General features: G+C 41.5%; 1 protein-coding gene across 1 annotated transcript; it reads right to left on the bottom strand.

Moving 5' to 3' along the window:
* Window positions 1-13,725: 13,725 nt before the first annotated feature.
* On the bottom strand, window positions 13,726-65,991 carry CUNH8orf48 (chromosome unknown C8orf48 homolog). The gene is made up of 6 exons (XM_070952049.1): window positions 65,902-65,991; window positions 46,067-46,308; window positions 37,187-37,303; window positions 18,841-19,073; window positions 16,692-16,844; window positions 13,726-13,830 (listed from the first exon to the last, which is right to left on the bottom strand). The coding sequence occupies exons 2-6, from the start codon at window positions 46,278-46,280 to the stop codon at window positions 13,726-13,728; spliced, it is 822 nt and encodes a 273-aa protein (XP_070808150.1). The 5' UTR covers window positions 46,281-46,308; window positions 65,902-65,991.
* Window positions 65,992-72,089: the final 6,098 nt, after the last annotated feature.

The following is a 72,089-nucleotide window of genomic DNA, read 5'->3' as shown; positions in this document are numbered from 1 at the left end:
GAGGATACTGTACTCATATTTCCATCAAGATTTGGAATTATTTATAGCTCTTTTCAATATGGAATATTTGGACTTATTGAAAAATGTTAGCTTAAACTAAAATTGTTAGGTTAACAGTGAATAACAAATACATTGCAACTTGGAATAGTGCAAAAAGATACAGAAGGAAAGGAGTTTTAATCGTGTCACCATTATCTTATCATTAGTCTTATCTTTTTAGGCCTCTGTGGAGTTGCTGAAAAAGAAATCTGTGTTTGTTTAAGATTGAATCAGACACATACGAAGGAACAACATCCTAGAACAGTATCTCTCATTCTTAGTAACTTTAAGAAGTGTCAATTTCAACTCCCAGAATTCCCCAGCCAGCTAGGAAATTCTGGGAGTTGAAGTCCAAGGTTTTAATGTTGAGAAGGTTGAGAAACACTATATAATCAACTTCTCAAATTTGGCAACCCACAGATTAGTTGGCACTACAAATTCATTAGCCAAGCTGACTGAAAAATTGTTGACAGCTGTAATCACAATGTCTCTGAAGGACCCAGCTTGGGGAATACTGCTCTATAGGCTGAGTTTAAGAAAAACGCTGGTATTCACTTTGTTCCTTTTTTACAAAATCCATTGAGTGTTTTCTAGGACATTTCACTAAAGTGGATTAAAAGAAAAAAGGCTTCATTATTAGTGCATCGCAGAAAACCAAGTATTCACATTCTACCTAAAATTCAAAGCTCTGAGAAATGATTAAATGAAAAATAATCATATAGGTAATTAATGATAATTAAGCCAAAAATTGAATCAAGTATGGTTATCCTTGGCATAAACTATTTAGGCTTGCCTTTGTCCATAATCTCTACTAATCAAAAATGATCAAATTCAAACTATTTGAATTTGGAAACTATTCTTCAAATTTTACCTAAAAGTCAAACCAATGGGAATTAAGTGAAAAATAATCATATAGGTAATTTATGATAATTAAACCTAAAATCAAATCAAATATGTTCATCCTTGGTATAAACTAGGGGTGAAATACTCCCGGTTCGGACCGGCTTGGGCGAGTAGGTAGCGATGGCAGCGGGCAGTTCGGAGAACCAGTAGCAAAAATCCCTACCCCCGCCCCCCATGCCCAGCTGAGCCGCGCAATCATCAGAGCCTTTTTTTCCTTTTAAATGGCTCTGACGAGCCAAGCTCTGACGATCCCAGCTGAGTTGCCTGCTAATCAGGCAACTCAGCTTGGATCGCCAGAGCCATGTAAAAGAAAAAAAACTTTTCCTTTTAAATGGCTCTGATGATCCAAGCTCTGACGACCCCAGTTGAGTTGCCTGCTAATCGGTAGCAAAAATCCCTCCCCCTCCACCCCCTCAGCTTGCTTACCTTAGCTGCTGGTCGCAACGCCTTTCTGTAATCCTTGCAATCCATTGCATCAGCAAGCAACTGAATCTCCCTGCCTGCAATCAAGCAGGCTGGGAGTTGTGGACTTCAACTCCCAGAATTCCTCAGCCAGGAAAGCAAAACTGGCTGAGGAATTCTGGGAGTTGAAGTCTACAAGTCTTAAAGTTGCCAAGGTTGGAGACCCCTGTTCTATTGGGTAATTTTTTTCCCCTTTGGGAGCTTTAAAAAAAAAAAAAATAGTTAATTGGGTTTTTTTTAGTTGTTCTTTTTTTAGACCTAGCCATTTAAAGTTTAAATTTAGCTGCTTTTATATAAAAATAAAAATAAATTAAAATAAAATATTTGTGCAGCTTTCAGAGATTTAGTGTGTTTCTGTAGTGTTTCACTCTAACTACACAAACACACAAAATCTCACAAAGCTGTATGTGGAATTTGTGTGTGTAAAGTGTGAAAGTTGGTTTTTTGTGCTTTTTGTGGCTGTGTGAGGTTCCTGCTTGTTGCAGGGGCCATTTTGGGTCTAGCACTGCTGTTTTTACATTGTGGGTGAGCCAGTTGTGTTGTGTTGTGTGTGTGTAAAGGGTGAAAGTTGGTTTTTTGGGCTTTTTGTGGCTGTGTGAGGTTCTGCTTGTTGCAGGGGCCATTTTGGGTCTAGCACAGCTGCTTTTATATTGTGGATGAGCCAGTTGTGTTGTGTTGTGTTTTGTAGGTTAAAAAAGGGCAAAGAAGTGACATTGACTTGGCCACGCCCACCTGACCAACAAGCCACGCCCTCCCAGTAACCTTACCACCAAGCCCTATCCACTAATTAAGCCACACCCACAGAACCGGTAGCAAAAATTTTTAGATTTCACCCCTGGGTATAAACCATTCGGACTTACCTTTGTACATAATCTCTACTAATGTGATCTCCTCATAAGCTTTGTGAGTTCAGTTCAGCCTCTGACACAGGGGTGAAATGCTCCCGGTTCAGACCAGATCGCCCGATCTGGTAGCGATGGTGGCAAGTGGTTCAGAGAACCGGTAGCAAAAATCCCTGCCCCCCCACCCCCCATGCCCAGCTGAGCCACACAATCATCGGAGGCTTTTTTTTTTATTTTTAAAAGCATTTTTTCTACAACTTCTTCATCTGAAAAAATGCTTTTAAAAGTAAAAAAAAAAAAGCCTCTGATGATCGCGTGGCTCAGCTGGGATCATCAGAGGCTTTTAAAAGCATTTTTTCTACAACATCTTCGGCCGAAGAGGTTGTAGAAAAAATGTTTTTAAAAGAAAAAAAAGTCTCTGATGAACAGGCAACTCAGCTGGGATTGTCAAGCATTTGTTAAAATGCTTTTAAAAGCATTTTTTTACAACCTCTTCGAAAAAAATGGTTTTAAAAGTAAAAAAAAGTTGGCCACGCCTACCCAGTCACATACCCCCCCACCAAGCCACACCCACAGAACCAATAGTAACAAATTTTACATTTTATTTATTTTCATTTACATTTATTTATTTACATTTTACCACTGCTCTGACACCGCACAAAAACCTACTAAATCACACAAAACCTAACATTGCCTTTCTTCCCCACTCCGTTGTTTCTTACTGACTATACACTGTTCATCTTCAGCTTTTCCCACCAATAAAATAATTTTAATTGGAACACCCACTTCTTTAGATGCTCAGTTAATTTAGCAAACCAGATTCTCTTCGTGGTTGTTATTATCAACGAACCTTTTATGAAAAGATGCAGCAACTGAATGCAATGGAAGCAGCAGGCAGATTCTGAAGCACCTGAAAATACAGATGGGTATTTTCAGGCACAGAACCTGCAAATGCATCTTTGAATATTTGTCATCCTTCAATTAAAAGGAAGTTAGGTAATCAGGAAAATATTTCCTAAATATCATGGAGAAGTGCCATTTTTACATCAGCCTGCACAGGAAGAGATGGAAACAAAGATGTTGTGGATTTATCTGGTATTTAGAGATGGCATTAAATATCTTCCTATTTAATGTTCACTTTCCAACAATCAGTATGAGAAAGCGAATATTTCCCTCTCTAAATCCTTCACTACAATACACATCTCACTGAACATTCATGTTGTCTTGAGACATTTTTTCTTATCTTTGTCTCTTTTTTTTTGTTCTTGCTGTGTTATTTTCCCTCCTTCTTTTCCTGATTTTGTTTATCTTTATCGACTGACTGAAGTTTATTGTTATAACCACTAGGTGCAACTAATTAAACTAATGCACTAAACATAAAGCTAAAGAAAAGCCCAAAGCACACGAATAAAGTGTACGTACAATTAATCTGATATCCAACAGCTAAGCAAAATTACAAGTGTGATTAAAAAGTGTATAATTATAACCTAGCCAAAAAATTCTTTCAGATCTCTGAAAAGACCATAAAATAAACCTTGCTACTTGATCACCAACATCAAGAAAAACATTTGCCAGTCAAATGTAAAATCTGTTTTTCTTAACCTGAGGCTATCAAAAAGAGAATTTTGATCCTCAGTCCACAATTTAGGTCTTTTAGTTATTCCAGGATTTAAACTTCTCCAGAATTGGTAAGGCACAATAGAAAGGAAGATATTGATGGGGTGGGCATCAAAAACTACTTTATGCAATGGGCACCCTATGAGAGCCTTCTTGATTCAAATGTGTATTTTCTTGTGGACTTTATGCACCGGTTGGAGGGGTTGGGAGTGGGGGGCACCGTCTTGCGGTGGTTCTCCTCCTATCTCTCTGACCGGTCGCAGTCAGTGTTGGCAGGGGGGCAGAGGTCGACCCCGAGGTGCCTCGTTTGTGGGGTGCCGCAAGGGTAGGTCCTCTCGCCCCTTCTGTTCAACATTTATGTGAAGCCGCTGGGCGAGATCATCCGCGGCTTTGGGGTGGAGTTCCATCAGTACGCTGATGATATGCAGCTGTACATCTCCACCCCAGGCCATCCCAACGATGCCCTTGAAGTGATGTCCCAGTGCCTGGAGGCCGTGCGGATCTGGATGGGGAATAACAGGCTTTGACTCAACCCTTCCAAGACCGAGTGGCTGTGGCTTCCGGCGTCCCGATATAGCCAGCTGGTGCCAACGCTGGCTATTGGGGGCGAATCATTGGCCCCCACGGAGAGGGCTCGCAACTTGGGCGTCCTCCTGGATACACGGCTGTCTTTGGAAGAGCATATGACGGCCATGGCCAGGGGGGCTTTTCATCAGGTCCACCTGATTCACCAGTTGCGGCCCTTTCTGGATCGGGACTCCTTACGCACAGTCACTCAGGCGCTCGTCACTTCCTGCCTGGACTACTGCAATGCTCTCTACATGGGGCTCCCCTTGAGGAGCACCCGGAGGCTCCAACTGGTGCAGAATGTGGCCGCGCGGGGGATTATGGGAGCAAGAGGGCGCTCCCATGTGATGCCTCTCCTGCGCGAGCTGCATTGGCTTCCAGTGATCTTCCGGGTGCGCTTTAAAGGTCACCACCTTTAAAGCGCGCCATGGCATCGGACCTGGGTATTTGTGAGACCGCCTTCTGCCACCAATTGCCTCCCACCGACCAGTACGCTCCCACAGAGAGGGACTCCTCAGGGTGCCATCGGCCAGGCAGTGTCGGCTGGCGACCCCCAGGGGGAGGGCCTTCTCTGTGGCAGCACCTGCCCTCTGGAACGATTTGCCCCCGGAGATACGAAGGATACCAGATCTACGGGCCTTTCGCCGTGCCCTAAAAACTTTTCTTTTCCATCAAGCAGGGCTGGCGTGAAACCCCCCCCCCCTTTTTAGCTCTTTTTAGCTTTTTGAGTGTAAATTGGGTTTTAACTGGATTGTTTTAAATTGTGGGCCAAAGCTGTATAATTCTTTTAATTGATTTTAAATTTTGTATTGATATGTTTTTATCCTTGGCTGTGCACCGAACTGAGTCCAATAGGAGAAGGGCGGTATATAAATTGAATAATAATAATAATAATAATAATAATAATAATAATAATAATAATAATAATAATAATAAAAACAAGGGTGTTCAACCTTGTCAACTTTAGGACTTGTTGATTTCAACTCGCAGAATTCCCCAATCAGCCATGCTGGACACTCCTGGTGTAGTTTCCGGTCAACAGGTCAATACTCCACCATTCCCAAAGTGGCTTTTAGCATTGGATCTTCAGTGCTAAACACTCCTACCAACTAGAAATGCCAATTACAAAATAGGTATCTGGGAGGCTGGCAAATTTTCTGGTAGATTAGCAACATTAAGTGGGCTCCATCAGAGGTGGAGGGCAATCTGGTCTCTATTTTTCAATGTGGACAGAAATACAGACAACTCAAAGCAATTGGGCTTGTGCGCACCTCGTGACACCATCCCATAAGATGCATTAAATTTCCTTCCTAGCTTTTCGTAACTTTTGGTGTTTAATGGTTTTTTTATGTTTAAGTGTTCTATTTTGCTGCTATTCTATATTACTGCTTTTAATGTTTTAAGCCACCCAGTTGCTCAACAGTGAGGTGAGCAGCATATAAACTTGATAAATAAATGAATAAATTGGGACATTCTACCAAAGGCTCCAAGACTGTTTAAGTAGACCAATGACTAGTAAAACTGGTGAGGACAGAGGAAAACAGAAAAAGGCCAGTCTCTTTTGAGGTCAAATTCTATGTCTTGGAGTATTTCAAGGAATGCCTCCGTCCATACCTGCAGCCTGACCTCTAGATTTCTTTTCCAAGATCTCCTCAAACAAGGAGCCTGTTCTGATTAGGTGGTTCTGTTTGAGGAACACATAAGATCTTACATAAAACATAAAAATCATAGGGCTGGAAGCAACCATGGAGGTCTTCTATCCAATGCACTGCACAGTGATCAAGATAGGAATCCTTATAACATCCCGGTCAAATGGTTGTCCAGTCTTTTTTTTTTTTTTTTTTGAAAACCTCCAGTGATGGAGCACCCACAACCCGAGGAAGTAAGCTATTCCATTGATTAATTGTTCTCACTCTCAGGAAATTTCTCCTTAATTCCAGGTTAGATCTCTGTCTCTTTGATAAGCTTCCATCCATTACTTCTTGCCTTTCCCTCAGGTGCTTTGAAGAATAGGTTGATCCCATTTTCGTGACAGCCCCTCAAGTATTGGAAGACAGCTATTATGTCTGCCCTCCATCCATCTCTTCATTAGGCTAGATCTACCTAGTTCCCTCAACCATTCATTCTTTGATTTAGCCTCCAGATTCCTAATCATCTTTGCTACTCACTTTCACACTGATCCTCCCCAGCTCTAGGTTACTCTGTGGTGCCGTGGTGGCACAATGGTAGGAGCCATGGTGGTGCAATGGTTTGAATGCAGTATTGCAGGCTAATTCAGCTCACTGCCAGGAGTTCAATCCTGACTGGCTCAAGGTTGACTCAGCCTTCCATCCTTCCAAGGTGGGTAAAATGAGGACACAGATTGTTGGGGGCAATATGTTGACTCTGTCACTGCTTAGGAAGGGCTGTAAAGCACTATATATGTCTAAGTGCTGTTGCTATTGAAATTGCTATTCCCCTTCTTCCAAGCATTTTCCAAATCTGATGTTTTATATTTTTTATATTTGCCTGTTCTATTTATTTATTTTTAAATGATGAAAAGGGGGGAGAAAATATTAAATCACATTGGGTTTTTTTTCCTTTTCCTGTTTTGATGTTCTTCCCTTCTCCCTCAACTTAATCCTAAAAATTAGCAGCTTTGTAACACATCTGGGGGTTATTGTATGGATTACAGAAACAGGCATATAGGCGAATGGGAAATTAATTCGCAAGAATAAACATGGAGATTTTGACAAATGGAAGGCAGAAAAAGGTAAGTCTTTTTTTTAAAGAAATGGAAAGAGCATTTTGATGGAAAGAAATAGCACACGCAACACAGACCTCAAAGGCACAGCTACCAGATAAACCTTGAGAATGAAGCAACACCTTTGATACTGTATCTGGTGTAATGAGTACAAAGGATTAAGTATTGCAAATCCTTCTAATTAGTTGTTTTAACAGCTTCATAAAGCTGCAAAGCAATTATGGAGCTTTGGAAGTAAAATAAAAAATCGGGCGATTTTGTGTCACCTTCACACAAGGCTTTTGCACATCAAAACAATTCTGCCAGGAGGTCCATGATTTGCAACCTTTTTCACACCAAGAGTCACAACTGGGTTAAAATTAAATCTAAAGCTACTTTCAACATAATTCTAGTTAACAGTACGTTAATTAATGTTAATATGATTACCAATGTTTCTAATAGTTTCCCTCCCTTCCCTCGCATTAAAAATTAAAATTAAGTAACACTGTTTGCAGAGGCTTGTGGTTCTACAAAGGGAGACAACGTACAGCAATTGGAGCTTCTGGTTTCCTGATTCATTGACTACACTAAAGGGATAAACAAACGTGAATTTGGTTTAAGACAAAAGAAAAGTTCCCAATTATTTTTGGCTATTATACTTGTTTGGAAGAGTCCTAAGCAGCACCTACTTTCTCCTGTAAAAGGGGCCTCACAATTTGTTGAACCAAGCCATAATGGTATACTAAGCTATATTAGGTCAGTTCAAACATCATGCTCAGTTAAAACCTAGCATAGCACTATTGTGTGATGTCTTTTATTAGTCACCCATGCCTACAAGTTTGAACTATAAGAGGATCACCTTGGAAATAGTAATCCTTGGGACAACACAACAATATCAATAAAAGGGAATATTTGTAGCTCAGAGTTGAAACAAGATACAGATACAGATACAGATACAGAGTAACATCAGTGCTAGTCAACTAGTTAACCCTAACACTGATAATGTTACCTAGTTTGGTAATATAACATCTGCAAGAAAACAAGCAAGCTCAGAGAGCACCAAGGACCCCTCAAATATAACAGCAGCAGGAAAAGAAAGTCAGTGAGTAGGTATTAAATAAACATTTAATACCTACTCACTTTTATTTCCCTCTTTTTTATTTTCTTTTTTTCCTTCCTTCCATATTTCTGAATCACCCATTTCCCCTCAAAGAAATACAGTAGATTTAATTGATGCAGAGCTTCTGCAAGCTGTTCCTTGTTTTTGACATCTAAATCTTTGTGCTTCGAAGCCAATCCCAGCCCAGCCAATTGAAAGTTTCCCCTAGCAAGTAATTTTAAGGAATGACATATTCATTTCAGGGACTGAAGTTTATATTCAGAAGAAACCTTCCAATCTCTTTCTAACTGAATGTGTAGCCCAAGTACATGCTAAGTTGGGCAGAATAAGCAAGCTGCCTTGCTCTGTATCATAGATTGACCTGTTTGCTATTCTTGTTGTTTTATGCAGATCACTTTTCCAGAGTCAGAAACTACCTAGATAATCCCAAGTCTCCACACTGAGAGACTTGGGATGAAAAAGTGGTTACCGTTTAGAAGATAAAATCAAAAGCAAGTGAATACAACACACACCGGCTAAACTAGGAATGAAAACAACATTATTGGATTTCATTGCATCAACCATTTTTGGATGGACCAGTTTCTGCCCCTCATTGCAATAGCTTCTGGAATGAGGGTTGATTACCAAACTCAGAGTGAAACAAACTCATAAGGAATCTATTATTGTCGTGATGGCTCTCTTAGTTCAGTGGGTGATCCCTTCCTATCATGACTTTTGTCAATGCCCTGATTAACTACACAAGGAAAGACAGAGAACTGAAAAATAAAGTGGTCATCAGTCTTTCGTTGATGTTCAGAGCAGAGCTTGGAAAGATATGTCTTTCACTGCTGGCTGTTAAACGTCTCTTAGGGACCATGTAACTTCATGGACACAACTAGAAGCAAGCTGTGTTCTCTTCACCTTTCCTCTGAAAACACCTCTGCTTAAAACGTTAGCCATCCTAAACATTCCAATGAGGCCCAAGTTTAGAGACACTTCGGTTCCCACTTTTCTAACAGCCAAGGTGAGTGAGACCTTATTGAATGCCACGCAAGAAGCTGAAGCCCAAAAGACAGAGGAATCCCTTTCGTCAGCCGTGGCATTGCTTGTGGTGCTGATCCTCCTCTTCTGCCTGGTGTCTTTGTCCCTGGCGACCTCCTGCTTTCATAAATGGAAGCTGAGGAGCAAAAGATTACAGAAAGCTCATGAAGAGTATCAGAAGGATTATGAAAATAGTGGGCACCGAATCACGTCAAGACTTGTTTAACAAGAGGGAACAAAACTCAAAGCAAAGACATCAACCTAACTATTATATTTCTGCATTAATATGAAAGATAGAAGATAACTTTGAACATTATTGATTAAATGATATAGCATATTGCTTTCCTAATATGGACCTGTCAATTAATTGAGATTTTTCCTACCTTTTCATTCTCTATTTAAGATCATACCATGATTGGACTGTAAAGCTACCTTTACTAGCACAATCTCCAGGAAGCAATATTCAAACATATAAAAGCATCACTCCATTGTTTGTGTAGGGCTACTCTGGAAAAGCCAGCTTGAAAGTAACCTCTTTTCTTTTATCCAGATTTTCCACTGGTATCAGAGAGCTTAAATTTGAGCTGCTGAAAAAAGGGCAGCACAACTGTGAAATCCATATAAATCCTCTGATGTAACAACTTCAAAGAAAATCCTAATTTTTCAAAACAGTAGAAGACAGCCTGATCAAAGGCAGTGGGATTTCCATCCCATCAAATACCTATCACAAATGCTTTCTCGTGCAAGTTTCAGGTCAATTGATTGGAAATTAACTTTTAAAACAATAGGAACAACTTTATTCATAGGTGCCAGTTACAGATTTCACTGCAGATGGTAAAATAAAGATGAGGTAAAATATCTCTCTTAGGGAAATACTACAGGGTGAAAAATAGTTATTATTCTATCATTTGGGGGTGGGTGGGAATGTGCCTCTACATAATAATAGAATGAAATTTGTACTGTAATATAAAAACCTTTCTTGTTTTGCTTTGTTTCCCTACATTTGTAATAATTATGGAAAAAGAGTCAGAGAACCCAACCTATGGTAGAAATCTAGTATAAAGCCCATGATTATAATAATGGCACCTGAGCTGAGCAGAAAAGGAGCCTCAAGAGGAGCATTAATAAACTTCTTTTTGACATCCTATGGCTGAATACAAAGAAAAAGGCAACAATACTCACAAATACAAAGGGATTTGCTGCCAATATATTTATAGATATGGTACACACAGAAAACCATTTTTGAAACAGAAATACAAAGGCAATTATTAAGGGGCCACCTGAATCGACCATCCAAAGGTAAGAAAAACCATCAAAAAGATATGGAGATAGAGAGACAGACAGACAGACAGACAGACAGACAGAGAGAAATCAGAGAGAGACAGAGAAACAGAGAAACATCACCTTTGGCTATTCTGGTATAGCAAAGGAATCAGTATGGCAGGTAAAGACCACATCTGATGGATGGATACCCCATTGAGCCCATTAATTAGTTAGATGATGATATGTAAAACCTTTTAAAAATGGTGCCCTCAGTTAAGTAGGGCTGATTTTTTTTTAAAAAAAAACACTATTTTTAATATGAAAACTTAAAAAGAATATGCAAGGGAGACATGACCTTGACAAGAGCAATGGCCTTGCATTCATGGCAGCGAATGGGGCCAGTGCTCTTATTTACATGCAAATATAATCAACTGAAGCCCTTATGATTAACCAATTATTTTTTTTTATATTCTTCTTTAATTGCCTAACCATGTTTACAATTCCTTTTAACTGAGCTTATTTATAATAGCATGTTTTTATTTTCATGGTTTACTGACTTCATACTAAGGACAATAATTTGATAGGTAGCTTATTAAAAGTAATCCTTTTTAACCAGAATGTGAGATATATCATGAAAATGACTATCTGTTTTTGCTATGTTTTTAAGTAGGTAGCATGCATATACAGTATAAACCTGCAACCATCCTACTAAAGTATATAGCTTGCTTGCAATTACCATTTGTCAATGTAATGCACATTTTTCAATAAGTTGTGACACTGGGGAAGACTATACACCTTTTCTTCCAGAGAGGGGAGGAAATTTCCAGTTGGGGGGGGGAGTGGGGAGAAAGTGAAAAAACTGCTGAAGAGATTAAAAGAGCTCACTGAGAGCAGAGCATGTTTCTTAAGAATGCCACAAAGGGGAAATCATGGAAGAGCCTTAAGAGCCTGTTTGATTGCTACAGAGAGGTTTTGAAAAATGTATTTATGGGTCATCCGGATGATTCTATGCAGGAACAAAACAATATAACTTTGTTATTTAATAAATCAAAGAAGCGGTGAACTTTAATGCCTTTTTTGCAAGAGATCTTTCTGAGTTGTTTAGTGAGTCTCTTTGGTGGACCTAGAGTATGACCGTCTCTCTGGAAATGCATGAGACAAAGGGTTCCCAGGCTCTTGCCCTCCAGAATATACCCACTGTTCTTTGTTTAACCTTCTCCCAAAAGACCAAGAAGGACCGTAAGTGGAAGAGTAGGCAGCTATTCTTGGAAGGAACATATTATTGAGAGCTTTCAATAAAGCATGGAATTTCCCAGGAAATTCACAGAAATTACAAGTAGTCCGGGATTTACAACAGTTCATTTAGTGACCATTCAAAGTCACAATGGCATTAAAAAAAGTGATTTATGACAATTTTTCATGTTTACAACCATGGCAGTATCCCCATGATCACATGATCAAAATTCAGACACTTGGCAACTGACTCATTTATGCAGTTGCAGTGTCCCAGTGTCATATGATCCTGTTTTGTGACCTCCTGACAAGCAATGTCAATGGGGAAGCCAGATTTGCTTATCAACCATGTAACTAACTTAACTGCAGTGATTCACTTAACAGCTATGGCAAGAAAGATCCTAAAATGGGGCAAAATGCATTTAACAACTGTCTTACGTAGCAACTTTAAACTTTGGGCTCAATTGTGGTTGTAAGTCAAGGACTACCTACAGTATATCATGCTGAAAGAAAGAAGGTTTCAACTGGGTATTACAGGGACAACCAACCTAACACTAAGTACAGTAAGCAGTGGTTGCTTATATGAACTTCTCTTTCAGAACTTCCTCATCCTGATTCAGGTAATTTCTCCATCAAGCCAAGGAAGACCCAACTGGAGCACCCAAGGCCACCCTTGGTTCCCCAAAAGTCTCACTGGCCCGTGGAGACTTTGCAAAAATGCTATCAAATTCTATTTTTCCATGGAGATGATTGTGAAGTTCTCAAGTCATATGACACTGTTTAATACATATAATAAATTTGCATTAAATTGCATTGCAGCAAAAGTCCCCAGGGCCAGGGTAACCCTTAAATTCTGCATCCTTGATCACACTTAATGTGGTTTCCTCTGGTCATCATCAGCTTCCTGGGTCTCTTGCCCGTCACCTTCCATTAGCAGTCCCTTATCCATGAAGATGGCATGGGTTGAGACTTGATCCTTCCAGAAAGCCCGTAGTCCTTTTCTCCCATGCCATGAAATGACTGGAGCCCTGATTAGAGTTTTAAGCCTTCAGAGGTTCATAATTTAAATTGGGACTCTGAAGACCAGAATTTACTAGACTGAAGACCAAATCCCAAAAGTTCCAAACAGGGCAAGAAACAGAGTCAGTGGAGACTACAGTCACCCAAAGGCTGAGCACTTTTGTGTGGCCAAAGGACACAAGCAGCATCATTTGGATGAAAGGATGAGGGCTGTAGACATGACATGAGGGTCATGTATCACATATGTGGATGGGTTTCACCATATAATTTTTAGAGGTCTGTCTGGTTTTGTTTACTCAAACTATGCCTATTTTAAAGCTTAAAGTTCAGCTTCCATCTCTTTCCTTATAATGAAACAAATCTGGGTCTTTAAGTTTTCAGCAACTTTACCCAGCAACAGACAATCATCACCATATAATCTATTTCCCCAAAGTCCATAGCCTTCAGAAGTGCTCAGGCATTTCAGTTGGGTTACATTAGGTTATTTTATTCTCTTCTCTGCTTCAATATCAACAAGTATATTTCCATTTCTAATGCAATATTGCAGCTTCTTCCTTGGAATCGTCAAGTGGTGTCTTAACTTTTTAACAGATTTGTCATGGTTTTCAGCACTATAAAAATATATTCAATTTTACAACTTCTGCAGTTTCTTTGCAAGCATATGTCCAAATCCCAAAAAGAATCCTACTCAAAAAAAATTCATATTTATGACGTTTCCACGGTAAGAAAAAGAATATTTTGTTATTTGAAAATATATTATTTAGTTCAATAATCACATACAGCTCTGCTCTCCCTGGAATAATTGGTAAAAATTGACTCTGGAATCCAAATTGTCATTATTCCCAATATTGTCACTGCTCAATCTATAGAGATTCTATGGTTGTGTTTATTTGCTCCAATATTCCCACAAGCAAAAGCTATTCTTGCCAACCTCTTTTATTCAGTTCCTGCCATATATTGCTGGGATCTTCGGAAAGCTTAGGAAGACTTTTATGTATTTCTCCAATGAGTGTGAGAGAATCCTGAAAGAAGAAGAAAATATGGTGAGAGACTTCCAATTCAGACTATTTGCCATAACTACTGTTAACAAATTATTTATTTATTTATTTATTTAAATTTGATTTATATGCCGCCCTTCTCCGGAGACTCAGGGTGGCTTACAATGCATTAAGCAATAGCCTTCATACTTTTGTATATTTTTTTTACAAAGTCAGTTTATTGCCCCCACAAACTGGGTCCTCAATTTACCTACCTTAGAAAGGATGGAAGGCTGAGTCAACCTTGAGCCTGGCAAGATTCGAACTTACTAATTGCAGACAGCTGGAGTTAAATTACAATGCATTAGTCTGCTGAGCTATCCAGCAGATTTGATTTTTGTACCATCTTTGTTACCTGTATAAGTAATTCATGGGGGAGAACATACATATACTCCTTCCTCCTCCTATTTTCCCCACAAAACCAGTCCTGTGAGGTGGGTTGGGCTGAGAGTGATTGGACCGAGTCATCCAGCCGGCTTTCATGCCTAAGGTGGGACGAGAACTTTTAGTCTTCTGATGATTGGCCCAAAATCAATCAATCAGCTTTTGTGGGATTAGAACTCAGAGTCTCCAGTGATTGGCTGAAAGTCACCTAGCTGGCTTTCATGCCTAAGGCAGGACTAGAATTCACCATTTCCTGATGCTTGGCCCAAGGTCACCAACCACTTTTCATGTCTAAAATGGGACTAGAACTCACATTCTCCTGGTTTCTGGGCCAGCACCTTAACCACTACACCAAACTGACTAATAACTATTAACTTGTTAACAAATTAGTGGGCAAAAATTTAAAAGTCAGTGATATCACCCTTCTAGTGATATCACTGACATATAGTGATGTATGTCACTGACATTTATTTATTTATTTATTTATTAATCAAATTTCTATACCGCCCTACTCCCGAAGGACTCAGGGCGGTGAACAGCCAAGATAAAATACAGACAATACAAATATTAAAAATCCCTTAAAATTATTAAATATTTCGGCCGAAACACAGATTAAAACACCCAATTTATAAAATCACGAATTCAAAAATTTAAAATTTAAGAATTTAAAAGAGGGGAGTTAGGCCAGGCCAGCTTGCTGAAATAGAAAAGTTTTGAGAGCACGGCGAAACGTGCGCAGGTCCGGGATCTTCCGTATCTCTGGGGGGAGCTCGTTCCAGATGGTAGGTGATATCACTGACATACAGTGATACAGAAGAAAAGGGAGGTGGTTTTCATTTACATAGGTATGAATTAGGACATGTCTATCTTGTATTCTGCCTACTATAAAAAAAATGGCATTGGGGAAGCCATCTGCTCCTAACTTCAACCCCCAACCACAAAAATGAAGTGTGTCTCTACAGTAATTCCCCAAATGCGTTAGATTTCAACTCTGAGCTTTGGGGGGTGGGGGGGGGGGTGTTACAAGAACGGAAACTCAACAATCTGGAGGCCTCTAGAAGTTTGGGTTTCCACAGGGAAATAACAATGCTGAGATATTTTGGATGCTTAAAGACACTACACAGAAGCCAATGCAATTTTAAATGGCTTAGTTTTATATTTATATAAAAACAGCGGTGTCACAGATTAGAAGACATCAGATTGTAGATGAAGGCAACATACAAATATATTAAATTATGCTAGAAGTTACGCCCAAGTTGGCAAAATCCATTAAACTCTCAGGCATTTATAAATGGATGCGTAAGAGTTTAGCTCCGATTGTTATTAAATGATCATGAACAATGAGATAGAACACAGAACATGGACACAGAGCCTGGCTGGCTGGGGAATTCTAGGAGCTGAAGTTGCCAAGATTGAGAAACACTGGCTTAAGCAACTGGACTCACCCATTACACAAAACTGACTACCAGTCAGAAATGCAATGCAAAATATCTCTGCATATGAATGTAGCAAAATGCTAGTCTTCATTTCATTCAAATACAGGTAGTCCTCAACTTACGACCCCAATTGAGCCCAAAATTTATGAAGCTGAGTGAGAAATTTGTTAAGTGAGTTTTGCCCCATTTCACCATAAGTTGGGAACATGATTGTTAAGTGAATCAGGCTTCCCTGTTGAATTTGTTTGTCAGAAGATTGCAAAAGGGGATCTCATGACCCGGGACACTTCAACTGTCATAATTGTGAGTCAGTTGTTAAGCATCTGAATGTAAATCACGTGACCATGAGGATGCTGCAACAGTCATCAATGTGAAAAATGGTCATAAGTCACTTTTTTCAGTGCTGTTGTAACTTCAAAGGGTCACTAAATGAACTATTATTAGTCGAGGACTACCTGTATTATGGATCTTTGGATTCCAAACTTTAATTCCCAGGGTTAAAAAAAAATCAGATACACAAATTTCATGAACTCTTTTTTTAAGAAAAACATACGCAATCTAATCCAATTCTGAATCCTTCTAAAATGTTAGTAGCAATTTGGAGATATGCAGATAGCAATAGCAATAGCACTTAGACTTATATACTGCTTCATAGTGCTTTAAAGCCCACTCTAAGCAGTTTACAGTGTCAGCCTATTGTTCCCCCAAATCTGGGGACTCATTTTACCAACCTCAGAAGGATGGAAGGCTGAGTCAACCTTGAGCCAGTGAGACTTGAACTACCCAACTGTTGGAAGCTGGCAGCCGGCAGTCAGCAGAATTAGCCTGTAATACTGCATTCTAACCACTGCACCATCATGGCTCATGTACTATGTAATAAGTATAGCATAGCGTAGCGTAGCACAGCGCAGCGCAGCGCAGCGCAGCACAGCACAGCACAGCACAGCACAGCACAGCACAGTACAGTACAGTACAATACAATACAATACATCTACTTTTGGTACATATATTCTGCTTTTTGCTTACTTTGGTGTACATATAGTCTTCCAGTTTCTCTTGAAGCAAAACATTGTCTAATATAGTTTTCTTTCGACGGAGAAATTCAACTTTTGCAAACCCTTCTCTTTTCTTCATGCAAAAGGGGCATTGTGACGGTTGGTGCATTTCGGTTTCTGCTATCTTAAAGACAAAAGGAGACAAGATTTTTTTTAAAAAAAAGAATAGTTAGGCCCCAAAAACATGTCAAGTTACTTCTGAGTAGTTTCTTTATTGGTGTTTGCCTACAGACAGAATCTTTCCAGACTAAAGCAGCAATCTGCAGAACTATAGATAGATTCTGTGTTTGCCCTTTTCCTGCCTACCAGACATTCCAAGCTCTGCTGCCTCTTTGCCCTCTGGGTGGCAGCCCTCTCTCCTGGGACTCCAGACTACATTCCATCACACCGTCTTCCTTAAAAACAAGAGCATGGCTAACATTTCTGAACAAAAGTGTATGGAAGAAAAAGGCAGCCTTTAAAACCAGATAAGCTTTCTTCCAAAATGAGCTAAATAAAGAAACTAATTATTATTATTTTCCCCAGGAGATAGGCTTCATTTCTCTCTTACAATAGCTTCTCTAGCAGCAATATCATAAATTTACTTAGCCATATCTTTAAGGTTGCCAACTTAGATGCACTTATCAGGAGCAAGCTTCATTAAATGTAATAGGGTTCGCTTCTGAATAATCATGTATCAGATTACATTGGAAGATCATCACATTATAGCTACAGTATAGTGTTTAAATTATTTTAGATTGAGAGAAGGGGAGAGGTGCATATTACTCATCTCATTGATTCTATCCTGTCACTATGATCAAGAAGCTACTGTGAAGGAAGATAAACCACCTTCTAAGGACATTCCATCCAACTAAATGTAAGCATTTCCCCTCGGGTTAATTAGTTAAAGAGCAGGACTTAGAAAATTATGGTGAGACTATTTTTTACTTTCTTTTCAAGGCCAATTGCCCTTTCTCAACCTCGGCTTCCTCATTAGTAGATGTCTTCCTTCTGCAAGTGAAAATGTACATCAAATCTTCATTATAATAACAATGGTTTCAGATGAAATTAACAACAGAAACACGTACAAGATTCTTAACTGCATGTGAGAGAGAACCAGTGGTGAAATCCAATTTTTTTTACTACTGGTTCTGTGGGCGTGGCTTGGTGGGCTTAGTGTGGCTTGGTGGGCGTGGCAGGGGAAGGCTATTGCAAAATCTCCATTCCCACCCCACTCCTGGGGGAAGCATATTGCAAAATCTCCATTCCCATCCCACTCCTCGGGGAAGCATATTGCAAAATCTCCATTCCCACCCCACTCCTGGGGGAAGCATATTGCAAAATCTCCATTCCCACCCCACTCCTGGGGGAAGCATATTTCAAAATCTCCATTCCCACCCCACTCTGGGGCCAGCCAGAGGTGGTATTTGCCGGTTATCCAAACTACTCAAAATTTCTGCTGCCAGTTCTCCAGAACCTGTCAGAACCTGCTGGATTTCACCCCTGGTGAGAACCTAACTGTACTATGCAAAATCATGTCACAACTAACAAAAATAACTTGACTGACAGTTTACTTGTTCTACATATACATGAAACATGCATGTACAACAAACGCTCAATTTTTGGTTTGAGTTTTGCAATTTTGAAAAGTCACCATCTGAAGAAATCTCGTGCCATACTGAGACTAACCTTCTATTGCAAAATAGCACAGAATCTTGTAGGGAGAAAACAAAATTTCTGTTGTTAACCAAGACTGTTGTTAAGTGAGTCTTGCCTCATTTTATGACCATTCTTGCCACAGTTGTTAAAAGAATCACTGCAGTTAAGTGAACCTGACTTCCTTGTTGACTTTGCTTGTCAGAAGGCTACAAAAGGTCATCATGTGACCCCGGGACACTGTAGCTGTCATAAATACATGCCAGTTGCCAAGATCTGAATTTTGATCACGTGACCATGGGGATGTTGCAGTGATCATAAGTGTGAAAAAGTCATGTGACCTTTTTTCAGGGCTGTTTTATCTTTGGTCATTAAATGAATGGTTGTAAATTGAGGACTACCTGTAAGTCTGTGAATAACGACAAGTAGCACTTGGCTTTTCCCCACCCTTCCAGTCATCTGAAAAAAAGTCATGGTTTCAGCACCTTTTTCATCATCTCCTTCAGACTTTTCAGATGAAGCCTGTTTACTAGCTCAAAAGGGACAGCAGAGCCGCAACCTCCTGTCTGCTGCCTCCGTGAAACCATCCTAGGCCTCTGTTCCTTACAGCTATTTCTTCTCAATGGCTCTAAGATCCTCTGATGATGGAGATGGTTAATTTTGCTGACACAGAAAGACTGCAGAGTCCCCAGTTCTTCTTCAGAAATTTCTGGTAATGCTTTGGGGGTGGGGGGTGGGGACACAGAACAAAATATCAGATACCATCCAGGGATGAAAAACCTTATAGTCTTATTTCCAATTATCAGGAATATCATGGTGGTGGCTGTCACTGTACAGGTAGTTTTCGACTTACGACCACAATTGAGCCCAAGATTTATGCTGATAAGCGAGACATTTGTTGTGAGTTTTGCCCCATTTTATGACTTTTCGTGCCACAGTTGTTAAATGAATCTGGTTTCTCCATTGACTTTGCTTGTCAGAAAGTTGCAAAAGAGGATCACATGACCTCGGGACACTGCCACCGTCATAAATATGTGTCAGTTGCCAAGCATTTTAATTTTGATCCCATGACCATGGAGACGCTGCAACATTCGTAAGTGTGAAAAACGGTCATAATTCCCATTTTTTAATGCCGTTGTAATGTTGAACGGCCACTAAATGAACGGTTGTAAATCGAGGATTACCTGTATTGAAACTTACACTAGCATTACTTATTGAATAGTGCATTTGGAGTCAGCAATGTTTACAACATTGTAAAATGGGACAAAATAAGGGACAAAATAAGAAACTCCTTCAACACCATAAAGCAATAACCTCTTTGTCAAAAAGGAAAGTTAGATTTTTGGAAGAATAAAAAGGATTTGATTACAGATAATAATAAAGAGAAAATAGAAAGACGGTAAACCATGTCACAGAAATTATTCATGATGCAGATGCTGGAGCAGTCTCAGTCAAAGGCATCCTTTTCCTTTTTACTCAAATGCTTCTTGCTTAAACAACATAGATGAAAAGGGTTTAGAAAATCAGCTTTTTAAATCCCAGGTGCTATGGTCAAGGTAATTCGTTATTAGGGAACAGATTCTACCTGGTCCAAAAATTAGTCTGAATAGAGAAAGGTGGGACCTACCTCCCTTTGCCCCTTCAGATGGCTGATCATCCTACTTTTGAGGACCAGCAAGACTTCCTTCAAATCTTTTCATCAAACTCCTTGGTGGAGGAAGGCCAGAACATAGAGAAGCAATGTGGATATGGAAGAACATGGGAAAGTTTGGACTACTTTGGACCATGTCTCCAGACTCTGGACTACTCAAGCAAGACGTTTTAAAACAGTTTTCTCAATCCATTCTAACTGGGGAATTCTGGGAGTTGAAGTCTACACATCTTCAAGTGACTAAGGCTGAAAGCACTGAGCTGGAGACCAAACAGTAGGTGCTAGTGAACATCTCAGCTTTTCACTTTGAAAGCTCTCAAGGCTTTGTATGTTAACAAAATGGTCAAATTAAAATAAGGGAAATGCTAAAAAAGCAGTATTATGAAACTGGATCTGTATTTCAGCCAAGTAGCCGTAGGAAAAGGCAGGGCCCTATTAAGGCCCCCTGATGCCCTAAGCCCAGCCCAGCAATGATGCCTCTCAGCTCTTCCATTGCTTCACTGACCAGACATTAAGTCCAAGTTCTAAAGAGGAAATAAGTGATTAAAAATTCAGCGTTATTCCAGGCCACTGAGCCCCTGCAGCTATATTAAATGTAAACTTTTTTTTAAAATTATGATTTTAACATCAAATCTCAGTAAGCAATTAATTAAGCAAATTATTTACTTATAACTAGGGCAATAGGGAAAAATGCAAATTTTCATCACTTTTTAATGCCTTTTTAAATAAAGTTATAAAGGAAAAATGCAAATGCAAAAAATATTGAAAACTAAAGCTGGGAAGTGGCAGTGGAAGAATTCAGGGCATGCTAGATTGGGTGGGGAGACTCTGATATGTCCCCACTTCCTTCAGTGCCCTGAGCATAAGCTTATTTTGCTTACTAGCCACATGGTGTAATGGTTAATATGCTGGCCTAGAAACTGAGAGACTGGGAGTTCTAGTCCCATTTTAGGCATAAAAGCCAGCTAGGTGACTTTGGGTCACTCACCAAGGAGGTAGTGAGTTCTAGTCTTGCCTTAGGCATGAAAACTGCATAAGTGACTTTGGGCCAATCACTAGAAGATACTGAGTTCTAATCCCACCTTTAGCCATGAAAACCATTTGGATGACTTTGGGCCAATCACCAGGAAACTGGGAATTATAGTCCCACCTTAAGCATGAAAGCCAGCTGGGTGACCTTGGGCCAGTAATTCTCTCTCTCTCAGCCCAACCCACCTTGCAGGGTTGTTGTCAGGAAGAAGGAGGAAGGCATTATTAGATATGTTCACTGCCTTGAACATATACTATACTATATACTATACTATAAAGTAATAAGGTCAAGATTTAAAAAAATGAATAAATAAATAAATGCAGGGTTGGGGAGGAGGGACGAATCCATGCTAACAGAACACAGCTACTTATTTGAGTGACTTGAATAGTATTATTCTTGGCTTGAAAATCAGCTGGGTGCCCAAACTTTACAACAACACAAAACAATGTTAACTTCTCTCTAAGGACATCAAATTCCTAACAGAAGAATTGTTTTTAGGCAGCCACTTCTCTCCAGGTATCCATGGCCTGAGAAAACAATTAACAAGCCAGTAAATGACAGCTGAGTAAAAGTGAAGAAAAATGCAAGAAGTTTAATGGACTTCTTTTTCACTGATAATAATTTTAATGTAACCTGCAACTTCCCAACTGAACATTTCAGACATCAAACTGTTCAGCCCAAGAAAGACAAGCCAAAATCTCACATCATCACATGCACTTGGTATCTGAAGCACAGTTTCTCTGCTTTTAAATCAGAGCTCTCCTAAATCCAGGATTATCTGTATGTGAGCATTTAAAACTAGTCTGATGAAAGAATGGCTTTAATGGTTTTGTTCAATATGTAGTGGCTAGAAGTCATCTACAATCAGAAAAGTAGGATGGATGGATGGATGGATGGATGGATGGATGGATGGATAGATAGATAGATAGATAGATAGATAGATACATAGATACATAGATACATAGATAGATAGATAGATTCTCTCTCTCTCCTTTTTTGTGACCTTTTAATCCCTTAATTTTGGGGGGTAGAGTTGGTGTGACAATGGAGCTGAGCATTTACTACCCGGATGCTCTTCCTGACATATATATATGTCAGGAAGGGCATAACCAAGCCCAACAGACATGACAATCCCCAGACACATCCCCACCCACAAAAAATTCCCCACCCCTAACCCACCCAAGCATCCACACAGCAGACCAAGTAATGCTGTCCAACAGTTCACTGATGGTGGCCCTTTAGTTCATTGTTGAGTGCAATTATAGCTCTGGGATAAAAACTATTCAGAAGACGTGTGGTCCAAGTTTAAATTGTTCTGTATCTTCTGCCAGAAGGCAACAGTCCAAAAAGATTGAAAGCAGGATGGGAAGAGTCTCTGAGAATGTTGTGCAACTTCCTTAAACAGCGAGATGACTGCAGTTTGCAACATAATTTTTTTCTTTCCACCCTAGGAGAGAAACACCTGCTGCTACACCTAGGCTTGAACTCTCAACCTTCCAAGTGGGAGGTGAGTGTCTTCACCACTAGGTCAAAAACTATGATTTGTGAAACAAGCCATAACGATCTGGTTTTACTTAGCATTTTATAGCAAGAGTTTTTTTAAATGGGGTCACACAATTTATCAGGATAAAATCTCAATAAGAAAAAGCTGAACAAAAAAACCCCTTTGGTTAATATAAGTTTGCTATTATTCTTAATAGCATTTACCTGAGGAGGAATACTTCAAAGCAGATAAATTTAGACTTTTTCTTAAGATTACTGAGTAGGTCTTAATTGTCCTGCAGCTAATCTGCAATTATGCACTTAAACAATTAGGTTGTTCTCCCTACTTCTTTCAAGGAGATAAAGAAAATTGTAAAAGGCTCCCACAGCTGAGGTCTCCAGTAAGGAAGTATTAAATTCAACAGATACATTTGTAGACAGTGGCACATCAAAGCAATTGCTGTATTGTTCTGCCCAGATAGGTACATTTTAAGATGCAACTGGTGTGATTAAGGACACAAGTGATTAAGGCTGGTTGATTTAAATGTAATAATCTCACAGGGATCATGCTACTGATTTAGGAAACCACACTAAAACTTTGTTTTTTAAAAGAGTTCCTTTTACCTAGGTCTTGGAAAACATTTTAGAAATAGAAACCATTTGTAGAAGAATGGATGATGAGAAGGGAATTAATCCTAACCTTAGGAAGGTGCTGTTACAATTCCAATTAATAACCTAGTTATTATATTTTGCATTAATTGCTGAGCTCCCATTCTTGTCATGTCAGGGCTGAATTATCTTTTAGGGCCAATAAACACAGTTGCAGGCTCACCTGCATTCTTACATAATGATTGCCAGGGTGATTATGAGCAACTGCAAAATATCCAAACCGAGGAACTGTTTTGTGCCCTCTCCATAAACTATCAGATTGCAGATTCCTTAAGCTTATCTTTGGAGGTTGTTCTGGGCGACTGGACCTCTTCCAAATACAGTTAGCCATTTTTATTTTCTAGTAACACCAATGGTGCTAATGCCAAGCCACTGGCATTCTGTTCAAATACTAGAAAATCTGTGCCTCATTGGGTCATTGTTTCAGAGATACTTCCTTACCTAAAAAAGAGAATGAACGTTGGGCTTACCTTGAACGTTCGTTCTATGTGCACTGCAGGAGAGTCCAAGCATGGGTTAATTTCAGTCTGTTCTGACATCACTGAGTTGGAATTTCTTTGGCCATGCCCTCCTCCTCCAGCCGAACCTCAGTTTTTTCAACGAAACCGGAATCAGGAAAGATGCAGCTCGTTTGAAGGACCAACCACTCCTGGACCCCGGACCAGTACCAGCCAGGGTGGGATTGGACTCTCCTGCAGTGCACATAGAACGAACGTTCAAGGTAAGCCCAACGTTCATTCTCCTATGCACTGCTTGGAGAGTCCAAGCATGGGATATACCCAAGCTAAAATGATGTTGGGCGGGAAGCAGTTTGGTCCAGGGTCCCCTCGGCCAGCAGGACTCTCTGTAAGACCCATCTCCCAAATGCTGCTTCAGCCGATGCGTACTGATCCAACTTGTAGTTCCTCACGAATGGTGAAGGGGAAGTCCAAGTGGCAGCTCTGCAGATTTCCAGAATCAATGCTTGTGTAGCCCAGGCCGCCGAGGTGGCGGCACTACGAGTGCGCCGTGATACGACGTGGCACTGGATGAGCTTGTTGTTCATAGGCTAGAGCAATACAAGCCTTGAGCCAACGCCCAATGGTGGATGGAGACACCTTCTTCCCCATCGAAGTGGGCTGGAATGACACAAACAAGGCCTCCGTTCTCCTAAAGGAGGCAGTACGTTTAATGTATCATTTCAAGGCCCTGCATACATCCAATGTATGCCATCACTTTTCTCTTGGATGTTATGGATTGGGGCAAAAGTTTGGCAAAATCACTTCCTGTGCCCTGTGGAACCAGGAATTTATCTTTGGCACAAAGGTAGGGTCCAATCTAAGGATGACTCTGTCCAGGTGAAAGATACATAAATCCTGGCGGACTGATAGTGCCGCTAACTTCGATATCCTGCGTGCAGATGTAATCGCAAGCAGGAACACAACTTTAAACGTAAACAGTCTAAGCGTGGTAGTCCGCAACTGTTTGAAAGGAGGCAAGGTGAGCGCTTGTAAAACCAAGGATAGATCCCAGGTCGGGTATCTATGAACAGTCAGTGGTAACAGGTTGGCAGCTCCCTTTAAAAAGCTACGGACCTTGGGATGCTGAGAAAGAGGGATAGGTCCCTCGCCTGGCAAGATGGTAGCCAATGCTGCAACTTGTCACCGAAGCATATTACTTGATAACTTCTTCTTCAGGCCTCACTGCAGGAACTCCAGGACCTGTGGAACTGTGGCGGAAGTCGGTATCAGATGCTCCTTGGCGCACCAACGACTGAATGACGCCCACGTGGCATCGTAAATCCTGGTCATGGACACTTTCCGAGATGCAAGGATAGTAGAAATCACCTCAGGTGAATAGGGTCCCTTCCTGAGAATCTCCCGCTCAAGCGCCAAGCGGCCAACTTGAGCCACTGGGGGTCCGGATGTTGAAGGGCCCCTTGGTTGAGGGATACCTTGTGCGGTGGTAATATCCAGGGAGGCGTTATCGACAGCAACACCAGGTTTGCAAACCATGGACGTCTCGGCCAATGCGGTGTGACTAACAGCTCCTCTGCCTCCTCCTCCAGAATTTTCCGGATCACCCTCTGGAGCAGAGGAATGGGAGGAAAGGCGTAGAGGAGTTCGGGTGGCCATGAACAACGAAGAGCATTGGTGCCCTCAGCTGCTGGAGACCAGTACCGGGTGAAGAACCGAGGCAGGTGAGTGTTCTGAGGTGTGGCAAACAAGTCCATGGTTGGAGTCCCGAATCGGGCTGTGATGAGGTGGAATAACTCCGGATGAAGTCGCCATTCAGATTGATCTATTGTCCTCCGGCTCAACCAATCTGCTGTCGAGTTGGATGTCCCGGCAATGTGTTCCGCTCGCAAGGACAGTAGATGCCATTCTGCCCAGAGACACATCTTCTTTGCTTCGCCCATAAGAAGGATGGAGCGGGTGCCCCCTTGGTGGTTGAGATGCGCCTTGGCCGTGATGTTGTCTGTTAACAGGAGAATGTGTTGATTCGACAATTTTTCGGACCAAAAATGACCGAGCGCCAGATGGGCCGCCCTCAGCTCCAGCCAATTGATGTCGTTGCAGTGATGACACTGCTGCGACCACTGTCCTTGAGTCACCTGGGTCCCCAGGTGTGCTCCCCAGCCGAATAGACTCGCATCCGATGTCAGGACCAGTCTGGGAGGATCTTGAAACAAGCAGCCTTTTTTTTTTTTTTTTAATTTGATTTATATGCCGCCCTTCTCCGGAGACTCAGGGCGGCTTACAGTGCGTTAAGCAATAGCCTTCATACTTTTGTATATTTATACAAAGTCAGCTTATTGCCCCCACAAACTGGGTCCTCATTTAACCTACCTTAGAAAGGATGGGAGGCTGAGTCAACCTTGAGCCTTGGAGAGATTCGAACCAGCAGTAAATTGCAGGCAGCTGTGTTAATAACAGGGTGCTTTAAACCACTGTAGTACCAAGGCTCTTCTTCAATGGCCTTCGATTTCCACCAATCCAGGGATCGCAGAATCTGTTGAGGAACCCTGATCCTGCCCAGTGAGTTGCTGCGCCCTGACCTCTGATTGGGAAGAAGGAGCCACTGCAAGGGCCTGGCGTGTAAGCAAGCCCAGGGAACTATTGCTAGACATGAAATCATTTTCCCTAAGAGCTGGGAAAGCACTAATAGGGGCACCGAAACTGATGTCTGAACCTGTTTCACTAAGTCCTTTATACTTAGTCCCGTTGTTCTTGAGACAGGAACACCTGAGATAACTGGGTGTCTATCACCGCCCCCAGATGAGTAAGTCTGGTGGACGGCATTAAATGGCTTTTCTCCCAGTTGACTGAAAAGCCGTGGTCCTGCAGAGACTGGATCGTGAGTTGAAGATCTAACTCTGCCTGCCTGAGAGACGGTAACTGGATCAGCACATCGTCTAGATAGCACTGTAGGCGGATGGGATGTGCCCTCAGACATGTTGCTACAACGTCCAGTAATTTGGTGAAGGTATGTGGGGCTGAGGATAGGCCAAATCCTCAGTAGTATCGGAGAGCCCGATATTGCTCTGGTGGCCTGCAAATGCAAATCTGAGAAACTTCCTGTGAGATACCCGTATGCGGATATGGAGGTAAGCCTCCTTGAGATCTATCGATGTTAAATAATCTCCTAGTCTGAGGCAACCCAGAATTGAATGAAGGGATTGCATCTTGAATCTCTTGTATCTTATGTGAACATTGAGGTCCTTTAGATTCAATATCGTCCTTTGGCCGCCTGAGCTCTTGGGAACCAGAAAGAGTACGGAATAAAACCCCAAACCCCTTTGTCCAATTGGTACCGGTTCGATGGCCTTGATGTCCAGCAAATGCCGGATCTCTGCCTCCATCATGGCCTTTTTTTGGGCTCCCTGGGTACCGGGCACTGAAGGAATCGATGAGGGGGTCTGGAACAAAATTCTAAGGTCAGTCCAAGAGTTATTGTTTGTAATATCCACACGTCCATGGTGGTATCCCTCCATTGGTCAGCAAACCTCTTTAACCTGCCGCCAATCAGGATTTGTGACCCCGAGTCATTTGGAACGGCGGTAGGGGCATCCCCCTGAACCCCTGTAAGACCGCCTGGAGTGTGGCTGTTGAGATCTGTCTCAAAACCCTGACCTATCCTGTGCTCTGTCCCCTCCATAGGGGTACTGTCTATGATAGGGGGAGGCAGGGAACCCCACTTCGGTGTTCCGAAAGGGCTGCCTGCCTTGTTTCATGGGAAACAAGAATTGGATAAAATATTATTAGGTAATGACAGGAAAGTTTTATCGAGATGCTATTCTTACCTATTATCATTGAAAGTGGGGGAGGAAGTTGTTAAAGACTCCATGAAGGCCTGGGGGCGAAATATGGGTTATTCATTGGATTTTCAAAAATGGGAGATTTGGCTTAAAAAATTAAAATTAACTATGGCATCCTCTTATAAAGAGAATATTTATAAGATGGTTTATAGATGGCACCTACCTCCAGCAAGATTAACTAAAATGTTCCCTGGGACATCTTCACAGTGCTGGAAATGTGGGCATAGCAACAGAACCTACTTCCACTAATGGTGGACATGTCCACTGGCAGCTAAATATTGGATGAAAAAAAGACGATGGTTGCTTGAAATTACACACTGTAGAGTGGAACTGAAACCGGAAACCTTTTTGTTGGGGGTCAGACCCGTAAATATTGGATTGACTAAATGGTATCTGATGCTGCACATAATCACTGCAGGGAGACTGGCATTCGCACAAGAATGGAAGAATGAGGATCTACCAACGGACTCAAAAATAATTTATAAAATCATGGAATGTGTGGAGTCCGATAGACTTACAAAACTGATCAAGGGTAAAAGAGACTCAGATTTTTATAGTAGTTGGAACATGTGGTATGATTGGATCCAGAAACGATGGGAGAGAGACAAAGGATAATGTTGGATTATAATTATAGATGATGGTATAATTATGGTAATCAATAAGTATTGGAAATGTAAATTTGTATATAAGAATCTGTAAATATTTTCTATTTTTACTTTCTGATTATTGGTGTGGACATTTTGGTGATGTTACACCGTGATAGAAAAACTATTACATATTTGTCTTTGTTTTTTTATTTGTTTTTTTTAACTATAATAAAAAATAAATTATATATTATAAAATTTATATATATTATATAAATTATATATTAAAAAAAAGAAGTTCCTCAAGCTCCTTCTCCACAGTATACATCTTTTTGTCCATGCCACTAGGTGCTGGGATAGACAGAGGTTATTTCCATTGCCTCTGAATTACATCTACAAAGAATTTTGGGGACGGAATAACTTCCTGAGTAGTAACTGCTCAGTAAAGAGACAGGCACAAAGATCCTGGGGACCTTTGGCATCTGTAGCAGGCCTTTCCGTTTGACCCATATTAGCAGTCATTTTTGCTTTGAGTAATAATGTCTTAAAGAGATGGGGGCGGAATAAACCAGTGTAAGTAGGTTTGTCCTGAGCAAGCCCCTCATCCCCAAACATTTCAAATTCACCTAATTCCTTCTCTCCTTCCAGTGAAGCCTCACTGTGAAGTGATGGAGAAGCATGGCGTGATCCCTCCCTGTAATCTCTGTGCTATATGAATGTTGATGCATAAGATCTGATCTGGAAGGTTCTGGATTTAGGGGAGCCAACAATCCTCTTTGTGCCAAGGCCTGATCAATAACTTGAGTAATGGACTTCCGGTTTGCTTGCGTTCGGCGACGACGGTGCCTTTTTAAGGACCGCCAGCCCCGCCGCCTGTAGAGCCGCCTCGCGATTGAGAAGCAGCTCGAAAACTCCGAAATCCAGACGACTGAAGGAGGAGAGATAGCAGGGCACAGGTTGAGCCCCTGTAAGCCCCCAGGGAATTGCTTCTGGGGAGGAAACAGGCGCGGCTCCCTCCCAACCTGCTGAGACTCCGGACGGCGTGGGACGATTCTGCCTTCAGCAGAACAAGCCAGCAGCAGCAAACGTTTAAAGTGAATGAAACCAACCTCAACAAGCAGTGGAAATATTAATTTGAACCCTGAAACTCGGAAATCGCAAGTATTAGTGCTCTGTTGACTTTTTAATTTAAGAGAAAATACGAGCGAGTGAAAGTGATTTGGAAAAATATGGGGCCCAGCACTAGAGTTAACGAGCCAGCGAGAGTGGATTTGTGAAGTTATCTCGCTTTGCTACAAAGTTGCTACAAAGTTGCTTCGCTTGTAATAAAGAGAAACAAGAGAAGAGGGGAAAAAAACTCTTTTTTTAAAATCTGAATTTGCTTTACTCCAGTTTCTATTTGATTAAACCTGGAGGATTTTTTTAGAAGTCTCTGTGGAGGTGGAAAAGGAAAAGGGATTTCCCTTTTCAGAAAATCTAGCTTACGTGGCAGGATGGCCTCAAAGAAGCAGGAAGGAAAGGCAGCAGGGGGGGGATCCCCCACACACAAACATGAAACGCAGCTTCCCCCTGCTCAACAGATACAGACTCAGAAAAAAGATTTTGACTTTGAAAATTTAAAAGAATTTATATCCCAGGCTTTGGATGATAAATTTCAAAAATCTCAACAGGAAATAGATGATAAACTTCAAAAATCTCAACAGGAAATTATGCAGGAAATTAATGAAATCAAAGATATGGTGAAACAGGATTATGGCAAGGTGACTAAAAAAATATCAGATGTGGCGTCTGGCCTTGCAGAATTTATTATTAAAGTGGACTCCAAAGTGGAAGAATTTAAATCAGAAGTCAATGTTAAGATGAAAGATAATGACTATAAAATTTCTGATGTTGATGATAAAATGCAGAGTTGAAAACGAAATTGTTATGATGCAATTCAGGGCAATGGAATTTGCTATAAGGCTTCGAGGAATCAGAGAGGATGACAGACAGGATTTGAGACAGACTTGTGCTGAGGCTTTGGCAGTGATATTAAAAATTAATCCTGATGTGGTTTTTTACAAAATAGACAAAATTTACAGAGTGAATTCCTGGGTGGCCAGACAAAGACAATTGCCTAGAGATGTGGTTATATATTTTACGGATAGAGCAATAAGAAATGATATCCTGCAAAAATCCTTTCTTACTTCTGTGCAAGTGGGGGGTGCACAAATTGGAGTTTACAAAGAACTACCACCTAAAATGCTGAAAGCCAGAAAAGATTTTGGCTTTCTAGTAAAAGAACTGCAAAAACAAGAGATACCATTTCGGTGGGATGCCCCAACTGGTATAATTTTGAAGTACAAGGGAGAAAGACATCGTTTGAATACTGTGGAGAAGGAGGAGCATTTCTACACTACTATTTTTAAAGAAAGAACACCATCTCCACGTACATCTACAGTCCTGGAGATTAAGGAGAGTGATAAGAAGCAACTCCAGCAAGAATTGCAAGAACAGTCTAAGCAGGTGGAGTTAGAGGAAACGCAGGATGCTGAAGGAGGTTTTTTGGAAGAGCCTCTGTTGGAATCTTCTCCAATCTTGGACCCGGTTCGGATGATTGAAGTTAAGGATCAGCGCATAACTCGTGCAAAATCTAAGCAATTTAAAGAAAAGCAACAACAGGAAAGACAATATAAAAAGGGAGCTAAGAGACTGAGGCCATGGGGGGAGCAAGACCGAAGATTACGGAAGATATTTGGTTATTTTGCTTGTTGCTTCAGAAAAAAGATGACAATTAAGTGTTTATCCTGGAATGTGAATGGGCTGAATTCAGTACAGAAAAGGAAGAAGTTATTTGCATACTTGAGACAATTTAATAATGATATAATTTGTTTACAAGAAACGCATATCACAACTCAAGATCAAAAATATCTGATAAATTCTAAATTAGGAACACATTTTATATCTTCAACTTTGCAAAAAAAGAATGGTGTGGTTATTTATGTAAATAAAAGACTAACAGCTAAAATTATAGAAGCAGATGAAGATGGTAGGTTTATAGCAATTGAACTGCTTATAGTAAATGGCCAAATTCTTCTGATTGGACTTTATGCTCCCAATCAACAACAGGACCATTTCTGTAAAATGTTACACACTAAAATACTGCAATGGGACTATAGATCTATTCTAATTATGGGAGATTGGAATGGAGTAATTGATTCTAAACTAGATAAAAAGAGTTTGGCAAAATCTAGGATTAGATTGCCACAGACTTTTTTTGATATGAAAGAAGACTTGGAATTAAAAGATATTTGGAGAATACATAATCCAAAATAACTGGATTATACTTTTTTTTCCAACAGACATAGATCCTTCTCTAGGATTGATTTCATTTTGTTGTCAGATGATCTACTTGTTAAGACAAAAAGAACAAAGATTTTCCCAAGAACCTTGACTGACCATAGCCCCGTATGGATAGAAATCGAGGTGGGCAAGACTGAGCAACGTTCTTGGAAAATAAATGAAAACTTGTTCAGATATGAAAAAAATATAATAGAACTTAAAAAGCACTTGAAAGAATTTTTTGAATTAAATTTGAATAAAGGTACCCCAATTGAAATTGTGTGGGATGCGAGCAAAGCTTATATGAGAGGGGTGCTCATTTATATGAACTCTAAACACAGATTGATTCGACAAAAGAAAAGATCTGAATTGGAAGTAGAAATAAAGAACAAAGAACAGCTACTTATTAAAAACCCAACAGATGAAAGAATACGTGGTGTTATAAAACTTTTGAAAGACCAATTTCAAATGCTTATGGCGGAACAAGTTGCAACAAACTTACAATATGCGAAACATAATACATTTTGTAATGCCAATAAACCGGGCAGATGGTTGGCCTACATATTAAGTAAAAAGCAGAGTACACAGACTATTGATAGTATTGATATTGGAGGGAAAGAAATCTTTCAACAAAACTTAATTAAAGAAGCTTTTGTGGACTATTATACTAAACTATATGCTAAAGATGATGTGCAGAATGGACTTATAGAAAAATACTTAGATAATAAAAGAGTTACAAAAATTACTGACCAACAAAAGGAAAGAATGAATTATCCTATAACAGAGGAGGAGATAATAGTAGCAATTAAACAATTAAAAACAGCTAAAGCTCCCGGAACGGATGGCTTGACTGCAGTGTATTATAAAACTTTGCAAGCAGAAATGGTGGAACAACTTAGAGATCTATTTTGTAATATTCAACAAGGGGGTAAAATACCCCCATCATGGACAACAGCCTATATTTCTCTGATACCAAAAGAGCAAGTAGGTCCAAAAAAACCGGAGAATTATAGACCAATATCTCTTCTGAATACTGATTATAAAATTTATGCAAAAGTACTAGCCAACAGGTTGATGCCAGTAATTCAAAAGGTGATTCATGATGATCAAGCGGGATTTATCGAGGGTAGATACATGAAGGATAATGTAAGGCAAGTAACAGACTTATTGGAATATCTTGAGAAGAATAAACAGATCCCTGCAGTGCTGGTCTTCCTGGATGCAGAGAAGGCCTTTGATAGAGTGGACTGGAATTTTCTACTAAAGACTTTAAAAAAGATGGACTTTGGGGATCAATTTATACAGGCGGTCTCAGCAATTTACCAAGAGCAAAAGGCACAGATTATTATTAATGGAAGTTTGACAACAGAGTTTAAAATTGAAAAAGGAACAAGACAGGGATGTCCGCTGTCCCCATTGTTATTTATTTTAACACTAGAAGTCTTGTTAAATACAATACGGGACTCTAATATCTTGAAAGATATAATGATAAGGCAAGAGGATTACAGAATAAAGGCATTTGCAGATGATCTGGTCGTTACCCTAACACAGCCAATGGAATCAATAATCCAGATGAAGGACATTATACAAGACTATGGTAAAGTTTCAGGTTTTAGACTGAATCAGAAAAAAACTAAGATGATAGTTAAAAATATGACACAAGATCGTAAACACGAGCTTGAAAGGAGGGCAGGTTTTGAGATTGTACCAACGGTAAAATATCTAGGAGTTCAGGTTGCAGAATCAAATATGAAATTGTTTCAAAATAATTATGAGGTGTTGTGGCGAGAGGTGCAGAAAGATATGGAGACTTGGAAAAAAACTGCAGCTGTCTCTACTTGGAAGAATAGCAGCAGTTAAGATGAACATTTTGCCAAGATTTCTTTTTCTGTTTCAAATGATTCCAGTGCTTAAAAGTGATAAACAACTGAAAGTCTGGCAAACTGGAGTGAATAAGTTTGTCTGGAACGAGAAAAAACCGAGAGTGAAATTGAAAATTATGCAAGATGTTCCAGAAAGGGGAGGTCTTAAACTTCCAAACCTACAGTTATATTATGAAGCAGCAGCTTTGACCTTAGCAAGTGATTGGTTTGGAAGGAAAAAGACTCTAATACTGAATATAGAAAGTTTTGATCTTGAATTTGGATGGCATGCTTACTTATTTTATGACAACAAAGTGGATAAAGTATTTAAAAGCCATATACTTAGAGACTCTTTGATGAGAGTTTGGAAGAAGCACCGATTCAAATGGGATTATAAAATACCGCTATGGTTGGATCTTGGTCATATTATGTGGAATACAAATATAATGTCACTCGGGGGGGGGGGGGGGGTTATACAAAGAGGTTCTTTTTACAGATGCGGGCAGATGGCAGTTGAAGACATTACAGACACTGTTGGATGAAGGGATTAACTTAACTTGGTTACAATATAATCAACTACAATTGAGATGGAAAGAGGACCAAAAAACTGGTATTATGTTGCATGAGGAAGAATTGGTTAGACACATAAAAGAGAAAGGTCCAATGCATATTAAAAGGCTTTATAATGTTTTGTTAGAAAGGGATTCAGAAACTGAATTAGTTAAAGATTGTATGATTAAGTGGGCACAAAATTTTGAAGAACCAGTGATGTTGGAAACATGGGAAAAAATTTGGGTTCAGAACGTTAAATTTACACAGTCACAGAATTTGAGGGAAAATTTCTATAAAATGTTTTATAGATGGCATTTAGACCCCAAAAAGTTGTCGTGTATGTACCCTAATGTTCAGCCAAAATGTTGGAGATGTGATTGTTTAGATGCTACATATTATCATGTTTGGTGGACTTGTAGGAAAGTTAAGGCTTTTTGGATAAAAATTTGGTGGGTCATGCAGAATGTTTTGAAGAAAAAAATTCAATTTTCTCCACAACTGTTTTTATTGGGTATAGTTAAGGGTTTTACATTGGGTGAAACAAAATTGATATTGTATATGATAACAGCAGCAAGATTGTTGATAGGTAAATATTGGAAAAATGAAGCTTTGCCCACTATCGAGGAATGGACTTTGAAGATGGCCAGTTTTGCAGAGATGGCGAAGATTTCAGCATACTTAAAAGATTAGGGTGGTGGGGGGGTGAAAAAAGGGGTGAAAATGTAATTGTAAAACTTTTGCAATAAAAAAAAAAAGTTTTATATAAATTTTATACTAAGGGGGGTTTTTTACCTGATATGAGTATATTGTGTGGAAGTCCGGGGGGAGGGGAGGGTTAGGGAGGGTTAGGGAGGTTGGGAAGTTTGGGGTGGGTTGAGGGGGGGGGGGAAAGGGGTGAAAATGTAATTGTAAAACTTTTGCAATAAAAAAAAAAACTTGAGTAATGGTTCGTACAATGGCATAACGTAAGTCTGAGGATAAGGATTGCTGTGTCACCTCTGGGGGCCGCAACCCTGCTGCTGTGAGCATAAAAGTTGCTGAAGGCACAGAACGCTGCCTGCTAGGCCCTTGAGAAGAATCAGAAGGAGGCTGAGGAGGGTCAGAGACAAATCCTTCCTAAAAGGGGACTACATGGAACCCCTGTGATTCCAAAGGTACAATGGGAGACCAGTTAGGTTGATCCTCCTGCACTTCCTGCAATTGCAATTCTGAAGATAAAGGATTAGAAAGTTCTCCCAGGTCCCTGGAACCCTCAGGGGATTTAGAAGCTGCAGCCTGTTGCTGAGCCTTTGCAAAATGCTTTTCTAAGGCTTTCAGCGCATCTTTTTCAGCAGCTACAGATGAAGATCTGGAAGATTTGGCTTGGGTGCTAACAGAAGCCTTGCTAGATCTCAATCTGGGCTTTTTTACTACAGGACAATCAGCCTGATATTGAGAGTCCTCAGAATCACTACTATGTGCCATGACTAACCCAGAAAACAGGTTTTAGATAATAGAAGTTGAAAGATTTACTCACTGCGCAGATCAGAGTTCAAATCACGCCCAATCCAGCAAAGTGGTTTGTTAGCCAGTAAGTACAAGTAGCAGCAGCAATGCCCAAGCACTTCAGGTGTAATTAGGGCTTGATCCCAGCAACGTGGCAGCCAAACACTTCAAAACACTTTATAAACCGGCGAAATGGTTTTTAATTGCGTAGCCATGATTCTCAGCAACAATTAGGACTCCAGAGAAGCTCCCTTGCTCCAGATATTGCCCAGCTACTCAAAACGATCAATTTCTGTTGCGTAGTGTGCTGCAACAAAATGGCCACCGCCCACAAAATAGCGGCTACTGGCTGAGTGATCAGCACTTTTTCTACCTGCTTGCTGCTCTCCAGCAGCTAGAAATGGCAGGGAAACGAATCCTGGGAGGCTCTGAATTATCTTATTTTTGAAAGGAATTTAAATTAGCCAATTTTCTGAATTTTGAGAAGTTTTAATTTAATCAATTTAAAGGAACCAACTCAAACAAGTCTTTCTAGCAGACTGAGTTGAAAAAACTGAGGCTCAGCTGGAGGAGGAGGGCGTGGCCAAAGAAATTCTAACTCAGTGATGTCAGAACAGACAGAAATTAACCCATGCTTGGACTCTCCAAGCAGTGCACAGGAGAAACAGAATGATCACAGATAGGCAAAAAAAAAAAAAAAAAAACTCAGAGGGAAGCAACTTCCAGCTTATATAATACTGCAACCAATTTTGGTCACCATACTACAAAAAAGATGTTAAGACTTTGGAAAAAGTTCAGAGAAGAGCAACTAAGATGATGAAAGGCCTGGAGACTAAACCATATGAAGAACAGCTGCACGTTTTGGGTCTGGCTAGTCTAAAGAAAAGAAGAATTAGGGGTGGCATGATAGCGGTATTCCAGTATTTGAGGGGCTGCCACAAAGAAGAGGGAGTCAAATAATTTTCCAAAGCACCAGAGGGCAGGATAAGAAATAATGGTTGGAAACTAATCAAAGAGAGAAGCAACCTGGAATTGAGGAGAAACAGTGAGGACAATTAACCAGTGGAACATATTACCTTCAGAAATTGTGGGTGCTCCATCACTGGAGGTTTTTAAGAAGAGACTAGACCCGTGAGGGCGAACCTATGGCACGTGTGCCACAGGTGGCACGCGGAGACATATCTGTGGGCACACAAGTCATTACCCTAGCTCAGCTCCAGTGCGCATGCATGAGCCGGGCAGCTGATTTACGGCTGGCCCAGCCCATACCACCCCTCCCCTTCCAGGAGTCTCCATGCGGCCTGTTTTGGATACCAGGTAAGTATAGGGCTCGCACGGAGGCTCTGGGAGGGCATTTTTGGGGGGGTGGGGGAAGCAGTTTTCACCCTCCCCAGGCTCCAAGAAAACCTCTGGAGCCTGGGGAGGGCAAAAAAACTGGACCTACCACACCCACCGATAACCTTTGTCGCATGCCAAAAGCGGGAGGAGCACGGGGGGGTCATGTGCACATGTGTGAGAGGGCAGGGCACAGGGGAACATTGAATTATGGGTGTGGGCACGCGTGCGTGCGACCCCCCCCTGCACTCCCCCTTCTTTGGGTACATGATGGCAAAAAGATTAGCTATCACTGGACTAGACAGTCAATTGTCTCAAATGGTATAGATTCTCCTGCTTGATCAGGGGGCTGGACTAGAAGACCTTCCAGCTCTATTCTATTCTAAATGCATTTAGCTTTGATAGGCTTACCATATCTATGTGTTTTAAAAAAACCTGAAAAATGGGAGAATGCCCCAAATTCTCACATTATAGTATCACCACACTGTGTGTAATGGCACTCAACAGGTATCACCATTACCATGAGTAAGACTAAGAAGTTTCAGATCTGAAAATTGACTTACCAGTATCTGGTTCTATGGAAGGTTTTGCTCTCTCAGTGATACTTCTTCTGTTGACTTTCAGAAGATTAATCCTTTTTCTAGTTAAAGACTCTCCTACAAATGCAGAATCTAACAATTCTAACAGGGAGGGAGGGAGGAAATAACATAGAGATCAACCAAATGACAAATGGGTTCATACATGCGAAACTCATGCATGATATATAATCTAAAATCCTCAGACATCCATAAAAGATGTGTGAAGCTGTTTAATTCACAAGCATGGGCTAGCACTGTTAAAAAACATAAAATCCTCCTTATGTTCAGGTGCAGTTCTTGGTAACCTTAACCTTCGAAGATTTTTTTGCTCTGTTCTCATATTATGCTAATACAAAACACTGCTTGTTTAACTGTGGCCTAGCATTCTAGTAGGAATAGTTAGGCAGTACAAGATAAACTAAAGGTAGAAATATGTAGAAACAAAATTGTGTAAAACCTTCCGGTTTTTCTTAGTCAAGTAATTATTAAAGTGCTATGATGGGAGTCTGCAGTTGAAGGAGAAGAGTGGGGAATGTCAACAGTAGCCCCACAGTCTCCCAGGGAGGAGGCAGCACATTCCAGAATAAGGCCCAAGTCAAAAACGGACGTTGACTTACCTGAACGTCCATTTTCGGAGCGCTGCGAATACACTCTGTTAAGGTTATTGTTGTTGTGTTACCAACCAGCAGAGTAGATTGCACAGAGAAACGTTGCTGAGAGCAATGAATAAGAAATATGCAAACTGGTTTATCAAAAGCTTACTTTATAGTAGAAAAACAGTCTCATAGTCTTTAAACATATTCCAAGTCTTTGCCAGTAAATCAGTCCAGTAGTTACAGAATCTTCTTACTCAACAAACAGTAGTTGGTTAGAATAACAAACTCACTCTGGTTCACGATGGTTGCAGATCCATCAAACAATGATTACAGATAACAACTCCTCTCAATGGTAGCTTATCATCACAGCTTCATACACAATGGCAGCATGGCATTGTAGCTTCATCATCAACAGCAGATCATAGCAGCAACTGAACACGTTACAGAAGCTTTGCTTAAATATTCTCACAACCAGTAATTATGTGATTACAGCATGACTCAGCATTAAAGCCACATAATACAGTTTCAGATTAAAGTTACAGTACACTTATATTGCCTGGACAACTGTTAGGCTCAAACCATATTCTAACACACTCCATAGCTGGTTTAACTCTCTTCTCTGACAGCAACTGAGAGAATATTTCTTTAAATTTACGTCACTCTGTGCTCTAACTCCATCCACTCTGCCCTTCATTCCCCAGTCTTGAACGAAGGTGCGACACAGGACTCAAACAAACCAAATTTTATTTAAACAGGAAACCAACGATAAACCAACCAACGGAGCAGGAAGCCCCAACAAACAAAGGGTGGGAAATGGAGTGTATTCGCAGCGCTCCGAAAATGGACGTTCAGGTAAGTCAACGTCCGTTTTCCAGAGCGCTGCTCCTACACTCCATAGCTGGGACATACCCAAGCCTAGTCCACAGGGTCGGGTGGCTGAATGCTCCCCTCAGAAGACCCTGAAACCACGCTTTGCAACACTCGGCGACCAAAAGCCGCTTCGGCCAAAGCATAAACATCAATCCTATAGTGTCTTATGAAGGGCAACAATGAAGTCCAAGTGGCCGCCCTGCAAATGTCCAACACTGAAGCTTGCGTGGCCCAGGCCGCCGATGTAGCCGCACTCCGAATGGAATGGGGTAAAATCCTGGACAGCACTGGGCAAGTCTGGCGTTCGTAGGTGGATGCTATACAGGCCTTAATCCAATGTCCTACTGTTGAAGAAGACACCTTTTGTCCCAATTAAGCTGGGTGAAAAGAGACCAGGAGGGCCTCCGTCTTGCAAAAGGATGCAGTCTGATGAATATAACAACGCAGAGCCCTGTGTACATCTAGAGTATGCCAGAGGACTTCTCGCTGGTGCCTAGGTTCCGGACAAAAGTCTGGTAACACGATCTCTTGGGACCGATGAAACCATGAGTTTATTTTGGCCATGAACGACGGGTCCAGCCGGAGCACAACCGTATTAGCTTTAAATACACACAAGTCTTTCCTGACGGAAAGTGCTGCGAGTTCGGAAATCCTCCGGGCCAACGTAATCGCCAACAGAAAGGCAAACTTAAATGAAAGAAACTTAAGAGAAACTGCCCCAAGTGGTTCGAACGGGGAAACCGTAAGGGCCTGCAGTACTAGGCGCAAGTCCCACGATGGGTAACGATGAACCGTGGGAGGACAAAGATTCGAGGTGCCATGCAGAAAATCTTTCACCCACGAATGCTGAGACAAGGAAGGATAAGGCGGACAGGAAATCACTGTGGAAAGGGCCGCCACTTGCCGACGCAGGGTGGCCGACACCAAACCCCTGCCCAAACCGGCCTGGAGGAAGTCCAGAACGTCCTGGACCACCGCTGAAGTAGGGTCGACGTGATGGCTGGCACACCAGCGACAAAAGGCTTTCCAAGAAGCTTCGTATATACACGTCGTGGATGGTCTGCGTGCCGCCTGCATCGTGCTAATCAGTGTCCGAGAGCCGACCTTTCCTCAGAATGATCCGTTCAAATGCCACACGGCCAACTGGAGCCATTGTGGCTCTGGGTGGGAGATGGCCCCTTGGCGAAGGGCGATCTGATGAGGAGGGATCAGCCACGGGTTGGACACCGAAAGCTCCACGAGATCGGAGTACCAGGGTTGGCGCGGCCAATTCGGGGCCACCAGCAGCACCTCCGCTCGGTCCGCAATCAGCTTCTGTACCACCTGCGGGATCAGGGTGATCGGAGGAAAAGCGTACATGAGTCCGCTCGGCCAGCAACACCTTAGTGCATCCAAGTCTTCCGTCCCCGGAGTTGAATAACATGTCATGAATGGAGGAAGCTGGGCGTTGGCGGGAGTGGCAAAGAGGTCGACGAATGGGGTCCCGAACCGCAGAGATAATTCAAGAAACAGGCGCGGATGCAGTTGCCACTTGGCCAGGTCGATCAACTCCCTGCTGAGCCAGTCCACTGTCGTGTTGGCGGTCCGCGAGATATGGTCCGCCCGGATCGAAGATGACGTTCCGCCCATGCCACTTGATTGTCGAGGTGTGTGCCCCACCCGTGAAGACTGGCATCAGTGGTGATTACGATCCGGTCCACATTCAGGAATTGGCAACCCTGTCAAATGGCAGATGACGTCCACCAGTGCAGGGAAAGCCGCACTTGAGGAGGCATGCGTATCTCCCGGGACGAATTGGAGCTGCCCTTCCTTTGAAATGGAAAAAGCAGCCACTGGAGAGGGCGAGAGTGCCTGCATGCCCAAGGCACTATGTGGAAGCAGAGACAAGCTTCCCGAGCAATTGCAACAGAGTCAAGAGAGAAACCGATTGACAGGACAGGATCAGGTCCACCAAGCTTGTAATACTCCGAATCCTCTCCGGCAACAAAAACACTTGTCCTTTTTCCGAATCGATGACCGATCCGAGGTGTAGAATCGAGGTGGCGGGCACCAGCGGACTCTTGTCCTGGTTTATTGTAAACCCGTGGGCACGGAAAGTCGAGAGCACAAGTTCTAAGTCCCGAGTCGCTTGCAGCCTGGAGGACGACAGTACCAGGACATCGTCCAGGTGGCATAAAATCCTCACCAGAACCTTGCTGAGGGATGCAGCAACCACCGCCACCAACTTGGTGAAAGTCCGGGGCGCCGAGGAGAGCCCAAACGGCATGGCACAGTACTGGTAGTGTCTGCCCGCAAACTCGAACCGCAGAAATCGGCGATGCGAAGGGTGCACTGGCACATGCAGATAGGCCTCGCGTAAGTCCACCGATTGCAGGAGGTGTCCCTGTCGTACTACAGACAGAATGGAGCATAACGAATGCATCCGGAATCGCCAGTAGCGCACTGCCAGATTCAAGGTCTTCAGATTGAGGATCCCCCGAACTCCCCCCGAGCTCTTGGGCACGAGGAATAGGATCGAGTAAAAACCGGTCCCCCACTGGTCCGGCGGGACCGGTTCGATCGCCTTGATGTCCAGCAAATGATCTATCTCTGCCAACATCAGACGACAGAGCTCGATAGAGTGCGGGACAGGACACCTCATGAAGTGGAACGGCGGGCAGTCCATGAACTCGATCTGAAGACCTTCCGCGACCGTGCAACGCACCCAAACGTCCCAGGTCGACAGCTCCCACTGGCGGTGAAATGCCTGGAGACGACCGCCTACAGGTCCGGGCGCAGGCGAGTCATTTGCCGCGCCTGAAGTTCTTGGACCCGGATCCACGGAAGGGTCGTTTTGAAGCCGCCTGAGGACGTCCCCGGTCACGGAATCATTGTTTTCCCGAGAAACGATCAGCCGATTGAAAGGCCGATCAATAGGCGGAAGAGCCCCCCGAACCGGTAAAGGAGCGAAAGGACTGCCGCTGGGAGTAAGGAGTGAATCTCCTGTCCTGCTTACGAAAGGATGAAGGCAGTACTTTCCTTTTGTCCTTATCTTCAACGAGTATCGGATCCAGAGCGGCTCCAAAAAGAGCGGGTGCCTTGTACGGGGCGGCTGCCAGCTTCCATTTTGTTTTGAAGTCCGCCTTCCAGGAGCGCAGCCAAAACAAACGCCGAGACGTACGTGATGGAAGACGCCATTGCGCGTGACGCAAATTTCACAGAGTTCAGCGACACATCCGCTGAAAATTCTGTGGCCGCAATGATTTTATTAATGTCCTGGTGCAGGCGTGTCGCTTTGGGAGGCAGACACTGCTGTAACTGACGCAGCCAGATCAAGGAAGCGCGATTGAAAAATGAAGTGCCGTAGTGGTTTTGACAGCCGAGGCCGAGGCTTGATGCAACTTACGGAACGCCATCTCCACCCACCTGTCGTCCGATTTCAGATCGTCCAAGGGATCCAACGAAATCATCGACTGTGAGACCAGGTTCACCACTGGCGCATCAACAGCTGGCAAATCCAACAATGATTCCAGCTCAGGTGCTCGACAGTAAAGTTTTTTGTCCAAATTACTGGGCGCCGTCAAAGAGCCCAGCTGGGCCTAAGGAGCTTGGAGAACGTCTGTGAACAACTGGGGACACGGAATAAAATCCTTCTCCTGTTTGGCCTGTTTGAACAAGGCATCATGGGGACCAACCTCAGACTGGGAGGGGGTTGGCTGCGCCCCCACTGAGCTCAAATTCGTTGTCAGGCGAGCCTTGTGGAGGAGGGATTTGAATAAAGCCGGTCGAAAAAGACCCGTAAAGGCCAGCAAGTGGGGCAGCAGGCCTTCATCCTCGGAGAATTCAGGATCCTCCGGGCAATCATCCTCATGCTCCGAACCAGAAGACAAGTCCGACTCGAGCCGACGAGGAGAGCGAGACCTGTGCGAGGCTGCAGAACGAGAAGTCACCGGAGGGGCACTGGCAGCTAGACCTTGAGAGGTCTGCTGGGAACCCGCTGCCATGATGGCTGCCAAGGCTGTGGAAAGCATAATCTGTAGGTCGAATTGAGCCGTAGCAGGAGACGGCTCCGGAGGACGAAGGCCGGTCGCTGTGGGCGTGAATGTAGCGGAAGGGGCCTGCCTCCGAGAAGGAAGGCAGACACCCAAACCGGCAGCAGACACATCGGGAAGCGATTGTGAGACTTCTTTAGACCAGGCCAGGGGGGCTGGGGTGAGGGACCCCGCAGCCGCGGGCGTAGACATGAGGGGCACCCCCCGAAGAGCAGTCGCCTCCCCGTCAAAAGATGAAGTCGCTGCTTGCTTAGCCTTGGTATATTGCCGCTCGAGCACCTTGTGGCGACGCTGAGCGTCTTTATCGGCTGCCGCACATGACTTTGCGGCCCCAGACTTGCGGCTGTCAGAGGTAGACGGCTTGCCCTTCTTTTTCTTGTGCGACTCGGTTGGCCTGGGAGGGCTGGTGTCTCGGTCCAGGTCGGAGGAAAGTGATGAATCCGCCATTGCCTCCGAAAACAAGTCAGAAACCACAAGGGTATTTAAAAAAAAAAAAAAGGCAGGAAAAAATAAACATGGCTCGACGGGATCTGAAAGTCTGCAGTTCAGCCGCCAGGAGGCGAGATAACGTGCAGTGCCAAGCAGAAGTGAGGCCCAGGCTGTCCCTGAAATGTCCCAGAGTAGTGGGGGTGACCACTGGGAGGCCCAAGGCTCTAAGATGTCAGTCAGCCTGGGCGAGAGAGCCGGCCAATGCAGGAGAGCCGAAGAATGACTGGCTGCCCTCCCCTTGTAAAGGCAAGCCGTGAGCCAGGCGATCCGATGATAAAGGCGGCAAATGGCGGCAACAAAATAGCGGGTGCGATATCGGAGAACAAAATGGCGGCTGTCAAATTAACGTGGACACGTCCGCCTACCTGCCACAAGGCCCTAGGCCCGGCAACGACAAATGGCGGCGAGAGAGGCTAGCACGCGAAGCAGACCGCCACCCAGCTCCTCCCGATGCCAACTCACGCCTCTGATGAGCCTCCGACACTCCGCGAAGGTCCGTCAGGAGCACGGCTCTGCCCGCAGAAGACTGACGGGATAGAAGCCGGATACAGCAATTACGGAGATCGTGCCTCCAGCGCAAATCTCCCTCATTTGCACCGCCACCGCCTTCCTAAACGGAGAGCCTGCAACAAGAAGCTGTGGTAGGAGTTCCGACGGCGAACCGCCCAGCCCCTTCTCAACTGGCGGCAAAGTGTCAGCCGGAACCGCCCCGCAGGGACAGAAACCGGCGGCTGCTGCACCCAGAGCGCTAAGATCGGAACGGCCAAACCACCAGGCACGCTACCGGCAAGACAGTTGACAGGCGGGCAATTTAATAAGAGACAGCACTTTCCACCGAAAGAAAAAAATCTACTCAAAAATAACCAAAAGGCCTAATCGTACTACACTCCAGAGCGCAAGGAGAAAAAAATTCACCTCAGTCTGTCAGCAACTGAGAGAAAGACTGGAGAATGAAGGGCAGAGGGGGTGGAGTTAGAGCACAGAGTGATGTAAATTTAAAGAAATATTCTCTCAGTTGCTGTCAGAGAAGAGAGTTAAACCAGCTATGGAGTGTAGGAGCAGCGCTCTGGAAAACTGCATAGTCCTGAACTGGAAGGCGAAGAAGGAAAAGGTTTAGGGTAGCCACACCCGAGAATCTCTCAAGGTGTATATGTTACATTAGAAGCATATAGGTTTAGTCTGGCAAGATTCTGTATAACAGATGTAAGCAAATAAAGAACCAGACTTGAGTGGATCTTACTGTGTTGTTTTTGGGGCTCAGGCCTGACAAGTGCTCTAAGCACAAAATCTTATAAGAGTGCAAGGGTTGTCATTTTCTTCTGTTATGATTTCCTACCATCTGGGATTTTCTCCTTGATTAATGTCTTCATTGGCCAAAGCTAGAGTTTCCTTTATCCATAGCTGTGACTAATTATACAATTAAAACATTTAAAAAACATAAAATTTTAAAAATGATCAGTCTGTTGTGGTCCGCCAGCAGTCCGCGGAGCTAGCAGTGGAGTCAGACAGTCAGGAGGCTGGGGAGGACTATGGGCCAGTACTGGAGTCTGGGGAAGGCCTGGACGAGGGCTCTGCATCGGAGGCAGAGATGGGGCCAGGGCCATCTGGGAGCGATGCGCAGACTCCGGAGCCTCCAGAGGAGGACAGCAGAGAGGCAGAGGAACAGGAGGAGCCTGTTCCTAGTGCTTGCATGCGCAGAGCTGCCAGAAGGCAAGAGCAGCTAAAGCAAAAAGGACAACTCGGGAGTAAGGCCAGGAGATGACTGACCCCTCCCATAAGGCTTAAAAGGCTCTTGGGCTCTTTGTAGGAAAGCAACATTGCTATATCTGTTTTCTAGTCAGCGTCTCTTGTTTCTGAACTTCATATCTGCCAAAGAAGATAAAGTCTGTGATAAGCCCGAAGGACTTTTTCTGAAAGACTTGTTTTGGAATTAATTTGGACTAAGCTGGGAATGAAGTAATTCTCAGCTGTTATAATAAAATAGTTTCGTTTGAGAATAATTGTGTCCTGTAATGACTAAGTGAGCCTAGGTCACAAGACAGCCCTTATGAATTTTGGGCATCCATTATCTTGCTGCTCTTACAGAGCTACCCGATCTCCCTGATGCTCTACAAATTGACTTCCCCCATTGTGCTAAATACTACACACCTGGGGTGAAATGCTACCAGCTCGCTCTGGTTCGGATAAACCAGTAGTGATAAAAACTACCGGTTTGTGTGAACCTGTAGTGTAAAAAAAAAAAAAAAGCTACCGATTCAGTTGAACCGGCAGTTTAAAAAGCTACCAGTTTGGGCGAACTGGTAGTTAAAAAAAGCTACCAGTTCCTTCGAACCGGTATTTCTGACAATCAGCTGTGCTGCATGGTTTAATTTTGCTAGAAAGCAGGAAATCCTGCTTTCTAGCAAAGCTAAATCCCGTGCCCAGCTGATCCCGCCCCTCTCGCTGTTCTACTTACCTTCCCAAGCCTCCTTTTGGCACATACTGAACCGGTAGAAAACCAGTTTTGATTTCACCACTACTATACCCAGACATTTCCTTCTTTTGCCTGGCATATATTTCTTTATTTCTGTAATATTGTTTAATTTTTAATTAATTATTTTTATTTTAAATTGTATAATTAATTTAATCTATTTAATAATTCTTAATATATTTTATTAACAATAACTTAAATATAATTAATATTTCTTTAATATTGCTAAGATGTTCTGAGTTAGCAAAGTAAAAAATTTGCTGTTCAACATAAAGTTGGCAACTTTCTCTTTTGCCTTTTTCTCCCCTTGTACTTTTTTTTTCTATTTTTGCTGACCTAAGTCTCCCCCATTTCCCACTTGTAAGCCTGCAGAAGGAACTGAACCAAATCCTTGTGGATCCTAACCGACCTTCATCCTTTTGACATGAGGATTGCCAATCTTCGGTCAGGTCAGAGGCCGCTGGCTCTTTCAACTCATCCGCTGAGTCATAAGATTCAAATGAGTCATCCTCGTACTGCCTTTTCTCTTTTTCTTCAGTCACAGAGGTAAATGTAGTTGGGAAGAGACATGCTGCAGTTTTAGTTTGGCCCCATCTGCTCCGCAACAGATGTCCCCAACTCATCTTCCCAGCTGGTCATCACACCCTTTAACTAAAAAAATCCAGGACAAAATTAATTATAAACGTAGAAGTATGGGATTAAAATAACAACCAACCTGTCCACTATCCGCTCCCAAGACGAGAGTAACTTTGGAGCAAGTTATCTAAAAACTAGCAACAAAAATAGCACAATCCCAAAATTTAAAACTAGCATCCAATGCAGGAGGGGGAGAGTAATATAATCTTTGCAATCTTTCATTAAATTACCCTTTGACATGGTCAAATGACTAAATCAACAGAGTTTCTATTCTATTTATTATTTATTTTTATTTATTTATTTATTATCATATTTATATACCGCCCTACTCCCAGGGGACTCAGGGCGGTGAACAGCCAAGATAAAAATACAAATAACATACAAAAGTTAAAAGCTATTAAAACTAGATTAAATAATTTGGGCTCAAAAACAAATTTAAAAACATCCAATTTATGTAAAACATTTAAAACCCAATTTAAAAGGGAGAGTTAGGCCAGACCAGCCTGTTGGAATAAAAACGTTTTTAGGGCACGGCGGAAAGTGCGTAAATCTTGGATCCTCCGTATCTCCGGGGGGAGCTCGTTCCAGATGGCAGGTGCCCCCACAGAGAAGGCTCTCCCCCTGGGGGCCGCCAGTCGACATTGTTTGGCCGACGGCACCCTGAGGAGCCCCGCTCTATGGGAGTGAACTGGTTGGTGAGAGGCCACTGGTGGCAGAAGGCGGTCTCATAAGTACCCTGGTCCTGAGCCATGGAGCACTCTAAAGGTGGTAACCAAAACCTTGAAGCGCACCCGGAAGACCACTGGGAGCCAGTGCAGCTCGCGCAGGAGGGGGGTCACATGGGAGCGCCATGTCGCTCCCATCACCACCCGCGCGACCGCATTCTGGATCAGTTGGAGCCTCCGGGTACTCCTCAAGGAGAGCCCCATGTAGAGAGCATTGCAGTAGTCCAGGCGTGAGGTGACAAGGGCGTGAATGACCGTGCGTAACGAATCCCGATCCAGAAAGGGACGCAACTGGCAAATCAGGCGAACCTGATGAAAAGTCCTCCCGGCCACGGCCGTCATATGCTCTTCTAAAGACAGCCGTGAGTCCAGGAGGACGCATTAAATTATCCAGTTAAATTCCAAATGCCTAGCCATTTCTGTCTGCAGAGCAAAAAAACAAAAACGTGGGGGATTTTGTGACAATTTTTGTGACACCTTAAGGACCAAAGCTGCCTTGCTATAATTGTCTTGCCTTAGGCATGAAGCCAACAGGGTGACCTTGTGCCAGTCACTTTCTCTCAGCCCCAGAAAGAAGGCAATGGCAAACTACATCTGAAAAACCTTGCCAAGAAAACGGCAGGGACTTGTCCAGGCAGTGTCCAAGTATTAAAAATTTGAACAGAAGAATCTCTCTCTCTCTCTCTCTCTCACACACACACACACACACAGCCAGTTTGGTGTAATAGACAAGGCACCGAGCTAGAAACCAGGAGAATGCAAGTTGTAGTTCTGCTTTAGGGATGAAGCTGGGTCACCTTGGGCCAGCCATTTCATTTCAGCCCTGAAAAGCAGGCAATGGCAAATGGCATGAGAAAATCCTTATCAAGAAAACTGCAGGGACTTTTCTAGGCAGTTTTCAAATATTGGACACAAGTGAACAGAAATCTGCGGCTGTGCATGCGCAAGATGGTGGCTCCCCAAAGCGTCGGCTGAGATCGGGGGATGAAAGATAAGCGATGGGAAACCAGGGAGGCCATTTTTCTATTCCTCGGCCCCTGCATGATATGCTGAGTTTCTGGTGGTTTAAATGAGTCGTCCCCGGCAGGGTACGGCTCTCGGACGACCTGGGATGGCGAGCGAGAAGATTGCATCAGCTGGGCGCCACCGGGAGGGCGGCGTCGGCCTCTGTAACACCACCGCAGCCGTTAAAGCTTTGTCGGCCGGATCGGTGCTACCTAGTCGCTGCTACCCAGATGCTGCTGGATCTGTCCTCAGCGACCCGGGATTGGGGGGGGCGCTGCGGGCGCTGTGGCGGCTGGTAGATCGTCAGCCCCCCTGGAGGATCTGCTGGGACGTATGACCATCCTCACATTTATGCCCGTGCAGCATTCTTAACAACCATGTCACTCATTTCACAAGTGCTTCTCTTCACCATACTGACAAGATAGGGCAAAAACGTAAAATGTGAGCACAGTCGTAAATTCGAGGACTGGTCAAAATTGCGAGGACCAGTCAAAAATAACTTTTTCAGCCCTCTGAGTAGTCCATATGCACAAAAGGACTACCCAGAGGGCTGAAAAAAATGATTTCTGACAGATCCTCGCACTTTTGACCGATCTTCACACTTATGACTGGTCAACATTTATGTCCATTGTAGCGTTCTTAACAACCGTGTCACTCATTTCACAGCTGCTTCTCTTCACCATGGTGACAAGATAGGGCAAAAACGTGAAATGTGAAGACAGTCGTAAGTTCGAGGACTGGTCAAAAGTGCGAGGACCAGTCAAAAATAACTTTATCAGCCCTCTGAGTAGTCCATATGCACAAAAGGACTACTTGCTGCTGCATCATGCTCCTAGAAACTGTTCCATGACTCCGCTGGCGGTTGCTCCCCGCCTAGCCGCCGTGAGAGGGTGGTTGCGGCTGATCCTGCTGGATCCATTTGATGCAGCTTTTTGACTCTTCCACCGTTGTGAGAGAGTGGTGGACATTCCGGCGCTGGTTTACTCCTAGCCTGCTATTGTATTTTCCCCTTGTTTACCATCTGGTTCCCTATCGCTGTCTTCCATCTACCTCATATGTTTACTCTGGCTTACACTTCGGCGACCCTCCTCGCTCTACGAGCTGCCCCCCTCTCGCAGATGTGGCCTTCGGATCTACCGAGGGCCTACCTCAAGGACAGGTTTTGGAATCCCGAGTGGTGGCATGTCTCTAAGTGCAGTCTGAGGGGTTTTTTAACTAAGGCTTTTAATCAAATTTTAAGGGGACCCGGGAGGTGGGGGGTGATGGATGAGCCAGGGGCTGCTCTTACGGTTCAGCAATTGGGCCCGTCAGATGGGTGTGGGGGGAGGGGGAGGGAATGAAGAGGCTCGGTGGAGAGAGGGTCTTCCAATCCCTGTGGAAGATGGTTGGGAGAGGCAGGGGAGGTGAGGGGGGGGCTTGGAGAGCGCCCCCGGTTTGTTCAAGCAGTGGCGCTCTCCTGCCCCCTCAGCTCATCCTGCTCCCCTGACGGTGACAGAGTGCGGAGCCCTGGACTCCGGCTGGTGTACTTGAATGCCAGGTCCGTGGTGAACAAGTCCCTCCTCGTGCGAGATCTTATTGACGAGTAGGACGCGGACCTGGCTTGTATCACTGAGTAAATAAATAAATAAATAAATAAATAAATAAATAAATAAATAAATAAATAAATAAATAAATAAATAAATAAACAAACAAACTTTATTGTCATTGTATGTGTATTTATGCAATTTTTTATTTTATTTGTATAAAATATGTGTGTATGTGTATACACTGTGTATGTGTATACACAGTATACACATACAACGAAATTTACTTGACACCCAAAGACCAGGTTCCACACACATAATCCCCAAACACACTCCCACCCACCACAATTCCCCATCCCTGAACCACCCAAACATCCACACAACAAACCAGAGCCTTGGTGGCGCAGCAGACTAAAGTGCTGTTAAGTAGCACTTAGCTGCCAGCTGCCTGCAACTACTGCAAGTTCAGATCGCACCAGGCTCAAGGTTGACTCAGCCTTCCATCCTTCTGAGGTAGGTAAAATGAGGACCCGGATTGTGGGGGCAATAAGATGATTTTGTATAAAAAGAACACCGCTTGGGGGGGGGGCAAAAGCCCTACTAAGCAGGTATATACAGAAGTATGAAGGCTATTACTTAACGCATTGTAAGCTGCCCTGAGATTCCGGAGAAGGGCAGCATATAAATCGAACCAATAAATAAATAAATAAGTAAGTAAGTAAGTAAGTAAGTAAGTAAGTAAGTAAGTAAGTAAGTAAGTAAGTAATACTGTCCAACAGCTCACTGATGGTGGCCCTTTAGTTCATTGTTGAGTGCAATTATAGCTCTGGGATAAAAACTATTCAGAAAACGTGTGGTCCGAGTTTTAATTGTTCTATATCTTCTGCCAGAAGGCAACAGTCCAAAAAGTTTGTAAGCATATGGAGGATGGAAGTCATAGTTACATTTCATATATATACTGTTAAAAATGTATTATGTTTTTAAGTGTCAGGGGCGCGTAACTGCATGGTTGTGAATAATAATGCCTGTGATGACATTACATGTGAGACATGCAACATTTATTTGTGCATTATTCATTCTGCATTCTGCCTGCAGGCAGCTGGAGACCCATGTATGTAAGTTAGGAACCATTTAACCAAAATTCTGATAATATTATTGCACCATAATAGATTCAAGATGGTATAAGCCCTTACAAAAGCTAAAATTAAGAATATTAAGAAGAAAAGTTTTCCATCATCCAAACAACAAATAGAAAGAATGGAATGCTATGAGATGAGATAACTGCAATATACAGATATGCTAAAATTTAAATTCATTCAATTCCCAAGCCCAAACAGCAGAGTTACAAGCAGGAGCTTTTGTTTTCAAAAAGGAAGACCATGCTTTATCACTTCATTTTGAATTTTTTTAATTCTTACAGGCAAAACTAAAATCACAGTGATATGAAGTGGCAAATGTGCTTTAAGGAAACAAATCAGTTATAACGATCTGTATTATAAAATAGAATTTCCTCTGCTATAATAGCCCCTAAAAATTACATTTATTATTTTATTCATTTTACAAGGCTTGTATGCCACTCCAAAGAACATGTACATCTTAAGGTGCTAAACTAGAAGCAGCAAACTTAATTTCCAACTCTGACTTAGGGACAAATGCCAGATGATAGATTTTAGACCAGTCCCTCTTTTTTAGCCCTAGGAAGATGGCAAATGACTTTTGAAAAGGCTGCAGAGAAAACTGTAGGAATTTGTCTGGGCTGTTGCCAAGATTGGACTCAGGATCTGCATGAGTTGATGATGGAGGCTTCAGGCAAGGGGGTATTTGCAGGGGGGAATTCAATATATTGCTTTGCAACCGTGGCAACTTTCAGATGTGTGGACCAACTCCCAGAATTCTCCAGCCTTATTGTCTTGTACAGATAGTCCTCAACTTACAACCATTTGTTTAGTGACCATTCAAAGTTACAACAGCATGGGAAAAAATGACTTATGACCAGTTTTCACACTTAGATTGTGGCAGCATACCCATGGTTATGGGATCCTAACTGTCTGGTTTGGCACAGCAACTAAATAAGACAGACACAAACTTCAACGGATAGTTAGAACTGCAACAAAAAAAAATTGCAATCAGCCTGCCTTCCATTTAGGATCTGTATATTGCATAAACCAGAAATAGGGCTGAGAAAGTATCTACAGACCAATCACATCCTGGACATAAACTGTTTCAATTTCTCCCCTCAGGATGCCACTATAGGACACTGCATGCCAAAACAACCAGAAATAAACTCTGCCATCACTCTGTTGAACACCTCATTCCCACAGCATTGTCCCACTTCTCATCTTTTCTCATTTTCTCATCTTTCCTACTCTCTTCACCTATTGGTTTCCTATAATTTAACAATTCTTGTTTATATCGTGTGATTATTGCTTGTAACTATGATTATGATCTATGACCTGTCACTTTATTGTTGTATGTTTGTACAGCGAGCTTATGCACCACAATTGAGACAAATTCCTTCTGTGTCTCATCACACTTGGCCAATGAAGAATTCTGTTCCGTTCCGTTCCCATTCCCATTCCCATTTCTATTCAATTGCATTCCACTCCACTCTAATTCAGGCATAAGCAACTGGCATGTATTTATAACAGCTACACTGTCCTGGGGGTCACGTGATCACCATTTGTAACCTTCCCAGCTGGCTTCCAACAATCAAGTCAATGGAGAAAGCCAGATTCATTTAATGGCCATATGATTCACATAAGAATTGTAGTGATTCACTTAACAACTATAGCAAAAACAGTCATATCATGGGCCAAAACTCAGTTAACAACTTTCTTGTTTAACAATGGAAATTTTGTGCTCAGCTGTATCACAAGTTGAAGACTACCTATATTTTGTATTCTGAGAAGGCCACATGGCTATTCAATACACTATTATTGTGAAGATGACTTACTTCTTGATCAACCACAAGCAAATGGAAAGAAGCCAACTCAGAAGGATAATTTATGGTACACGTATTTTTCTTTTTTTTTAATTTTTTTTAATTATTTTATAACACAATATAACAATACAAGACATACAACATTTATAAATGGACTCTCTTTACAGCTATTACATGGTGATCTTCTTTGTTATCCCTAGTAGGAACATCTCAGGTTTTCCATTTATCGGCTGTTGTATTATTTTCTCTAGCCACTTTTTCACTTTGGGCCAAAAAATTTTTGCCGCTGGGCACGTCCACCAGAGGTGATAATATGTTCTGTAATTGTTTTTACACTTCCAACATAATGGGGATTTATTAGGGAACATCTTAGCTATTCTTGCCGGCGGTAAGTGCCATCTGTGAAACATCTTCATCTGGTTTGTAGGCTGTCGACAGTGTCAATTTAATATTTGTTTGCCACATCTTTTCCCACTTCTCTAATTCTATTGTATGATTAAATTTTTCACCCATTTAATCATTGTATCTTTTACTATTTCCTCTTCCATTTTATACCGTAGTAAAAATTTATATATTTTAAAAATTAGTTTCTGCTCCGTCCCTTGTATAATTTTATCCAATTCATTTTGTTCCAATTGTACCTCATTCAATTTTATGACTTCTTTGTATTTTGACCAAATTTGTATGTATATCCACCAATCTATTTCTCTTTTTAAATCTTGTTCTACTTCTTGTTTTGTTTTTAATTTTCCTTGATCTTTTAGAATATCCCTGTACCTAATTATCTTGTCCCATTCTATTAAATTTGGGTGTATTAATATTTCTGTAGGGGAAATCCAAATTGGTAATTTTGTATAATGGTCCAAATCAGTAGCAGTGCATTCCTTAATATATGTCTTTTAAAATATCCATGTGTTTTATATTTTTCATCTCACAGGAATGCATGCCATTCCACTTGTAAATCATGCCTTCGATTACTAATATTCTTTGATTTTTCAATTCTATCCATTCTTTCAACCATACTAGGCTTGCCACTTGGTAGTATATCTCCCACTCTGGCAGTGCTAGTCTATCTTTAAAATCTTGCAAGGTTTTTAATCTGATTCTAAGTCTTTTTCCCTGCCATATAAATTTTGTAATTGCTTTGTTTAATGTATCAAAAAAAGATTTTATCTAATTTCACCTGTTACAGAAATTAAGACTCACAAAATTTCCATGGGTGATCAGAGAGGTTTATTGCGCAAGGTTCAGTGCAACACAAGAAGCAAAGACTGAACGAACAAAAGATTCTAATGCAGTTACATTTATACATACTTTTGACATCTTAGGATTGATTACATTTCTGACAGCCCACAGTGACAATCCCCCCCGCCTTTGCTACTATATCCTACAAGCTTACTAACGTGTTTCCCCTCTTAAGTGGGTCACAGGTGTTCTTGCAAACCTATCTAAGTTTCCTGCCGTTATGTCTGTGGTTACCTCTGCTTGGCTAGGTATGATATTTTGCTTATGATGGTGTTTCCTGAACTTTCCAACTGAGGAAGTTTTGTTATTTCTGCGGTTTCACCTTTTGAACCTAGTACTAAAGAAAGGGGCCCTTCAGAGATCCTCTAGGCCAGTGGTTCTCAACCTGTGGGTCGGGACCCCTTTGGGGGTCGAACAATCCTTTCACAGGGGTCGCCTAAGACCATCGGAAAACACATATTTTCAATGGTCAATGGAATAATTTTATGGTTGGGGGTCACCACAACACGAGGAACTGTATTAAAGGGTCGCGGCATTAGGAAGGTTGAGTCCCACTGCTTTAGGCTGACCCCAGTATTATATCACTTTTATATCCAATTTCATTATTCTATATTATTCTTCCACATTATTCCAGCAGGTTTTGGTCTTCCATATTACACTGGTATAACCTGGAAGAGGAATAAGACTCTGGGCAGGATATTCATTTTAATCGTGGCAATTCTTCCCATGAGTGAAATTTGTAAGTTTTTTCCAATTATCTAGATCTTTTTTAATTTGCAGTAATAATTTATCATAATTGTCATGTTTAATTGAAGAACTTCTTGCAGTGAGCCAGATGCCTAAATATTTTATTCTTTTAGTTGTTTGAATCTTTGTTATACATTCCAATTCTTCCTCGTTTTTTGTAAAGTTTTTAGTTAATCATTTAGATTTATTTTTATTTATTTTTAGTCCAGCCACTTCACCAAATTCTTCTATTCTTTTTATCAATTTTGGGCCTGATTCTAAGGGTTCTTCCACAATAAAGACCAGATCATCAGCAAAGGCCTGTAGTTTGTATTCTTCGTTTTTTATCTTTAGTCCTTTTATCTCATGGTCCTCTCTAATCCTTTTTAAAAGCAGTTCTAATGATAATATAAAGAGAAGTAGGGAAAGTGGGCATCCTTGTCTCACCCCTTTTGTTATATCGAATTTGTTGGTCATATCTTCATTAATAATCATCTTTGCCGTTTGTTTTGTATATATTTTCCCAATCAGATTTTCAAATTTGATCCCAAATTCCATACGTTTCAGTTGTTTGGTCATAAACTTCCAATTCAAGTTGTCAAATGCTTTTTGGGCATCAAGGAAAACCAGTGATGCTTGCTTTTCCAGGTGTGCTTTGTAAAACTCTAGGGTATTCATTATTATTCTGGTATTATTTTTAATTTGTCAGCCTGGCAGGAAACCATTTTGGTCAGAATGTATATGTTTATTTAGAATTGTTTTTATTCTTTTGGCTATAATTGACAAATATTTTGTAGTCTATATTTAACAAAGAGATTGGTCTATAGTTTTGTATTAATTGATGATCTGAATTGTCTTTATGTATCAGAGTAATTAATGCTTCTGTCCAAGTATTTGGTATATTTGCTTGTTCTACCGCCTCGTTAAATATTTCTAGCAGTAATCCTCCTATCAATCTTGGATATTTCTATATAACTCCATTGGTAGTCCATCTGGGCCCGGTGTTTTGCTATTCTTTTGTTTTTTCATTGCAATTCCAAACTCTGTTTCTGTTATTGGTCGGTTTAACATTTCTTGTTGTTCTTCCGTTATTTTACCTATATGTGTTCCCTCCAGAAATTCTTCAATCCTTACTTCTGGTATCTCTTCCTGTGTATATAGTTTTGAAAAGAATGTATGTATAATTTGCTTTTTTTCTTCTCTTTTATATCGGGTTGTTCCTTTGTCATCTTTCAATTGGTAAATCGTTCGTTTATCTTTCTCCTTTTTTAGTTTATAGGCTATCTACTTACTTTATTTACGTGTTCGAAATAATTCTGTTTTGCCATCTTTATTTTCTGTGCCACTTCTTTTTGAGTTATTAAATTTATTTTATGTTTAACTATCCTCCATTCCTTTTATTTTTTTATTTTGAGGGTCTTCCTGCAAATGTCCTTCTAGTTTTTTAAACTCTTTCTGAAGTTCATCCTGTTCATGTTTTCTTTCCTTCTTTTTTCTTGCGTTATAGGCTAATGTTAATCCTCTGATATACAGTCAGGTCCAGAAATATTGGGACATTGACACAATTCTAACATCTTTGGCTCTATACACCACCACAATGGAGTTGGAATGAAACAAACACAATGTGCGTTAACTGCAGACTGTCAGCTTTAATTTGAGGGTATGTACATCCAACTCAGGTGAACGGTGTAGGACTTACAGCAGTTTGCATATGTGCCTCCCACTTGTTAAGGGACCAAAAGTAATGGGACAGAATAATAATCATAAATCAAACTTTCCCTTCTTAATACTTGGTTGCAAATCCTTTGCAGTCAATCACAGCCTGAAGTCTGGAACACATAGACATCACCAGACGCTGGGTTTCATCCCTGGTGATGCTCTGCCAGGCCTCTACTGCAACTGTCTTCAGTTCCTGCTTGTTCTTGGGGCATTTTCCCTTCAGTTTTGTCTTCAGCAAGTGAAATGCATGCTCAATGGGATTCAGGTCAGGTGATTGACTTGGCCATTGCATAACATTCCACTTCTGTCCCTTCAAAAACTCTTTGGTTGCTTTTGCAGTATGCTTTGGGTCATTGTCCATCTGCACTGTGAAGCGCCATCCAATGAGTTCTGCAGCATTTGGCTGAATGTGAGCAGATAATATTGCCCGAAACACTTCAGAATTCATCCTGCTGCTTTTGTCAGCAGTCACATCATCAATAAATACAAGAGAACCAGTTCCATTGGCAGCCATACATGCCCACACCATGACACTACCACCACCATGCTTCACTGATGAGGTGGTATGCTTAGGATCGTGAGCAATTCCTTTCCTTATCCATACTCTTCTCTTCCCATCACTCTGGTACAAGTTGATCTTGGTCTCATCTGTCCATAGGATCTTGTTCCAGAACTGTGAAGGCTTTGTTAGATGTTGTTTGGCAAACTCTAATCTGGCCTTCCTGTTTTTGAGGCTCACCAATGATTTACATCTTGTGGTGAACCCTCTGTATTCACTCTGGTGAAGTCTTCTCTTGATTGTTGACTTTGACACACATACACCTACCTCCTGGAGAGTGTTCTTGACCTGGCCAACTGTTGTGAAGGGTGTTTTCTTCACCAGGGAAAGAATTCTTCGGTCATCCACCACACTTGTTTTCCGTGGTCTCCCAGGTCTTTTGGTGTTACTGAGCTCACCGGTGCATTCCTTCTTTTTGAGAATGTTTCAAACAGTTGTTTTGGCCACGCCTAATGTTCTTGCTATCTCTGATGGGTTTGTTTTGTTTCTTCAGCCTAATGATGGCTTGCTTCACTGATAGTGACAGCTCTTTGGATCTCATCTTGAGAGTTGACAGCAACAGATTCCAAATGCAAATAGCACACTTGAAATGAACTCTGGGCCTTTTATCTGCACATTGTAATTGGGGTAATGAGGGAATATCACACACTGGCCATGGAACAGCTGAGAAGCCAATTGTCCCATTACTTTTGGTCCCTTAACAAGTGGGAGGCACATATACAAACTGCTGTAAGTCCTACACCGTTCACCTGAGTTGGATGTACATACCCTCAAATTAAAGCTGACAGTCTGCAGTTAACGCACATTGTGTTTGTTTCATTCCAACTCCATTGTGGTGGTGTATAGAGCCAAAGATGTTAGAATTGTGTCGATGTCCCAATATTTATGGACCTGACTGTATGCTTTTAACGTATCCCAAAGATTTTGAATTGACGTATCTTCTTTTTTGTTTACCCAGAGAAATATTTTCAACTCCTTTTCCAGCATCTGAATATACTCTTTATCTTTACAAATATTTTGATTAACTGTCCATCTTTTATATTTTTTTTGTCCATTCCATTCTATATTTATCGGATTATGATCTGCCCATTCATTAGTTCCTATTTCTATTTTTCCCAATCCTATTTGTATCTCTGCTGTTATCCAGGCCATATCAATCCTGGACCACGATTGGTGCGGGTGGGAGTAAAATGTATATTTTTTTTCTTCATGTGTGTTTCTCTCCACGCATCCCCCAGGTTTAATTCTGTTGCCATATTAAAAAATTCTTTGGGTAAGATCTCCTTCTTTTTTTTTATTTTTCCTATTACTATTATAGTATTTTTTACTATCTACTATAGCATTGTAATCCCCTTCTAAGCAGATATTCTCGTAGCCTTGTTCTATGATTTTATTATGTAATTTCCTAAAGTATTCATGTTGGTTTTTGTTGGGGGCATATATCACTGCTAATAGTATTTGTTTTTGCTCTGTGTCTAATTCTACCATCAAAGTTCTACCTTCTTCGTCTGAGTATTTTAAGTTTGATTTTATTCTCTTTTTTATATATATAGCGATTCCTTTTTTTCTTTTGTGTTAGTGATGTATATAGTCTTCCTAGTTTTGCATTTTCTAATAGCTTCTGAAAACCTTTTTTAATGTGTACCTCTTGGAGGCCTATCACATCTGCTTCGAGTTTCTTTCATTTTGTGTAAATTTGTGTCCTTTTTTTGGGTGAGTTTAAACCGTTTATGTTCACCGAGAAGAGCTTTAGTGCCTCTTCCATTTCTACTGCAATTGTTTCTTAGTATTTCTTGTCTCTCTTCTTACTCTCCCTCTCGCTCCTTCTTTTTCTTCTCACTCTCTTTCCTGTACTTTTCTTATCTCTCTCTCCCTGTTTCTTCTGACTGATCTTCCTCTTGACTTTTGCTTTCCGATTCTTCTTTACTCTCTTGCTCTTCTTCCTGTGAGAGATAATTTTTGTAAAATTCTTGTGCCTTCTCTATCGAGTCTACCTTGTACTTCCTATCTTGCCACGTAATAAGGATGCCTTCTGGGATTATCTATCTAAACATCACTCTATACTTGGTAAATTGTGTTGTGAGGAGCTGATATTGTTGTCTTTGAGTCCGAATTCTTCATGGAATTTGTTTCAAAATTATAATTTCTTTACCTCTATATGTTATTGTTTCATCTCTTGATTTCTTGTAGATTTCATCCCTGGTTTTTTTGTTTTTTGTTTTTTGTTTTTTTTGGGGGGTTTTTTTGTGAATCTTATATGGACTTCTCTTGCCAGTCGATGCCTTCTTATATATTTGTGCACGCGATAAATTTCGTCTATATATTCTTTCATCTCCATCTTATTTCTTTGGGTACACATATTTTTCAAGTGTGCACAATTAAGATTAATCACAGCTTAGGGCTTGCAAACAATGCTAAAATGGAATTGTTCCAAAATTTCTGATCTTGTGCAGAAGTTACACAGAAGAATATAATAAAGGAGAAATGAACAAACCGAAGACTCACTTTGTCATCCTTGTAACGTTAAACCGTTGTTCAGGGTCACTGGCAAACTGATCCAACATTAAGTACTAAAAGACAATGCATGGTGTGGGTCTTGTCAGTATTTCTCAACCTTGGCATCTTGAAGATGGGTGAACTTCAATTCCCAGAACTCCCCAGCCAGCATGAAATTCTGGGGAGTTGAAATCCACCCATCTTCAAGTTGCCAATGCTGAGAAACACTGGACTTAGCCATTTAAGATTTGCACCCTTTCTCCATTCTCTCCTTCACAGCAGTGATCCTGGACATTTCCCATTTCTACTCATTGTCTTTCAATGCTCCTTCCTCTCTCTCCTGCAAGAATATTAAAATAATGCTGCAGCACCTAGAGCTGGGATGTCTTGATTTCATTGAGGGCTGCATCAGGGTTGTGTCTGACCTTGGGGGGCCGGGGGAGGCGGGTCCAGCTTGATGTCACTCATGTTGGGGGCACCAGTGGTGGCTCGAGCACTCTGCCTGAGCTCCGTTTCTGGCTGCGATGGCCTCCTGAAACCATCTGCCAGTGAAAATGGAGTTCAGGAGGGTGTGCGGCCCTCCCAGCTCCGTTTTCATTGGTAGAGGCACTGTGGGTCGGTCCTTCCATTTCCAGGGTGGCCCCACGGACCCGATCTAAACACCCCGCGGCGGATGCAGCCCATGGGCCTTGAGTTAGACATCCCTGACCTAGAGGTTCACTTGCAAACAAAATTTCCTAAGCCCAATGCTGAAGGAAATCTCAGCGGCTTCGGTAGACACATACATATGATTGCAGAATGATGCTTTGATTCTAACTGTGTTTACCTCAAAATAAAAGCTAAATTCATGCTTTCAACTAAGCCAGGATTTTGAGATTTGCAGAACAGATCACTCGGGGCTGGTTCAGCAGAAATGCTACATCACAAATCTGGCTCTTGAGTAGGTAATCCTCAATTTATGACCACTTGTTTAGCAACCATTCAAAGTTACAATACCACTGAATAAAGTGACTTACAACTGGTCCTTGCACCTATATTGCAGCATCCCTATGGTCACATGATCAAGATTTGGGCACCTGGCATGTATTTACAATAGTTGCAGTATCCTGGTCGTGTAATCACCATTTGAGATCTTCCCAGCCAGCTTTTGACAGGCAAAATCAATATCAGATTTGCTTAACAAACAAGGTCATAAATTTGGGTGCGACTCATTTAACAACCATCTTGCTTAGCAATGGAAATTCTGGTCCCAGTTGCAGTCATAGGTCAAAGACTCTCTGTACAGGTTCAGATGCTCAAAAAATGAGTATCAGAAAAATACACTTATCAGAAAGAAATACCATCTCCTTACACCTGATAAAATGTTTTTCCCTTGGAGTTTTTTTCTGAACAAGTGGGCACACTTAACCTAGAGAAATTCTCCCAAATTTATTTTCTGGAAATGTCTCCAGGCTCCATTTGGTGACCCAGATTAATGTAAATAGTTAAGGTAAAAACCAGGAAGCTGTGTTTAGGCAACGAAAGCTGGCCAGATGGGAAAAAATAGGAGGTGGGAGCATTATGAATGCATTGTACGAAAACAAAGGCAAGATATATACCTAACAATGGTAAAACAGTCACAGTGCTTAAAGTGGAAAAACATTTCTTCTTAAATGGTTTAAAAATAAAAGACAGTCTTTGCTAGCTAGCTTCCCAAGTGTGTATGTGTGTCTATGCATGCACCCGCACCCATACATGCCTTTGTTTCACTCCTAGCAACTGCCTGGACAAGTCCCTGCAATTTTATTGGCAAGATTTTGGAATTGGTTTGCCATTTTCTTCTTCTTAGGGCTAAGAGACTTAGACTTAGAACAACTTTATTGTCACTGGCTCAGTGGCTAAGACGCTGAGCTTGTTGATCAAAAGGTCGGCAGTTCAGCAGTTTGAATCCCTAGTGCTACGTAACAGGATGAGCTCCCATTACTTGTCCCAGCTTCTGCCAACCTAGCAGTTAGAAAGCACATAAAAATGCAAGTAGAAAAATAGGGTTCACCTTTGGTGGGAAGGTAACAGCATTCCGTGCGCCTTTGGCCATATGACCACGGAGACGTCTTCGGACAGCATTCGCTCTTCAGCTTTGAAACAGAGATGAACACCACCCCCTAGAGTCGGGAACGACTAGCATATATGTGCGAGGGGAACCTTTACCTTTACCTTATTGTCACTTTGAATGTGCACTATATCAGATACATTAAAATGAAATTACATTGCATACAGCTCTCAAAGGATCTCCACCTCTAATATAAATATAAACATGACAAGATAAATAGATCAATCAATACAAAATTATGCATGTTACCCACATATATGGGGGTACATGCGTAATTGAATAATTAAATCTAAAATTTCTATTGTTGAGACAATTAAGTGAGTTTAGATCCATTTTACAACCTTCCTTGCCACAGTTGTTAAGCGAATCACTGTGGTTGTTAAACTAGTAATCCAATTGTTAACTGAATCTGGCTTCCCCATTGACTTTGATTTGCAATGGTTGCAAAAAGTGATTCCATGATCCTGGGGCATAGCAACCTTCATAAAGATGAATCAGTTGCCAAGCATCTGAATTTTGAGCAGGCAACCATGAGGATGCTGCAACAGTCATTAGCATGAAAAACAGTGATAAGTCACTTCTTTTACTGCAGTTATAACTTCCAACAGTTGTAAATTAAGGATTACTTGTAATCCCCAAAGTGCTGGCATACTCACAAGTGCTTTCCAACACCGTTCCTGAAACCTAGATTCTAGAACATAACCAATGAGTTTACAGGCCATGCCTAATCCAAAGAAACCCAAATCTCTAAACAGCCCAATCTCTAAACCAGGCCAAAATTATCTAGGTCACTAGTTCTCAACCCCGGCAACTTTAGGATACGTGGACTTCAACTCCCAAATCCCAAGGTGGCTTGGGAATTGTGGGAGTTGAAGTCTATGTGTCGTAAAGTTGCTAAGGTTGTGAAACCCTGCTCTAGGTAGAGATCACCACTTTCTGATAGAATGGTTTATGGACAACTGTCAAAAGGCAGCATATAAATTTACAAAATAAATTTTACAAGTGATTGTTCCTTATTAAAACCCACCAGAGAGATTTTTAAGATCAGTGAACACCATATAAATTAGTGTAAATTACAGGGGTTTCTAGATTAAAGTTGTTGGGCTCTGTTTAGCCACTGCTATTCTGCAAACAGCTGGTAGTAAAATTAAAAGTGGGTTCTACACAGCACTTAATATAATGCTGTATTATTCAGAATATTCTTTTCAAGCTCCTGCTATACTTAGAAATCGGTCCGAAGCAGCAGAAATCTCTAATGTTAATTAAAATTTTCCTGTTTGCCAGTTGTATCCCTTTTATTACTTTTCATTGAGGGTAGCAGCAATTAGGCTGCGGCTGCCCTACCAAGTGAAACAATTGAAGTGGAAATTAACAGAAAATGATCAACCATTTTCCTGCTTCACCCCACAGGATACAGTAAAAGTAGGGACTCGCAGGAGTTCTGAATGTTTGAACAGCTATTTCTGCTCCTACACCATGAAGAGGGATAATTATGATAATGAAAATGCAGAGAAATATACAAATGTCTTCTAGGCAACTAAATGGTTGCTAAATGGTAACTAACTAGTTTCTTCATTAAAAGAGAATAAATAAAGTTGACCACAGTTGAGGTTTTGCCAACCTTAAATATGAAGCAGAAAAAGAAAAAACATCAGAAGAAAAGCTTTGCGTAATTCATCCATACCTTAATATGACAGAGGGCCAGATTGCATTGTATAGGGTTTATGACTCCAATGGTTAATTATTCTCCTCCCAAAATAATTGCCAGGATTTCAAGATATATTTTTTTTTAAAAAAAAAAAAGCTTGCATAGGAAGGAGTTGGAGAAAGTCAAATAAATACAAATTGTTAACGGGGAAAGAGGAATCATAAAATACAGCCCTTGATTTACAACAGTTCATTTAGTGACTGTTCAAAGTTACAATGGCACTGAAAAAAGTGACTTATGACCTTTTTCACGCTTACAACTATTGATCATGGCCACGTGATCAAAATTCAGATGCCTGAGAATTGGTTCATATTTATGATGGTTGCAGTGTCCAAGGTCACGTGATCCCCTTTTGAGACCTGACAAGCAAATTCAATAGGGAAGCCAGATTCACTTAACAACCATGATATTAAGTTAACAACTGCAATTGTAAACTTCACTTCTGTGACAAGAAATGTTGTAAAATGTGGCAAAGCTCCCTTAACAACTGTCTCGTTTACCAACAGAAATTTTGGGCTCAATTGTGGTCTTAATTTGAGGACTACCTGTAGTACCGTAGATTTTTTTTTCAAAGCAAAACAAAACTGTAGTCTTCAACTTATGACAAGTGGGACCAAAATATCCATTGCTAAGGAAAATGGTTGTTACGTGAGTCACACTCACTTTTATGACCCTTTTGCCACCATTAAATGATTCACTGTAGTTGTTAAGTAAGTCACACGGTTGTTGAACAAATCCAGCTTTCCCCTATTGACTTTGCTTGCTAGGTGGTCACAAAAAATAATGACCTGGGGACACCACAACTGTCACAAATACTTGCCTTTGCCAAGTAGCTGAATTTTGATCACATGACCATGAAGTTGCTGCAACAATTGTAATTGTGAGGACTGGTAAATAAATCACTTTTTTCAGGGCATTTATAGATTCAAACAGTCACTAAACAAATGGTTGTTAAGTGGAGGACTACCTATTGGCATTGGATGTTGCTGTCTGCTTATGTACTAGCAGCTTCATTTTAGCAGCAAAAGGGTCCTCTGTAAAGGAGTAATATTGTGAATTTTATTAACTTTTCGCTTACTGGCTCTAGGCAACTTACAAATTATTCTCATATAGTCAAAATTAATAGAGCATAACTTCAAGCTTTAAAAGGCTTATGTAGTAAAACACATACAGTATTAAGATTCCCCAAACTATAGCCAGCCTCAAAACCAACAGTAAATATACTTTGGACACGCCATATTTTTCCCCTGGAATCAAATGAGGAATCACAGTCCCAGGAAAATATAAATATGGTTTAAAGAATTGCCAAGAACTCCAACACAAATACTTCTAAATGCCCTTTCCCCTTATAATCCAAAGTAGGTCACTGATTTAGTGTAGAACAGTATTTCTCAAACTTGGCAACTTTCAGATAGGTGGATTTCAATTCCCAGAATTCCCCAGGCAGCATGGAGTTTCAGGAATATAAATTTCAGGTAGTCCTCAATTTACAACCATTTGTTTAGTGACTGTTTGAAACTACGGCACCAAAAAAGTGACTTAGGACTGTTTTTCACACAACTGTTGCAGCTTCCCCATGATCACATAATCAAAACTCAGATGCTTGGCAACTGGTTCATATTTGTGATAGTTGCAATATCCCAGGGTCATGTGATCATGTCATGTATCCCAGGGTCATGTGATAACTTTTTGTGACCTTTTGAAAAGCAAAGTCAATGGGGAAGCCAGATTCCGTTAATAACCATATTACTAACTTAACAACTACAGTGATTCAGGCAATGTCAGCTGGCGACCCCCAGGGGGAGGGCCTTCTCTGTGGCAGCTCCTGCCCTCTGGAACAATTTGCCCCCAGAGATACGAAGGATATCGGATCTCCGGGTCTTTCACCGTGCCCTGAAAACTTTTCTTTTCCATCAAGCAGGGCTAGCGTGAAACACCCCCCCTTTTTTTTAGTTTTTTTTAGTTTTTTAGCTTTTAATTTGTCAATGGGTTTTAATTTGAATTGTTTTAAATTTGGGCCAAAGTATATAATTCTTTTAATAATTTTAAATTTTGTATTGGTATGTGTTTTAGTTCTGGCTGTGCACCGCCCTGAGTCCACTAGGAGAAGGGCGGTATACAAATTGAATAAAATAAATGAATAAATAAACAACTGTGACAAGAAAGGGGGCAAAATTCACCTAACAACTGTATTGCTTAGCAACTGGGCTCAATTTTGGCCATAAGTCAAGGACTACCTGTACTCATTTTTTATGCCACATTAAATAAACCAACAACAGGCCTACCTGACAGGGAGATGTTGCAGAAAAGGAAATGCATTAACCTATGAGCAAGTACCAAGGAAATGTCCCACCCAGCTAAGATTACGATCTGATGCCCATTTCTCTTAGAGTAAGCTTCCCTAAAATCTGTTTATTTTCATAAAAAAGTCGGGGAGGTATCCTGGTACAAGAGTTCCTGGTTCAAATCCACTCTCAGCCATGGAACCTCATGGGGAGCCTTTTGGAGAATTATCACTCAGCCTGGCCTACCTTGCAGGGTTGTTGTGTAGAGAAAGACCCACTCGGGTCCCTGGGGAAATGGTGGCCTGCAAATCTAGCAAATGCAGAGCAAATATTTTTCCAGAGGCATTCTCCTGCTGAGCTCTCTTGCAATGGCGGAGAGAAAGGCCAGCAGCCTACCTTGCAGGGCTGTTGTGTTGTTAACCCGTTCTAATGCCCCCTTTTATTCGTATCCATTTCAGGTATTCATAATCATGTTTATACTTATATCTGTTATCTAATACATGCTTGACGAAATAATAAATAAATAAATAAATAAATAAATAAATAAATAAATAAATAAATAAATAATAAAAGGAGATCCCACCCACCTTCAACCGGGTCCAAACTAATACTTTTTTCCAGAATAAGGGAAATGAAGAGGTCGTTGCGTCGTCCATTCAGAGACGGGAGCTCTTCGGTATGTCCATTTTTCCCCCTCCAGGAGCATTTCTCTCTAAAATAATGTTTGAATTCAATCCCAACTCGAGCTCGGGCTCACCCGCGCCGCGCAGGCCGTTCGCGTTGCCGTGGCTACCGCCAAACGCCAACGGGAGGTTCAGTTTTTCCGTCCGACCCGCTTCCGCTCCTGACGCATTTGAGTTCCGCTGAGATCTCAATCGGGTCCGTCTAAACCTTGCGGCACTTCAATTCCCCCAATTCCTTCGGCCGACCATTACCGGACTGGAAGCTATCACATCTGGTTTGCGGGGCGGGGGAGGAGACTGAATTACATTCCTTACAAAAAAGTACTGAGGCGGCAGATGGAAGTTTGGGGGTCAGAAGGGAAATTTATAGCTTGTGCTCCTGAAAGGACTTTTGCAAATTCCAAGAAGCACTTTTCTGACGCGCTTTTCTTGAAAGAGTGACTTTTGACCCCCCCCCCCCCCCCCCATCTTGAGCTTAGGTGCAAGCAAAGAGGCTCCATTCACAAAAAGAAAAAAAACCAACCCTGTTGGTTGTGCTACATTAGCAAGCAAGTTCCTCATCCCACTGTTCTTCATTTGATATTCCATCTGCGATCCAAAGCATTTATCTTTCCAATTTCTGCAGTCCATTGGACAAGAAAGTAGAACTACCATAGAAGCTCTATGATTACAAAAGAAAGTTCACTCTTTTCTATTATCCAAAGTTTTTTCTAATCATCAATCCACAAATCATAAATGATTTTTTTTTCCCTTCGTATGCAAAATTCTGTAAAATCTACTATCTGTAATAAAGAAGTTACTTAAAGAAGTTAATTTATCCATGCCAACAGAGGTTTTGGAGCAAAGTAGGCCTCCAAACAGCCACCAGAGGGCAGCAAAATGGAGAAAAAATGTCTCTGCTGCCCTCTAATGATTATCTAGTTTTTTTTCAGGTCAAATATGATGGGGGAAAAAAAAAACTCAGTGGAAGAACAACTAAGCAGGACTTGAATGTCTTTCAAATATACTTTTCCCAGTGCTTAAAAAAGGAATACTATAAATACTTCTCTGCTGTTCAAGAGGCTGGCAGTGTGTTAGAAGTGTCAGGACAGCCTGACTTTACATTATGATCACTGCAGTTCACTTATCAAGACTGGTTTTAGGTGCCTTTCTTAAAGAAAAAAATAATATAACTTAGTTTATACCATAATTTTATCCACTTTTTAGAGTTTTCTCCTGTGTTCCTGCTGGAGCTAAGAATGCAGCCCCTTATTTTCCTGCAGCTGGGAAAGGAATCGGCACACGCTGATCTTGGTTTATTTTTTTTCTCTTTTCTAAGATGATTGTTTTGTCTTGTAGGCAGCACTTTAGAGATAGGCAGGTTAGCCAAAGTTGTACAGTTGCTCACAGGATGAAGGTTCCCTCATCTATGAAAATTCACTAGGTGACTTTGAGCAAATCAGCCCAGTCTACTTCACACGACTGTTGTTGTGAGAATATAACAAAGAGATATTCCCATGTAAGCTATTTTGGACTCCTAAAGTGTAAATCTGACAAATACTTAACTAAACCGCATTTATTTATATGCCACCCACCTTCCTGCTAAGGCAACTATGGGCATCTTGCTAGTTTTTTAAATGTATTGCCGCCTATCTGGCTGTGGAACTACTCTTGGTAGCTTATAATAATAAAAAAGAAAATGAAAGGAATGTAACCAGAATCAATATAATAGAACAATAAAATGAAAAATAACACAATGAGAATACATCAATATAACAAAAAAAGATTAAAAAAAATAAAATATATAAACATTATACAAATAAAAAAGAAACATGTTATAGGACTTTGAAGGGCAAAGATTTTGTTTTAAGTGACTTGGTTCATGTCATAAGTACTTTTTGGAGGATTTGTTATAACTTCAGACGGTCATTAAGCAAGAGTGGTGGGTTGCCCCCAGTTCGGACCGGTTTGCAAGAATCGGTAGTAAAACCGGTGGGAGGCTCTGCCCACTGACCGGATGTCATCATAGGCGATCTGCGTATGCGGGCAAGCACAATGCGAACCGGTACTAAAGTTAAGTAGAACCCACCCCTATTAAGCAACCAGTTTCAGTTGAGGACTACCTAGACTTACAAACTAGCAGGAACTGTTTCCAACACAAAAGTTTGAATTCCTGAATGTGACTGTGGCAGGAGTGCCATAGGAACAACAAAGTCCACATCCTGAAAAGGCAACATTTTTTAAAAAAGCACAACTGTCAGCCACGTTATGAACTAGAAACTTTTATCTGTTGTTGCTTACTTCATCCTGAATCCTTTGATGCTTGTGGAAGAATTCACGGCAGGACCTAAAAACACCAAGTAATGCGTGGAGGAGCCTTTTCAAGAATGCATCAGAAAACAGGATTAAAACATCACACAACCACATATTCTTTATTGATGATTGTTACATTCTGAGAGACAGTACAGTTGTACAATAATTGTACAATTATTGACAGTACAATAAGTTTGCAGTTGACAGTTGCATTATAAAAGCATTTCGTATCCCTCATCTATACTACTTTTGCTAAACAGCAAAAGTCACACAATCTTTCCTGTTTAAAAAGATACGCTCTTTGTCTTATCAATAGTGGCTAAATCAAATGAGAAAAGTGAAACAAAAGAAATTTGTGTTTTCTAAAATGCATACCCCTCACCAAATGTAAAAATAAAGCAAAATCACCCCCCAGTGTTTTAAATGGCCACTTACTCTGGCTTTGTTGTGTCTCCACTTGCATTTGAACTCTCTCAAGTCATCAAAATGTATGTTTGTGGTGGGTAGAAGAGAGATTGGGAGTTTCTCTACCTGATCCATAAACTAGAAGTATCTCATCCAATCTGTTGCTCTGACTATGCATGGGGACTGCAGTTCCCAATATTCTAAGCCAACTAAACTAGGAAGTCTGGGAGTTAGGGTGCAGAAGGTAGTTTCAATATATGTTGGATATAGTTTCTGCAAAGAAAAACTCCATTTGCATGCAAACCATGGTTTAAGAAACTTCCTACCAAGTGGAAAAGTAGCCTCAGCTGTTCTTTTTACAGAGCATTTAAAATAATGTTGGTAAAACAAGGTCTCAGGACCCCTTTGAGAGTCATGACTAGGAGAACTCCATAACTTCTAACCCCAATCTCTAATGGAAAGATTGAAGAGAGCAAACCTCAACTAGGGGTTCAGTGGTGTGAAGGGAGAGAAAGAAGCAAGATAATCCGTGTAAACCAAAGGCTATGTGGAGCAGGGAATGGGTAGCACACAAGTGAAAGACATTTCGAGGCTACAGAGCAGTGCCTGCTAAAAAGGAGATATTAAAAAAGAATAGAATAGTTCAGTTCCTAATGCTAAAAAAGCTAATGACGCCAATGCTCAGGGCTGAGCTTGGGGCTTGCTTAATTTCTCCTCCCTCTGTTTAAAAAACTGTCTCCTCCTCCTCCTCTTCCTCCTCCTCCTCCTCCTCCTCCCTTTTTTCTTCTTCAGGTACAACCCCCAGTGGCCCACCTAGGATAAATACTGGTAGTTTCATCACTTCACGTATGGGATTTCCAGAGCCCCAAAGTGCATTGGCCACAGCCATGGGCAGCTCAGAGGAACTCTGGGATTCTTCAGGCACAGAGGATGGAGGATCAGGAATTGTGGAGGCAGCCCGTTCAGGCTGAGGGCTGTCACTGACAGATGTGGCAGGAACCCCACGGATCAAGTCCAGCTGGGCATTGGCCACTCTTTGCGCCACCCGGTCCTCCCTGCATTCTATCCAATAGCGCAGTGCACAGAAGAACACAGTGAAAGTCGTGCTGAGTGCAACTGCTAAAAAGATGAACTCAAGGATGCTGATGACATCTGAAAAATAAGGGGCCGGTTGTTACAGGTAATCCTTGACTTACAACAGTTCATTTAGTTACCATTCAAAGTTACAATGGCACTGGAAAAAGTGACTTATGACTGTCTTTCAAGCTACCACTGTGCTGCAGCATCCCCATTGTCATGTAATCAAAATTCATATTTGTGATGGTTACAGTGTCCTGGAGTTATGTGATCCCCATTAGTGACTTCTGACAAGCAAAGTCAATGGGGAAGCCAGAGTCACTTAACCATTACTAGTTTAACAACTGGAGTTATTCGCTTAACAACTGTCAAGAAAGGTTGTCAAATAGGGCAAAACTCACTTAACAAATGTCTCACTTAACAAAAAGTTTGGGCTCAATTGTGGTCGTAAATTGAATATTACCTGTACTTGTTTTCCTAAAGATTTGGGTGCCATGAACACACTATCTCATGAGTCCCTTTCCTCTTTGATTCTTCCAGCAGACCCCCAAATGCCTCCCCTTTCTAGAGAATTGTTCTGCATTAGTAATAGACTTTGGCCTCTTCCTTCCCAGTAACCTGCAGCACTATGAATGAATTTGCCCATTAGGTTTGCAGAGTTTCACACCTAGTCATTGTGGCTTGCTGAATTCACAACATGTTAAGCCATGATTTACAGGCTGCAGAAGGCTGGGTTCCCAGATTGCCAACCATGATATTTTAATGTGATATATGATCCTGGGCACTAAAAGTTATTTACCAGCCAGAATCAACATCTGCAGAACAGAGTCTTAGCAGTCATGGATTTAGTTATAACACAAAGGTCTGGCTGGATTCTGAATAATAAAAGTACCTAAGCAATAAAAGTGTTAAGTTTTAAAACAACTCATATCTAACTTGTCTGTGTTTGCTTAACAATTATCCATGGTTACCAGTCATGCTTTCTTAATTAAAAGTTTAAGCCCCCCACCTGCCTTATTTTGTTGAATTTGTTATTTACCAAATTATTTCAGCTTTGGCTGCCTGCTTTATATGTTTAACTGTTTGCATGTTATATTCTAGTTTTATATGCCATCCAAAGTTGGGCAGCCAATAAATTTAAAATAAAACAATTTCCTGGGTCTGCAATAACAAGAGGCATAAACTGTGCAGGTTGGATGCACACCAAAGACTCCAGTGTTGGTTTGAGAGTAAGGAGCTACATTCATACAACAGACTTAATTTGGTTAATCCATACTCTAACTAAAGATACAAAACAACCACCATCTCTGGACTTGGACAGCAGAATTAGCTACCAAAATACTTAATTAAGCTGCTCACCACTGCACAAATGAGATTTAGTATTTAACTACGGTAGGGTGAGCACGACCATGATGTGCTTTGCAAACAGGACTGACATTCAGTAAAGATGGCTTTGCCAGCCAACTGCTAGAGAGCTACAGGTAGTCCTCAATTTACAACAGTTCAAAGTTATAATGGCACTGAAAAAAATGACTTATGATCATTTTACACACTTATGACCATTGTTGCATCCCCATGGTCAACATTCAGATGCTTGACAACTGTTGCAGTGTCCCAGAGTCATGTGATCCCCTTTTGACAAGCAAAGTCAGTGGGGAAGTGGGGAAGCTAGATTCACTTAACCATGTTACTAATTTAAGAACTGCAATGATTCACTTAACAAATGTGGTGAGAAGAGTCATAAAATGGGGCAAAATTCACTTAAATTTTTTACTTAATATAAATTTTGGGCTCAATTGTGATTGTAAGTTGAGGACTACCTGTATTTTGTATATCAATATATTAGGAAGAAGTAAAGTTTGATTGACTCATGTACCTGTGCACCTATGAACACACCTTTATAGTTTTTCTTGGGAATGGTATGGAAGTTGAGTTTCACTGCTTTCATTTTTCTTCACAATTTGTTATTCTCACAATTCCTAGCCATCTCTCATCCAAGTATTAACCTGGTCCAGCCCTGCTTAGCTTTAGGCAACTATCTAGTTATATCTAGGTAGTCTCCTGCTATGCATTTTTTATTTAATCCAGTGTTTCTCAAAACGTTGCAATTTTGGGATATGTTGACTCCTAGAACTCTCAAACTAGCATAGCAAACTGAGGAATTTTAGGAGCCAAATTCAAAGGTGCCAAGTTTGAGAATATTAAGTTACACCACTCAATGACAACCATTGAGGCTGGACCAAAACATTCTTCACCCAAATATAGCATGTTGTGTGAACCTAAAAGTGTCCTAGTATAGTCTAGGCATCTTATGAAGA

This window comes from Pituophis catenifer, unplaced genomic scaffold (genome assembly GCF_029215685.1).
Source record: "Pituophis catenifer annectens isolate HBS135680 unplaced genomic scaffold, rPitCat1.0.hap2 SCAF_11, whole genome shotgun sequence".
NCBI classification, from domain to species: domain Eukaryota; kingdom Metazoa; phylum Chordata; class Lepidosauria; order Squamata; family Colubridae; genus Pituophis; species Pituophis catenifer.
This window is presented reverse-complemented; position numbering and strand designations above follow the sequence as displayed.

What these genes read in the sequence shown, in the direction of transcription:
- CUNH8orf48 (XM_070952049.1), bottom strand. Translation starts at nt 46,280, where the DNA reads ATGAGTTGGGGACATCTGTTGCGGAGCAGATGGGGCCAAACTAAAACT. An exon ending in TTCCATAGAACCAGATACTG is followed by an intron (nt 19,074 to 37,186) that starts GTAAGTCAATTT and finishes CCACCCCCAAAG; the next exon opens with CATTACCAGAAATTTCTGAA. An exon ending in TGAAGGAGATGATGAAAAAG is followed by an intron (nt 16,845 to 18,840) that starts GTGCTGAAACCA and finishes TTTGTCTTTAAG; the next exon opens with ATAGCAGAAACCGAAATGCA.